A 70,800-nucleotide genomic window follows, 5' to 3' on the forward strand; every position below is an offset into this window, starting at 1 on the left:
AACATCTTCATTCAAGGAAACAGTTAGAGAATGGCAGCTACAGGATCCATCATGATAAGGATGGCAGTTCACGGCACAGGGAAAGAGATGACAATTTGAAGAGTAGGTTTGAAATGGTAGATGACTACCATAGCAAAAGGAGGAAAGATGAAGAATATGTGAAAAGAGAATATGCTGATAAGGAGGAGATACTGCATGGCCACAGAGAAAATACCAGTCGCCGAAGGCACGAAAGAGATGATCAGCAAAGGATTAGAGACAATCTTGATGGTTATCACTCTGTTAAGCATAAAGACGAGGTCTGGCTCCAAAGAGAGAGGGGTGAGAGGCAGAGGCAGAGGGAGAGGGAGAGGGAGGAGTTATATAGGGTAAAACAATCCAGTGAAGAAAATTTACCAAAACGAGAGAGAGAAGAAGGACGAGCATCTGCAAGGAGTGGGCGTGTTGTGGATGACAAAGCATGGGCTGGCCATGCTTGGGGGAAAGATGAATATAAAGTTTCTGATAAAGAGTACCAACTTAAAGATACAGTTCGAATCAGTGAACACCAGAAAAGAAGGGACCGAATGGAGGATGAAAGTCTTTCACATCATAGGGGACAAGATGATGTTTATGCACGTGGAAATCAGTTTAGTAATGAAGAGAGAAGATCCAGGCAGGAAAGGTCAAGCTCTCGGGTTGATCGCACTGTAGATACTTCTGTTAGCCAAAGGGTGCATGAGAAGAAGCATAAAGAAAACCCAAGGAAGAATAAAGAATCTGATGGAGATCATGGCACTTGGGGCCCTTCCAAAAGAAACCAAGACAACCTGAATGGTCACAGTGATGAAACGGTAAGTTCCATGCTTAGCTCTAGAAAATAGAACTTAAGGAATACCCTCCTCAAGGCAGATAATTGATAAATGAAGTAACATATAAAACTGTCTTTGATAGAAGAAAACTGTATTAGTGGAACGTAAAACAGAACATAAATTCAAGGATGCATCCTCCTAATGACAAAACTAAGCTAGCAGAAAGCAACTGGGAGATATCCAAACAGAAAAGCCCTGAAATTAAAAATGCACAACAGCTGCTGAATAGCTACCAATTCTCTAATCTGCTTTATCTCCAACTGCAAAACTACCCCATAGATACCGCACATCTACAACATTTTCTCATCCTTTCATTTCCTAAACCCTTCAGGTGGATCCGAATGACTCCACCCTCCATGCCACAGAACCATGCAAAAAAAGGTATAGTCTTCTAGTTACAGAAGTACATCATACCCACTCAAGGAGATAAAAGCCTTGTGAGGTCATCTCACTTTAAGCAAGTCTGATAAAATCTGAACTGATATTCAACATGATGCAGAACTCACTTTAAGATATGTGTTATATAGTCTCTCACCTTCAGTATCTAATACTACCAATGACAGGTACAGTGGAGATCTAGGTACTTGGGCAGGCAGTGCTGCAAATTCCTAGGGTTATGCTTAGGAATGCCTAGCCATTTTGATTGTTAAGATTTCTTGAAATTAGTTCACAATGGTGGGCTACATTCAGATTTGATTTTCTTTATGGAAACTTTTTTATTGTTAAGATTTCTTGAAGTTCACATCGAGAGCTTAGATGGGGTGTGGTCATTAATTTGAAAATCAAGTTTTCATACATGTACTCTTTCCCTTGGCAACTCATTTGGTTGTCAACTAGTTGACCACTTGCTGATTAATTTAGAAAGTGCCTTGAACTGAGCTGGTGCTGTTCATCTTTTACTTTTTCTAGGTTTTAAAACGCTCTCGTGAGCCAGGAAGCAGAGAGGCTGAGATCTTGATGCAATTGAACTCTTCCAAAAGACTCAAGAAAAATGCTTCCTCGGATGATGAACAACAAGATTCCAGGAGAGGACGCTCAAAATTGGAGCGTTGGACAAGCCATAAAGAGAGGGATTACAATATCAGCAAGGCATCAGCTTCCTTAAAGTTTAAAGAGACTGATAGGAATAACAATGGTGGATCTTTACAAGGCAGTAAACTTTCTGATGAACCCCCTAAGAAAGTTGAGACTGTTGAGAAGCAGGCAAAAATCGAGACTGTTGAGAAGCATTGCACAGGTGAAGAGAAAGATGTTGCTGATGCAGAGAATAAGGATACTGATACAAAGCCATCGGGGGACCGGCACTTGGACACGGTTGAGAAGTTGAAGAAGCGGAGTGAGAGGTTCAAGCTTCCAATGCCAAGTGAGAAAGATGCCTTCTCAGTAAAAAAGATGGAGAGCGAGGCGGTGCCTTCTGTCAAACCTGAGACTCCTGCAGATTCAGAGATTAAACCAGAGCGGCCTCCTCGAAAACGAAGGTGGATCAGCAATTGAAAGCGAAGTTGAGAATACATATTCAAGTGCACTGCTCTATTGATTTTGAGAGCCTTGTTCCTGTCATACGCCAGTGATTTAAGATGGTTTCCAGGGATGGCCATGTACCTCTGCGACAGTGATAAAATCTTGTAACCATGTTGTTTCCATACTTATTTAATATCTATGTGTACATACTAATAGATGTAACATTGAACTGGTCACTGATGCTGGCCCCAGAATTACATTTAGTGCCAATCTGAACTGCAGTACTCCGATTTAATCTGCGGTGGCGTTGGGGTGAAATACGCGACCCACAAATGCTGTTAACAGGATAGTCCTTGAGATGAAGCACAGTTCAAAGAAATCTGTATGGAGCACTGGTGCAATACTTTTGTATGCTGGTAGAAATTCTCATAAATGTAGATGTGGACTAGTGATATTACACGATTATCTGTATTTATCATTCCTTCCCTCTTTATTTGGGGCGGGAAGCGGGAAACAGATGTGATCAGAAATCTGCTTTTGTATAAGAGGAATGAGTTTCTGGAAATTATCAGAGGAGAAGAGTCCTATTAGTGGGTGTCTGTTGACCTTTTATATTTCTGATGGAGTGTTTCAGCTTTCTATATAAAGCCCTCGGCGTTGGTCTTGCGGGGATCGCTGTAGTTTAAGGCTTCAAGCAGTGTGAATAGCCTAGGGGGCTTGCGCAGTGTCGTGGGTTGATTTAACTTTCTTTTTTTAATGTAAAATAATAATGTTAAGACAAAGAAAGTGTTTCTAAGAACATAAAAAAATAAGTTTGATTAATTTAATTAAAAAAATAGAGACAATAAATAAATGAATAAATAATTAACAGCATAAAAAGTATTAAAAAAACTTGACCTAAGTTTATTTGGGTTAGCATACTATATCTGCGACCTGGTCGTGATACTAGGATAAAGAAAATTAAATAAAATTATGAAATTTAATTATTAAACAATCCAATATTTAAAGATGAAATTGAAAAAAAATTAACTAAAAAAATAAATGAAAACAAAATCCGAGTCAACTTGGATTAACCTGCTAATATCATGACCATGAGTGCACTTGAAATAACCTCATAGAAAAGAAAGTGAAAAAAAAGCATGAAAACTGATTCTCAATAAATCAAATGTTGAAAGATGAAATTGATTTTTTTTTAAATGAACCTAAAAAAATTCAAAGTCAACCCATGTTAACTTTCGAAACGACTTTGGTCATGAGCCCGAGTTTAACCCTATAGAAAGAAATTCCTAAAAAATAATGAAGTAAAATTCTACATCAACAAAAAGCTGAGGGATGAAATTGAAAAAAAAAGATATAATAAAAAAGCCCTGAAACAAAAGAAATTATAATAAAAAGAATGAGGATTAAATTTAATATAATAATTTGAAATCAAATGCTGATGGATGAAATTAAAAATAAAACTCAATAAGATAGAGAAAAAAAAACAACAATCAAAAGAAAAGAATGATGACCAAATTCAATATAAAAATTAAATGAAATCAAATGATGAAAGATAAGTTGAAGAAAAAAAGATAAAAAAAAAAGTAATAAACTTTATATTTTAGCACGAAAAAGATAGAGAAAAGAAGTTGAAGAAAAGAATCCATGTAAAGACCCTAAAATAAAAAAAATAAAATAAGTAAAATAAATATTAAGGGTGACGCAAGATAATTTAAAATCTGGTTTCAAGGACTAAAACTTTTTAGTATAGTTATTTATCAAAATAGATCGAGGATACTCGATTAAAGAAGAAACTCTTAAAATAAACTTTTAGAGAAATGTAGTAATTTTGGAGACTTTCCTCAAAGTATAAATAGCCTCTTGGCTTCTTCAAACTTTTCTTCAATTTTCATCCATAAAATCTCACAAAAATAAGTAGATTAAGAAGTAAAAAGGAGAATTGAAAGTTTTAGGAAGGGTATTTATACAAATTGAGAGGAATTAAACTTAGGAGAAGGAGAAGAATTTGGGGAAAACAAGGAAAAAAGAAAAGAGGGGAGAAAATCAAGCAATTCTTCCATTCTTTTCACGTTAAGTCTTGATATTAAAAGGTGAGAAACTCTTGTCTTGGTTCAATTATTGTATATATATTTTATTTTTGAATTTATGAATATTTTTGTGTATGGAAGGAATTAGGGATTTGAGAAATTCTTACTTGGATTGTTTAATTTACTTTGGAATCATGTTAACATGCATATTTAATTATTGGGACAAGTTAGAATTGAAGCAATTAAAAAAAAATAATTGCCTATTTTTTTAGTGTTGGTGCCGACCTAGAGGCACCAAGGAAGGGGAGGGATGTCTTCTTCAAATTGATTATTTATAGGATATGTAAGTTTGTTTTCATCCTATAATTATGAATTCATGCAAAAACTTGAAGAAAAAATAACTAGAAATCTACGATTTCTTTGGCATTTAAGCCTCGGCCTAAAGGTCATTGAATAAATGAGTAATTTTAAAATTGATTAGGTATTATCGTATAAAATATATACGTAGTCAACAATTATATTTTAAGGGATGTGTTGAATGAAATTTTTTTTCTCGAGATTCTATGTAAAGGTTAGTCGAAATCACGTGGGAATGATGTAATAAATTTTATTGGTATATTTAACATAAAAATATGATAATTATATGGAATTAATTGAGTAGCATGTTATATGGGTCCAAGAGTCGATATAAAATGGTGATAATAAAACGTTTTGGTTGATGACAATAGTTATTGTTCCGGTTAGATCTCAAGGTGCGAGAGGTTCATAATCAGTACGTCAAACATGTATGATTTCTCCTCAATTCATTCTCACTAATAAGAATTGAGAAAAAAGATAATTTGGGTATGTTCTATGAAAGTCGTAGATACATATTTGAATTATTATTATTTTGGTTATGTTCTAAAAAAAGAAATATAAAGGAAACTTATAAACAAGAACTTGATTAGCCTACTAGGAACTTGGGGGCTAATGATTTCAACATGGATTATGTTGATATTATCATTACTTGGTGTTTGTGTATTTCTACCATATCATGAAAGTTAATGATGTCGATAAGGTTATTTTGATATCGGTATTAATAAGAACTTGATTAGCCTATTGAAAACTTAGAGACTAATGATATAAGCATGAATTATGTTGATATTGACATTACTTGGTGTTTGTGTTTTTCTTTTGAATCATGGAAGCTAAAAATATCAACAAGTTTATGTTGATATCGATATCATTAAGATCTTGATTTGCTTACCGGAAACTTAGATGCTAGTAATATTAACTTAGATTATGATGATATTAGAACTATCATCTTAAGGATACAAAATAATGTGATGAAAAAGTAAGACACTATATTTTAATTTTTAAGATTTAGAATTTTCATTTGAGAGGTAATTTAGATTTATATATTTAATTTATAGGTATATCTCACTCGCGATAAGAATAATAATTTTAGCTGGAGACATATCTATTTTGTTATAGATAACTAGACGCACATTTATGTAAATTTTTGATGTAACTGTAGACTAAAGCTTCTATGTTTAACTTTTGGAAAACTATGTAATGAATTAGACTTATTTAACTGAATTTGGTAAATATTATATATCTTATGGTTAGATATATTAATTCTTTTGTTCTTATTATGAATTTTACTCTTCTTGTACAATTAGTCAATATTAGTTAATGTATTTGTTTTCTTTGGTTTGGAATATTTCTTAGGAAATTATTTAATGTTTTAATCTTGAATGATTATTTTATTTTACCGTGAAGTTCTTTTTACCTTATGAATAAATTTTTATATGGTCAGGTTTATGTAAATGTTTTGTTGAAATGCCATATTATTCCTAAAATTGGAGTTGTTATAGTCCACCAGAGCCTAATTAATATGATGTTGTGTACACACACCATACCACTAAGAAGATCACAACAAGAAGCTTCCAATGATGATTGGATGTGAGATAACACTTTACGCGTCGCTCACTTGATGATGTGTGCGTTGCATGCACCAACCACTAATTTTTTTAAATTAATAATTATATTTATGAAAAGACCAAATTGCTCCTAAGTCAAATTGTTAATTACTAAAAAACCATTTTGAAAATATAAAAATGCTCCTAGTTACAAGTTGAAGATTTTTGCTCTTAAAAGTATAATAGTTTTTACACTATGCTTTCACAAATAAAAGATCAATTTCCCCCGATCAACCTTTTAACAAATTATGTTTTTAAGGATAATATAGTTTTATTCATTGTGTTTTTAAAATGTCAAAAGACCAAATAATTTCCAATTAATCTCATAATGACAAATATGTCATGCAGAAAAAATCTTATTACCCCTAGCAAGTTCATTAATTTTTTATTGAAAGGGTAAAATAGCAATTATATTATTATAATGAATAGTGATTTATGTCCAGGGATAAAATTAATTTATCAATTTTTATTTAAAGAGCAAAATATTAATTATAGTATTATGGCTTCCAATTTTGTTATTTTATTTTATTTTATTTTTTAATGACAAAAATTCACAAATTTCTTTCTTGATAAAAAAAGGTCTTTTATTGTAGCATTTGGTATCTGATTTTTATGTATTGAGGGAATGTCATTCTTGTTATTATTTAAAAGATTTTTAGGAATCTTATATGTTGAAACGATAAAATTTATAAGCAGACAACAAATATAAAATTTTGAGACTGTCTAAACTGATACTGTAAGTTAAAATAAAAAACCGAAGTTAGAAAAGAAAAACTAAAATTTTATATTCAATTTCAATATTTTCCTATTAAAAAGATTAGAAATATTGAGTTTGAAAAACACAATTTAAAGGTTTTCTATAGTTTTTCAATAAAAGTTTTTCACAGTTTTATTTTCAAATGAAAAAAAAACATGAATAATATATTTTTTTTTTATATAGAAACACTTTTGAGCATCCTAAAAATATTATTTTTTGTATTTTTATATTTATTTACTGTCATAAATCTAGTAAAAAAATGTTTTTTTTTATATATTTAGTTAGTGTCATGAATTTAATAAAGAATATTTTTTATATTTTCATATTTAGTTAGTTTCAATTTTTATAATAAATGATCTAATATAAATATTTTTTAAAATTAGCAATATAAATTTTTTATGATAAATTTTAATTTTAATAAAATAAAGTTAATATATTATAATTAGATTATAAAAAATATAAGAATATTAAGATGACTATTACAAATTATGGTTTTGATTATTATGAAAAATAGTTTTATTCTTGATGTATTTATTCCTCTTTTTTTTTGTTGACAAAATTCATTATTGTTTTCAACAAATGAATTTTGTTTTTCAATCTTTCATTGAAAATAAAAAAATTACTAAAACAAAGGTAATTTTTTTTTATAGCTATAGACACATTACAAAGATAAACTTTTTGCAGCTATAGACACATTTTTTTATTCAACGTTATAATATAATGATGCTTTTGACATTTCCAAAAAAATCACAAGCCTTTGTTTTAGGGGTATCTTGGTCTTTTTACATGACCTATTCGTCATTTAATAATTATACAAGGTTGTTCGAACAAGCCCTTCTATCTTGTTGTTGAATGAATTGTCGTGTCATTTTTACCAGGTGCAACGTGTGTTGTCACCTATTGGCCTTCTCTTTCCCTCTCTCTCCCCTCCCAAAAATATACAGGCTTGTTCTTTTTTTGTTTGCTATTTTAATTTCAGTCTTTATTTTTTTAATTTTTTTTTGATATTTTTATTTATTTTCAATTTAGTTTTTCAATTCCACTTTGGCATATATTATCTTTTCCGTTTCAGTCCTTATTGTTTTGATTTCTCTTTTTTTTTCTTGATTCTTTTGTGAAGTTTTTGTTTATTTTCAATTTAATCCTCAATTCTAATTGTCTTTTCAATTTTGTCATTCTTCTTTTAATTTCAGTTTTTTCCTTGGCTTTTTTGTTAAGGTTTTTATGGTTTTTAATTTCTTCATTCAATCCTAGTTTGTTGTGTTTTATTTTTTTTATTTGGTCCTCATACATTTGATTTTTTTTTCATTTTGTGTTTTTTTTGTTCTCAATTTAACCCTTTAATCAAAGAATTGTTCTTGCCCTCTAATTTGTTTTTTGTTTTGATTTTCAACCACATTATTTTAATTGTTATTTTTTATTTTAAATCTTTTCGTGTGAGTTTTGTTTTTAAAATTTTATCATTCGACATTTGATTTGTAAACGTCTAGGTTTCTCATGTATGATACTTTCGGTGTAATGACCCGTGTCACAAGTTTTAAAAGTTATATATAACATAGCTTTCAAACCCGACCCGAGGGGCGACCTAGGGTAAGTCACGGGTCAAGTGGGTTGACCTGTGTCAAGTTGGATAACTCGAGTCAACCCATTTTATATTTTATAAACATATAAAAATGACAACATTTTGAAAAAAATAAAATAAAAAAGGTTAAAAGATTTTAAGTAGGTTTCTCAAGGGCTAATTGGGTCGCGGGTCAACCCTTTTTTTACTAGATTATACCAGATCAATCATCCCCCTATTTTTGTTGGATACCAGCCCAGCCTAGGCCTCGACCTTGGATCACCCTGGTCACGTGTCAAATTGTCAGATCGGGTTTTAAATAAGTGATTTGTTGGGTTATCCAAATCTTATTACCTAGGCTATAAGTTTTGTTGTTTAACTCGAGTTGACTCACCCATTTTTTAAAAAGAAAATGTATGTTTACCGTCATTGCTAATTTTTTATCGTCTCATTAAAATAAAACCGGCTTATTCAACCTGGTCGAGGCTATAAATTGGTCCTTGTTCTTTTTATTTTTTTGTCCTTTTATTATATTTTTGTTTTCAATTTAACCATTCGATTAAAAAATTGTTCTTTCCCTCTAATTTATTTTTTTATTTTGATTTTCACCTTCATTCTTTTAATTGTTATTTTTTTATTTTAGATCATTTTATGTATTTTTTTTATTTTATCATTTGACATTTGATTTGTTAAGAATTGAAACTTTTTTTTTGTATAATGCTTCTGTTCTAATGACCTGTGTCACTGGTTTTCAAAGTTATCTATCACATACTTTTCAAACTTGATTCGAGTTCTAGGTCACAAGTTAGATAAGTTGACATAGATTAAGGTCAAGTTTGTTTTTAATAAATGTTTAAAAATGACATTGTTTTTTTTTAAGAAAAAAATCAACGAGTTTTGATTAAACTTTTTCTAAGCTAATTAACCGGTTAGAATTATAACTCAAGTTATTAAATTTAGTTATTTCTTTAAAACATTTGCAACGCTTAAATATTTTAAGAAAAAAATTAACATGGACCATGCCCTTGAATGTGAAAGTAATTACATCAATTAAGTTGATAGATTACTTTAATTAGACAAAGATTTGATGAATTAGGACTTTGGTAATAATACTAGGGTTTAGTTGAATTAAGATTAATTAGATGAAATTATGTTAATTAGGTATAAATTACATCAATTAAATTGATAATAACTACTTCAATTAGGTATGGATTTGATGCATTAGGGTTTTATTGATTATTTTAAAGTTTTTTTTTATTCGGTTAGGATTTTGTTGAATTTATATTAATTAGGAATAAATTACATTAATTAAATTGATAAATTACTTCAACTAGATATAAATTTTATGAAATAAGGTTTTGTTAAATTTAGATCAATTAAATATGCATACAGCCCGCTAAATAGTAAAAAAATCAGAGCTTTCTCCTTCCCTTGCATCTCGTTCTCAGATCATTAAAACCCTAAAGAAAACCTCGAACTCACGGCAACGGAGGTCTGTACATGACCCAAGGCACACCTCTCTCTCTCTCTCTCTCCTTTTCAATTGGGGCTGAATCATTTGCGTGATCGGTCTTGAAAAATAATGTATGGTGGTATTGGTTTAGGGTTGAGGAAAGCAATTATGTCATTTGGGAGACACCTTGCATACAATAGTGTCCCGTGATGGTCCCAAGGAAAAATTGAAGAGAAGAATCACGGAATTGGAGAAAATAAGGAGGTCAAAGAAGAACTTGAAAAAAAAAACGACATTTTTGTCCAGATTCCAGAATCCATGTCATTTCTTGACACTGCAACTATGCCCATGATATTATCAATCTTGTTGGAACTGCACTCTTTGCAAAGCTACTCGTGATGGTATGTCGTGACATTCCGATCTTGATTGGTTTTGGATTTTAATATTGATTACTGAATTAAATGGATTGATTTTGTTTTTGGCAATTGAACTCAATGGATTGCAAAATTAACAATTCTCTAGCTGGATCAAGGCATAGTTAGGATGCCTACTCACAAAGAACGGGAGGAGTTCAGAGGAGTAAGGCCTGGAAATCCCTTTTGAATCCACGCTTGCTTCTCCTAATGCACGCATAAGAACTGAAGAACCAGTGCGCATGGTGAAGCATCCTGTTCTTTTCATTACTGATAAACACATAACTGTGATTTGTCACCCCTTTTTTAGTTAATGGATGACTCTGATGTTGTGTCTGCTGGATTTTTAGTTAATGATTTGTCACCTCTACATATTCACGGATGCCCTCACTCGTGTTGAAGAAAGTGTTAAGCGCAATTCATAGAGTCTCACCGCCGGCCGACAGTTACATGAATCACCCTCCCTCCTCATGCTCGAGGGCCAAAGCACTGCAAATAAAATTGGATGCCATCCTTCCATTAACCATGTAACATTACTTGCTGGAAGCATTACAAATTACAATTACATTACAAAATAAACTAAATATTAAATATTAAATTGCTCAAATATAGCATATAAATTGAACATGACTCTTTCTTTTAAAAAAATAAAAACAAATAACGTGCTATCATAATTACAGATCAATTTAGGCCTACTAATATCAACAAGAAATCTATAATTAATAATTGATCAATTTATTCTGTATAATTTACAAAGTATTTTTATTAATTCGATTTTAGATTAAGCAATTATTTAATTCTAAACAAATTGTATACTAAAATGTAATATTATTCATATATGTTAGAGAATAATATAAATCATATCTTGGGATCTCACCTAAAAGTTTAAGCTATTGGGTTGAGTTAGTTCTGTGACATGGTATCAGAGCCTTGATGATCAAGTGATTATCAGTTCGAATCTCATCACCCTCATATATTTGATAAAAATCAAGCACAAGGTAATGTAAATCTGTGCAAGTTTTAAACCCAATGAACTTTCACTTGAGGAGGTGTGTTAGAAAATAATATAAATCATATATTGGGACCTCACCTAAAAACTTAAGCTATTGGGTTGAGTTGGTCGGTGACAATATATACGTTAATCTCTAATTAAATATAATGAAAGAATTCCAATCAAATTTATCATATCAATAGCAAATGATTTCTTAGTTAAAAATTATCATTTTCATTATGTTATCAGGTGATTTTAAAACCTTCTATGTTATGGGATCGGTAACAAATGGTCAATTCAACTACCATTCATTTATTATTTGACAAGGGAAGGGGGTAGGAGAATTAATAATTTATATTTTAATATGCATTATTTAAAATCATTTATTAAAAAATATTATATTGAATACTAAAAAAAAATGAATAAAAGGTTTAAAATAACACTCTTAGTTATCACATGTGAGTTATTAACGGCTAAATTGTGATGATGGAGATTTTAAGATTATATATACAATCTATAAGTCGATACCAAATTTATTCTTGATATATAATATAAGAAAATATTTGGTACTTATAAATTATATATGTGTGATAATGTTAAAATTCTCATAATCATAATTTAGCTTTAATATTCACTCTTTTAAATGGTATAGTCATATAAGTTTTTTTTTTGGTTAATAGTTGAAATTTTATTAAAAAAAAGACTACAAAGATAATAGCCTAACTTATATCAGATGAACAAGTAGAGGAAAGAAAAGCACAAAAACTATTGCATGAAACATGGAAAAGCAACAAAAAGAGAAACAAACAAATCATAAGAAACCAACTCTTCCCGACTAAACATTCTCTATATTAAGTTTAAAGAGTTGGAATCAAGTCTCAGCCATAAAACAATACTTTGACGTATCATGGAAAAACAAATTTGAAGGTTAGGGGCAGCGTCATCCAATGAATATAAGTTATGTGATTAAAATAATTTTTATGGCAGAATTCTTAAGATTTTTTAATTTAATGCAAAATTCATTCATTTATTTTTTTCGCATAATTTATTTGCAAACTTAATTTTCTTCATTTAAATTTAATGAATTAAAAGTTAAAACAGGTTTTCACAGTGGACTGGGAACAACGCCCGTACCATCTTGCTAACTATATTTCTTTGGATTCTCCTTAATCATATCAAGTACAAGCTTTAGATCTACGCAAGTAAACTGTGATCAACAAGAATTTATCAGCAGAAGAGAAGTGGGATTTAGAGAAATTTGTGTGAGAATGGAAAAGAAACGATCTTGGGCTTGTACTTTTGTTTTGCAAGTTTCTCTCTTTATTGCCTTCTACCTTGCTCTCAACTTGGATCAGCCTCAAACGTCCCTTTATAATAGCAGAAAAGGCACTAGAACACCTCTTGATGTTTACTTTCTTAGTGTTAGAGGAGGATATAGACCCCTTAACCAACGAGCCCTTCTTCTCAAACAGGTCAATTTCTCTTCTTTTCTTCGTTGAACGTTGAAGCACGCTTCCTTGTATTTTAGAATTTATCATAATAATTACCAATTCCTAATGTTACTAATGGAGGTTGGATTCTGTTCTTATTTCCCTTTTTTCACATGTTAAATGATCTTGGCTTCATCATCCAAATTTCTTGAATGAAATCATAGGTTCAACTTTTCTCGTTATTTTTCCTTGTGGGCTTCTTTTACAATTTTCTCAGTTGTCTCGGTTGTGTTGGCATTACCGGTTTGGTTCTGTTTGTGGTAAAGAGATTTGGTGTGTATCCTTATTTGATGTCATAGGAAGTAGTTGGTGTTTATGTTCTGAGTTTACGTTTAGTTAACTTTACTCAGGTTTAGTCAAATCACCGGAGGGTGTTTCTTTTTTATATTTCATACGCTGTACCTAGTTTGACTGGATATCCTGTTATTGATGAAGATGGAGAAGGTGGCTAACATTTACAAGGCAAGGTTTGTGATGAACATTAGTGAGCTGGGAGAAGATGATCCACTCACCCAGAATGTAAGATCTCTTTCTTTTTCCTGTTTTTATCATTTTGTAATCTCTTTCCTTGGTCCACGAAACTTTCAATTATGGGAAGCCTTGATGTACACTTTTTCGTACTTGTCAAATGGATTTCTGGTGACACTTGGTTCATGATCATGTGAAAATTAAACTGTTATGCAAAAGCTTACTATGGACTCTTTATGATAGAATCAAGTATGATTACATTTTCATTGAAATCAAAAGGTAGCAACAATCCTACATGTATCTTTTGCAGGCAAGCAGGCTCTTCCCACCACAGAAAATCCCCTGGTATTTACTCACGCAATTGGTACCCGTCTTCGGAAACGCGAATGTTTTTTTTTCTTGGATTGTGATAGATGATAACCTTTTTTAATCCAATTGCTTCAAATCTCTGTTAAATGGTAATTATGAAAAGGAATGCTTGTAGGTATTCTACGAGAGTCTCGAAAGGCAGGGAAGGTGGATGCTTCCTGGAGCAGATCAACATAACTTGTGGGAAAACGTTAACAGTTGTTGGTTTGGATACCGGGCTGTTACAGGTATAAACTTGCTTGTGAAATTCACTATTTGCATTTGCTTGTGACGTAAATGATGTATTATCTGTCTGCACTATTCCTCGAGATTTATATCTGAGCTCCACAACATAAAGTTGTTAGTGTCAGTTGTTAAGGCCTTTGGGATATGCATCTTTCTGATGCTGCTTGGTTGAACTTTCAATAGTTATGATTTGAAGTTATTGCATCTCCTCTTTAATCCCTCATCCAATTCTTTAAATGGATTAACTATTAACTATTATTGCATCTCCTCTTGAATCTACTCGTCTAATGTATCACAGTTTGCCTTCAGCAAAGAGGTCCTTGGCAAGTTCGAGAGTGAAAATAGATCAAATCGAGCTATGGATTATGTAGAGATATATTTTTGAAGTTGGATTTAAAGCACAAGTAGGAACATGGTTATCGATTTTACAGACCTAGCATGAAATTTGTCAGGGACACTTGCACAACATTTCAACTGCTTTGAGTCTGTTTGAGAGTGTGGTAGATATTGCTTTTCAAAATGTTTTTTGTTTGGAAATGTATTAAAATAATATTTTATTTTTATTTTTTAAAATTCATTTCTTATATCAGTATATCAAAATGATCTAAAAATATATAAAAAAATTAATTTGAAGCTAAAAAACAAATTCAAAAATTTTCAAAAACGCGGTTGAATTGCAATACCAAACAATGTTATTTGTAACAAGTAGTTTTGTTAGTTGGTTAATTGATCACATTTTATTTATGAAATGGGTTGGACTGATATTAGTTTGGATACAACAAAATAATTCTCTTAGATCAAATAAGTACATTCGATCTAATAAGCACCTTGTGTCAGAATTGAGAAATTCTATGGTTCGAATCTTTAGTATTCTTTTATTTATTACCTGTGTCTACTCTTTAGGTAGAATACCGTCACCCATTTTTACTAAGAAACTGAAAGAAATCTCATAAACGAAAGAAAGGGATGAAGAAACAGATGTAGAAATAGAAACAACTCCCGAAACGAAGAGGACTAAACAGGAACAAGAGGGATTCACCGAAGAAGATCCTTCTTCTTCCTTCTTTTCAGAAGAAAAGGAGAATCCTGACAAAATCAACGAAATGGAAGAGATCCGAGTGAATGGAAAGGAAAAAACAAAGGATGAATTTCATTTTCACTTTAAAGAGACATTTTATATACATTATCAAAACATTATCAGAACATTCACTTAGCTAATTTCTCTTCAATGAAAGTGTAGATATACATTTGATGTTTTTGGAAGAGTACCTTCGTAGATTCTTTTTTCTTATTTTTCTTGTAGTATTTCCTTATCTCTTACATGTGCCTGTTTTGAAACTTCAAGGATTTCATGGGATCAACGAGTGGCTTTAAGAATGGTCAGTTAAACTGGCTGACAGAAACACTAGAAGCAACCACTAATAGCTGGTAAAATCAGTCTTTATCATATTATTTATTTATAGCTTATTTGGCCTTTGCAGCTCAAGCACCAGCAGGCTGTGTAAAAGGGAACGCAATTTTGAAGATTTGGATGTTGTCCAAAGTTGGGTCATTTTAATATTCATGTTTAAAGCCTTAAGCTGTGATAACTCGTATTTTGATTTCAAAAAGAACTGAAATTATTGTAATACACAAAAGGTTTTCAAACTGAACTGGGATCTGATTCACTCACAATTCTAGCTCTTCTTCTTATTTACTCTTTCACACTTGTGCAGGATCATAGTTTCTGGATATCACCCTGTGGTTATCTGTGACAAGGAGCGAGTGGAAGCAAAGCAAATTTATGGGGCTTTACACAATATCTTTATGAAATATGGAGTGGTAAGAAGTGAATGTCTTCACATTTTGACATCTATGGGTGAATCTCCCATGTTTGTGGTTTTAAAATTCAGGATCCCATCACTAGGCAATGCTGCTAACACAAATTAAAGGTGCATCATATATATTAACTTTGATTTTGCATGTATTTTCCTTAAGAACGAACTCACAGCAAGCTAGATGAAGCTGAATATCAAAGACTTTTGAATATAGTAAAATTTAATAACTTGCATGTGGCACATTTATGAAGGTAATTTGTGTTTCTTTCCTTTTCTCTCTAGAATGCGTACATTAGCAGGCAGGGTTGCAATGGTCATACCGTTCAAGATGGTGTGGCATACATAGGCATTGCAGACTCTATTGAGAGTGAACCTTTGAATTCCTCAAATGGAAGATTGGCTTTCCGAAAGTGAGTACCTTGTTCTCCTTACATTACGTTCTACATGCATTCCACTCATGCAAGTTGAGCTTACGTTCTTCCATCTTCCTTTTCAGCTTCCACAGAGATACGGTGAATGATTGGTTTCTTCTCCACAGAGTTGGCTCCCTCGAGATTGTATGTATTCCATCATTTTTGCAGTAGATTAGAGTTCATTTGGGAAAATTTGCTGGTCTTCAACAAATCCTAATGATATGCACTAGTCATCATTCTAACATGATAATATAATGCTCTCCTAGCTCCTCGTTCCTCTTAGATGCACTTTGTGAATCATAATGGACTAATTCGATACATTCTGAATATTGAAATATGCTCTTTTCCTCTAGAGGACGTCTGAACTTTTCATTTTTTTTTTGCAGACAACCTATTTTGTAAGCTCAGCAGGGAAGATTGTGAATAAAGCTGTAATCGAACAGCGTGGTAAGGTGGCCATGTAAATTAAGAATTTAGAGGACCAAACTCCATCCATTATTGAAGCCTTGGTGCAGCTGCGTCCATATTGGCATTCCCTATATTAGCTTCCTACATTGAGAGGACGACAGGATTTCTATATAAGATATTTTGCCAACGTCTTAAGCACCAAAAATAGTGGTATATATGAAGCTTTTTCTGATCATGTGAACATAGATTGTCAAGCAAACTCTCAAGTTTCATTTTAGAGCGGAAAAAAATGGCAATCAGAAATCATATTAATGAACTAGTAACTAGTTGCAGGCATTGTATTTGATATTGCTAAATTATATCTATGGCGCATTAAAAAAAAAAAACCCTAGCCCTTCAGGGCAGCTTCAAACTGCCTCACTCTTATCAGGACAAGACCGTTCGGTCTATGTCCAAGCTCAACGGGCTACCCACCGTATTCCTCTGCTTGACTGAATACCATCTAAATTTCATGGCACACCTCTAGCAAAATGTTGAGATTTGACGTTGGATGTTTGGACAAGGACTTCCATCTTCAAAAAGTGATTGGATGCATGCTTATGGACTGCATATAATCTTTGTTAAGGTCACAATGAACTTTGTCTTCCTATTATTAACCAATGCCTTTCCATAATCACCATATATATTTACTGAATATTTATCTTGTACATAATTTGAATAATAAGAAATTCAAAAAAATATTAACGACTCCCTGTTTTAAAGGGTATGGATGTGATCATAATTTTTAATGATTTAGCTGAAACTACCTATTTTAAAATTTTTTTATATAAAAAAGATTGTATATGCATGCTTTTCCGATGCATATTTGTGTATAAAAAATTATAAGTGCAAATTATAAAGTTTATACATAGATAAAATCAAATAAATCGAGAATTATATGTATTAAAAAATAAAAAAAGTCATTAATAATAAACAAAAACAAAAATGAAATTGGTATATATATATATATATCAAGATATTTGACATTGCAAAATATACATTTGACCTGATTGTGTTAAATGTCTTTGTTTACAAAAATAAAATTTTTATTTAATCAAACGATAATATAAATAGATATACATGAAATTAATTGAATAAAAAAAAAATTGTGTAAGGTTACATGTATTAGAGATATTATCCAAAAATAAATGTTTTTCATTTATATAAAACATAAAAAAATATAGATGAATTAGAATAATCTTTTCAAAAATTAAATGCATACAAAATAACTAAAAAATAACCATAATTTAAAAGAGGATATATAAATAAAATAAAAGAGAGAATGAGTATTAATTTAAATATAAATAAAAAATAATTTTGAAAAAAATACATATAAAAAAACATATCATGATCTCAAAAAATCAATGCAGATGGTCCGATTTCTTTTTGAAAAAAAAAATTAGATGACATGTTGTCTGAATTTACTAGTGGCTGGAAAATTGAGTCTAAAGGTTTTTTTTTATCTAAAAATCCATTTTCAATCCAATTTGAAACAAAACACCCTAAGCACCTTGATAAACATATCCATGATCTCAAAAAATATCTTAAAACCTAAAACAAAAATTATTCCCGAGCTTGAAGATGTTTTTCTAAGCACTTTCAAGGTAAAAAAAAAAAAACATCTATGCTTAACTCCCTTCATATAATAAAATCATTTGACACAAAAATTGATTGCTTTGGTGGCCGAAATCGGCTCCAACAACATCTTTCTCTCTCTATTGTCAGAATCCAACGATCCCTCTCTCTCTCTTCTCTCAAATCAAGGACTAAAAAATAACAAAAATAAACTTTATAGTACTAAAATTAAATTAAAAAATATTAAGAGACCGAATATGTATAATTGGCAAAGTTTAAGGACTAACTCAAACTTTTTTTGTAAACTTGGAAACAATAACTTATTTGTGGCGTCTTTTCTATTTTGATACATTGTTTTTCATTTTTGTTCTTAGTTAACAAATCTAATATAATTGTCCTTGAATTTGATCTAAGAAGGATATTGTAATTGCGCAAAAAAAATTAAGAATGAAATTGAAAATGAAATAAAATAAAATTTTAAATAATGAATTCATAGTAAAGTATGAGATGATGAACAATGTACATATATATTCAATATTTTAGCCATATCTTTTATATTTTTATTAATTATATTTTAGTAATTTTTATCTAAAATTTAGCTACAAAATAAAGAAATATGGAGGGGGTAGTTTTTACTGTCGCGCATGCAATACATAATGAAAACCGAGCCAAATCATATCTAACCACGGTTAAAATCCACAACAGATTTATCCAACTAGCCTCAAGTTCATTTTATTTCACCCGAGACGACATAGCTCATCAATGCCATGCAAGAGGAAGGGTAACTAAGGGATCAAAAGAAACAAAAACAAATCTGCCGTAGAAGGAGAGAAAGTGCAGCCAATGAGAAATCCCGGAATGAGGTTTTGCTCTCAGAGAGATGGGCTGGTTTGCTTCAATGTCGTTACCTCCCTCTCTGAAAGACTGCGAAGCCGGTGATTTCACAATATCTTACCCAGCCAACCGCCAAGTGCACGTGTGTGTGTATATATCTATTAACATTTCTGCTGTCAATATTGATCATGATCCTTCCCCTCCTCCTCCTCCTCTTCTCCTATGAGGCGGTGACGGTATTTTCCAGTTATAAGTCGGTTATTTTAAAGAAACGTACCCTTCAATCATTTGGCAAGGCAAGTTAGGGTTTCTGTGTTAGATTAACTGTTTTGTCCGTTTTCACATCGAACCATCTTCATTGCAACCATGGTTTTTGTGTTTCTTTTTAATTTTCTGATAAATAACGCGAATCTGAGCCTCCGGAAAGGCACATCTAATATATATGGTCTTATGACAACCAAAAAGAAAAACAAAGAAATCATTGCAATATCTCTCTCTCTCTCTCTCTCTCTCTCTCTCTATGCATGTATGTATGAGGCAGTGATGGTGTTCGAAATGAAAACTCAGATGGAAAGGGAAAGCAATTTTTGGCAGGGTAACCTTGTTAGGTCTGTGAAATGAAATGGGTGTTTTACAAGTCACTAGGAAGACGAAGCATCATTGTTTCGTAGGCATAAATACCATTGTTGCAGCCATGGTTGTGTTTCCTTTTCGCGCTGATCACAAACTGCGAATCTGAGCCTCCAGTTCCCTCCCCTCCTCTAATTTTTTTTAAACCCTTATCTGAATGTTATTTAATCCTTTACAAGTGTTTTTCTTGAAATATTGTTTGCCAATTCGAAGGTTTTTGAAAGTTCTTTTTTGTGCTGTTAATTTCTTTCAACCACAGAGATTGCAACTGATTATTTGATGTTGGAATTTCAAATTTTTACAGATTTCATCTGATAAATGTGATAATGGATTGTTGGATTGAACTTTGAAATTGCCAGAATTCACAAATTCGTTTCTTTTTTATTAATACGGGGTGTTTGGACCAACTTGCGCGTACCTCGAATAATCTTTATGGGCGAAGTTAATAATCAGGTAAGCCTCCGATGACTATCAAAATTAGTAACTATAAAGCTCGAACCTGAGATCATCAAAAAATAAATTTTTTAGTTCCAAACTCTTACCACTAGCCACCTAATAGATGGTTAATATTGTTACGGGACGATGTGCACTCTCGCCATGACACTGCAAAATGGAACAATAAGTTCTCTCCTTTCCCCTTTGTGTTGCTGGTACTGCTTTTCTGATACCAATGAACCCTAGTTGCTAGGGCTTGGAGCCGAACATTCAAACCACGAGAAAAGACCGAAGGAAACATCGGCGGCGAACGAGTTCAAATTGGTGATAGGCTGTTCAATCTCAGTTTTAGTATTGAAACTAAAACATGGATGAATCAACCATTGATTACATTTCCAGAGAATGCTGTCTGGCCTTCTGCTCAACGGGGAGACCGTGGACTAAATTCAGGAACTGAGGCGGCTCAATCTTTTTTTGGAATAAGTCGATCTATTGAAGGCGGCTCAAATTAATCTCTACTTGCTGGTTAAACTTGAAGTTAATTAATCACAACCTGTGAGTGTCTACTTTACTTTATTATAATCAAATGGATTAAAATGTTAAAAAGGATAAAGAAAGGGAGGAAAAACATAGATTATTCTTGGGCATATATATTGTACCCCAGAATTTTTAGGTTTAGATTTACTGATAGAATTTTTTGTCAGATTGTCGGCATGAATTTTATTAAAGATCTAATGAACGAAAAAACTCTTGCCGGTGATTTTCATATGATCAGTTAAGGACTAACTAACATTTTAAGCACGATGAATTGAACTGGGTTGAAAGAATGAATAGAAGTTCAACATAATTAAGTTTCCAAATCTCTAGCTGAAATGAGGAATCAATTAATTTACCTTAATTAACGCCAGGGACATCAACAAGTAAACATATTGTAAGGTCTTTTTATGGAGGTTGAGATTATCAGGCTGCTCCCGAGTCATGTTTTTTTTTTTTTAATTTTCTATGAGGTTATTTTAATCCTATACTCGTGATTTCAAGGTTAATCGGTTAACATAGGTTGACTTGAATTTTTTTCGTTGTTTTTTTTTTAAAAAAATTTTTGTTTCTCCCTCTAACCTTAAGTTGTTAGATAATTAAGTTTTATTAGTTTATTCAATTTTTTTTTGAATGTGTTATTTCAGTATTATAACTACGTCACAGATTTGATATGCTAACCTAGATAAGCTTGATCTTGGATTGTTTTTTAACCTTTTCTTCTTTAAATAATTTTTTTTGTCATTATCATTGTATTTTTTATTCATATTTATCAAGATTATACAAGCTTATTAAATCCATTGAAGTATTTTTTTTTTTTAACCAACGTTTAGCCTTTTCATTGTTTTCCTTTGGAGCAGCCGGAATTCCTTTCCAAGTTCTTGTGCTCAGAGACTCCGACCCTGTACCTGGTTTTGTGTCTTTAAGTAATGCCGCTAATTAATCAAATGGACAGTTGAATTGAATTTTGAATGTTGTTGGAAAATTTGCTAAAAACCATAAGCATATTTGAAATTTAGTACACTCATTTTTTATTAAAAAATTAATCTACATGTATTTGAACATATAATATGATTTAAACAAATTATAAATTAATAAGAAATTGATCTAAAATAATCTTGGTTGATGAAATACAAAATACTCTGAAATAATTCTATCTCACTTAAAAAAATAAAAATTCTTGATATTTATAAAGCGAGAAGTTGAAAAGTTAAAATTGAGTTCAAAATACACCTAAAATTTTAGAGAAGAAAGATCCGAAGTAAAGTGGGCCTGAGTTTGAGTTTATTGTAAAACTTGGACTAAGGCTTGATTCATCAAGAATTATTATTTCTAACCCATTGTTTTGTCCAATCTATAAAATATTAATAGTCTCTTCCAAAAGTTTTTTTTGCAAATCTGAATAATTTTCTCAACTCAAAAATTCAGATTTACGACCACTATGTTTATGTTTAATTCTTGATTTATGGTGGCCAATCGAAGATTGATAATGAAAGAAATTAATTCTAATTATTACTAAAATTGTTATGTTTAATTCTTGATTTATGGTGGCTAATCAGATATTGATAATGAAAGAAATTAATTCTAATTATTACTACAATTAACTTTTTAACTTTTTAACTTTCAGAATCCACTATAAAAAGGGGTGAAGAAAGAGCATCACTCATGTTTTTTTTTTTTCCAGATTTTTACACTCTCTTCCTCTCCTTATTTTAATGTTTTTCTTATCTTTTTATGCTTTATTTTTCTCTCTCAAATCTAGAGCTTAGGTTTATTTTATTGAGAGATAATTAAGTCATTTTATTTTGATTTAAAAACCTTATTTAAAACTACTTTTAAGCTAAGATGGTGTTGGTGAAATCTTTGGTAACTTATATAGTAAACATCCTAGTTGCACCAAAAGAAAAACAATAAAGTTTTAAGAACAAATGATTCATCTTTGACAACAGTAAAAAAGTTTAATTGTTTTAAAGTGCTTTAATAAATAAGTACTATTCTTTGTTTTAATTTAAGCATTGATATTTTTATTATTTATATACAAGCTAAGACTTAATTTAAGTTGATATCGATTGTAAGTTTTAATATATATTTAGTGCGGATGGTAGAATTTTATTATTATAATTGTATTAAAACTATTTTTCCATGAACTTTTATTTTACATGCTTTTAGATTTAAATTTGTATGAACTCTATCTTTTATTTATTGAAATATCTTTTATGTTTTAAATGCACTAAAAACTAAATATCATTTCTTGCCTAGAAATTCTATACATTTACAATCAAACAAATGAGAATAAAAAATAAAGAAAAAGGAAGTGTCTTCTCTTGAAGAAATCCAAATGATAATGAACTTGCTAAATCTCGTTTCTATGAGGTTTGAAACTTGGACATGGATGATGAGAAATGATTTACATTGCATAGTTAATGTTTCTGTTTAGCTGCCTTGCGAATTGAGAGATTGAAGTTCAAAACGTGCATGGCACCTGTAGGCCATCCAACTTGTGTTTTGCGAGTTATAATGCAAACTCGTACACAGATTTGATCAAGTTGCTAGGAGACAGGTAAAAAGAAAAGGTTAAGAATCAGTCACAATCCTTGCCATGTTAACTAATTTCACATCAAAGACAGCGAACTAAACACCACGATTGCTACTAAAGAAAGGCCCACGTTAGCAATGTTTGCTAGGGCACTTGAACGAGGAGAAGTTGCAGGAGGAGGGGAGGCAGGTTTGGTCACTGCAGGGAGTGGTGGGTCGACAATATCTGCAACATCCAAGGCTGGTGTTGGGGAACTTGCTGGGGGCTGTGTTTCTTCAGGAACTGTCTTCAGCAGACTACCAGCTTCAGCTGGAATGATGCTGTATGAGCTCTCGGGCATGGAATCAGAAGAACATGGATTTCCTGCAAGGGATCAATGCAATATGTTAGTGTACAAACTTGTGAACGGAAGACTACGCATTATTGTTCATTAGTACGAAATAGCGTAAGAATTTATGGTTTTGGCGATTCTATACTTAAATATCTGCTTGCAGTTGCTGGGTACTCGGTTATGATTCCATCAACGCCAATCCCAGAAGTGTAAGTTGCAATCTCTATTGTAGGATCCGCAAAGTAATCAAATGCAAGGGTAACAAATTCATTCCTTAGAACTGTGACATATACTGAGATATTCGCAGCATGCATTTCATTTACGACTTTGGTTGTTGCTGTAGTGAAGCCATCAATGGTGGGCACGATGGAGAATCTTGGCAGAGTTACTGCATCTGCATATTTTTTTATCTCACCCACTGGTGTCTTGGGTGCATCACTGATTTCATCTTTAAGATATAGCACTCTAGTGTATGCTGGGACATTCTGAAACTTGGACAACACTGAAGTGTCGTCTGATTGGATCAGGACTTTTTGAGTGGATTGCTTGTCAAATGTAGCATTGCTCAAGGCAGTGTTAACAGCAGATACTATGTCAAGACCCTTCTGTGATGCTAGGTAAGCGGCATTCTGAAGACCAGTGATGTGCGTTAGAAATTTGTTTTGTGGATGATTTTGAATATGAAGCCAACACTGATAGAACACAGTTAAAATTTATGAAAGAGAAAGGCTCACCTCTATGTTGATTAAAATCCCGGTAACTGCCTTTACTTTAGCCAATTCTAGAAATTCAGCAAGAGTTAAAAATTTACCCTTGTTCTTGTTTGCAGGGTTTCTTGGCAAGCCACCCTTATTCTCAAAAGGACTTGTCAATTGAGCTGGAATATGAAAATTTTACTGTCAGGGACTTCAGAAGATTACTTGAAGAAAACTGTTAGCAAATTTATGGAGGGTAGAAGAAGGAAAGTTTACGTTGCAAGGCTTGAATATCGCTCCATGAAAGGTCAAACGAAAAAATTCCAGAAGACTGTTGAATTTCAGGGATAGTGGTAGAAAGAGACATAAAGGTAGCTGCAGCAGTTGTATCTCTGGTAACATCCACCGAATCCAAGCAGAAAGCCACTCCATCCTTTGACATTTGAACAGAGCAATCTATTATGTCAGCTCCATCTTCTAATCCTTGCTGATAAGCAAGATCGGTGCTCCCAGCATAAACTCCACTTGCTCCATTGTGAGTTATGATCAAAGCTTGTCCTGCATATACATTTTTTGTGCATCATTAACCAGTTGCTCTGCTATCTATTTTTCTCTTGTGCAGTGTGAGTAGAATATGAAAATAGCATGTACCTTTTGTAGGTTTGATATCAGGGTACTGAGCAAAACATGCTGCAGAAGAAAAATAAAATTTGGAGGGTTAGGTAAGGTTGTATTCCATGCATGTTTATCTTGACAGTAAATTAAGATGCTTCCTAAGAGACCAATACTTAGATGGCAAGATCCTTTCTTTTGATGTTGTTTTTATCTGGGAGAAAATGAAAAGCGGAGAAGGCATGAGAATGTATAGACTTACCAACAGCTTCTGATGCTGTAGGAGGAAAATCTGTAATCAACCCATCAACAGAAAACTGAGAATTATCAATGAATTGCAGATACTCGGCTGATGGATCATAACTATAATTATAACTTGTAGTGAAGTCGTTCGCGAAGCCAGAAGCATATACTTCAAGACCCAGTTTATGAGCATCATTTACTAGACTAGTGGGAGCATCGAGATAATTAGCCGTATTAACAGGCCATATGTAATCTTTTGGGACAACAATCCCGGAAGCGAATTTCTTGATCGTGGCAAGATTTCCCAATATTGAACCATAAGTTTGACTGCTTGTGGGTTCAGTTGCCTTTTTGTCCAGGAACACAAAGATGAGCATGGTCTTAGCCTTGTTCACTAATCCATTCATTCTCTTTAAGAAACCAATCTCAGGAGAAGAAATGTAATTTACACCCTGCAGTCTCGTTGCCTTTTGAATGTAATTTGTGACACTCAGTTTGTTTTCCGTATAGAACGCATCGTACTGCAAACCAAGAGCATATAGAAGGCAAAGGCATTAATTAGTACTGCACATTCTAAAATGTTAACTAGGAATTAGATGCATGTAGATTTCTGGGCATGCACTCGGTGACACTGTAGATCTTGAAATGAGAATTCAAACAAAGTTGTTATCAGAAACATCCACAGAAAGAGAGATGGACACCTGAACATTCAACCAAAATGCTGGGGGATTGGAATTTCTGACATCGTCAACAGTAGACATGGGCAGCATCCCGTCGAATGCACTCGGCCGAGAGAATATATTTTGCACCACTGCATACGAGCCAACGCCGAAGAGGAATTTTAGTCATTTCAAGGCACAGAGTAATTTGCAGAAGCTTGTTTACCCTTTCCATGCCATGAATTCTTTCTTATGCATAATCTTATTCTTTCTTATATGCCTATTTACCATTCCTAACTTTTCTTGTAAGACATGGTATCTGGATTTCAACAAGATTACGAGAACACAAGAATATCTCTCTATAAAACAAAGATTTAGTTTCTGAGACTTACAAGATACATTGGCAAGGAGCTGATCAGCTGTAAAATCTAATGCGAACCACCCAGTAAGATCCTGCCCATTTACCTTGTAGGTTTTTGATCCCTTTTCAAATAACATTGCTATATTTGTTGTGTTGTCAAGCCTGATATCTCCCTGGCAAATCCCAACCCCATCTTTTGTTAGTTGTAAATTGCAGAGCACAACCACATCATGGACGCTTGTCCCAAGCGCCATTTGATTTGCAAAGTCACTGGATTCAGGGAAAAGCCCCGAGAACCCTCCCCGGGCTATCACAGAAGGTCGCTGGCCTGCATACACGATGCACAATTGTGTTGTCTTATATCAGACAGATTCCAGTTGGTTTCTAAAATATATGCAAAAAAAATAAATGCAGCTACCATTTAGTGTTAGCCATTTCTTGGAAGCAGATTCTGAATTCGCCAATGTTGCATGGATAACCAAGGAAACTAAAAGCAGATACTTGATCATCGTCTTCTAATCCCGTTAGAATAAGGGTCAAACAAATTCAACGGGCCAAGGTTAATAAAACTTGAAAAGAAAAGGAACTTGCTTAGAATCTTTTAGAGATTATGCTTAGAACACGAGAAACGTTAACTAGTTCCCTAGCTCGCAAGTTCCAGTTAAGAATGAAGCTCTTCAAGGGAATGGAATGGAAAACTCAAAAAGAAAAGGGAAAAAGAAGAGAGGAATTAGTATGACAATTAAAGCAATGACAAGGATTCAATGTTCTTTTTTTAGTTTTGCTAAATTAACTCCAACGCGTTTTTATCGCATTAATGGCTGGTGTGAACAGTTTTGCTGTCTTGTTATAATGGTTTTATTTATGAACTTGAGAGTTATTTACTATTTTTGATTCCTAGTTTTTAGTTTAGAACCCTTTTGCTGTTGATTCATATCTCTCTTTCGCGGCAGAGATGACAGCTAAAAACTTAAAGACTTGACTGTTTTTTGAGACCCTTTCTGATTTAATGTGTTTATCTCAAGGGCTTGTTTTGTCTTCCATTGAAATTCATGAGTTTGATTGCGACGAGGATCCCACAAAAAAATGTTCTTGTCAAGGCTAGTTGATAGGTTGGAAGGTTTAGAAGGTAGCACAAAACACTTGCAAAACAAATAATCTATTGTGTTTAAGGGACATTTCAATATTTAGTTTGTTGGCATAAAAGGAACGAAGGATTGTTTTGTATGTGTTTTTTAACTATAACTAAAAGATATCACTGTGGATTTTACTGTATAAATTTATAATTAAAAGTGATAGTTTTTAGTTATAGTTTTTTTTAATTAATTTTTTTTATTTAATTTAGTTTTTTAATATTAAATTTTTTTATTTAGTTATCATATTCTTATAACACGGATCTTAAGTTTAACGGGTTAACCAAGTTAATTCAAATTTTCTTTCGGTTTTTAATTAGTTTTTTCTTTTAATTTTTTCTTTTAATATCGATTTGATTGAGAACTAAATTTCATGATTTATTTTATTTATTCTTCATTAAATTATCTTGATCTTACGAGGGAGTTTTACTCTACCCCTTGGTTTAATAAATTTATTTAATTACCAAGCATACATACAGTTGTATTAGTGACAGCATGCACCAGAAATTGGCGAGTTGGAAGGCGGATAATTTACCGCTAGCAGGTGGAATTACTTCATGCAGATCAGTGCTTGCAAAAATTCCTTCATATCCGTTGCAAGCTGCATTACTCCATAAATTAATTTGCAGCGAGATTGAAAGAATTTGCCGGGGATTTATTTGGGCTGATAGTGGAGGAAGGCGAGGCAGACACCTTATCAAATGGAAGGCAATTTGCAAGCCAAAGGAGGAAGGAGGGCTAGGCATCTGTGATGTGCGCACCATGAACAAAGCATTTACCATGAAGTTGGTATGGGGTTTACTTCAAAAATCTGACAGCCTGTGCCTGTGGATTCCAGTTCTGCGAAGTAAATATGTTTCGATGGGTGAGGGCATTTCTCAATTACAAGCCAAAAGAACAGTGGAGACGGTAGAAAAAGGAGAAGCAGCTTCAACTTACTTTCGGTAACCTTGGGTTTTAAAAGTAAATAGTAATAGGTCCCACAGTAAATTACATACAGTAATTAACTAAATGGTTTATTTCGGTGTTATGCGGTGGAAACCGTGTTTTTAAAAAATTTAATTTTTTTTGTTAAAATTTAATATGATTTGTATGTTTTGGATTGTTTTGATGTGTTGATGTTAAAAATAATTTTTAAAAAATGAAAAAAATCATTGGCATGCATTTCGGCATGAAAAGTTATTTAAAAAACAATCACTACCACACTATTAAATATACTCTAAAAATAAAAACAGCCACGAAAACAAACACACTCTTGGTTTTTTTATTACTAATATATTATTTCAATTATTGGTTCACAAATCAAAAACCAACATATAATAATGGTAATTACATATCCTTACATCATTAAAACATCTAAACTACCATATTTTCATCCAATTTACTTAAAATCCACAATTCCAACCTAATAAAAGACATTTTGGTAAAAAAAAAAAAACAGATTAATAAGTAAAAGAGATATTGATTAAAAAGATATCTTTTCTATCATTGTTTTAATTTATTAGATTTTTTTTAGATATTGATTTAATTTCTTACTATAAATAGAAAACAAAACAAATCAAATTTATATTTTTTTTGTTGAAAAAATACGTTGATAAAAAACTATACTAGCAATTACATTTTTTTTTCAATGTTTAATTTTTTATATTTATGCGGTTAAAACTCCATTTTTATTTTTATATAATTAAATAAAAGGATTTTTAAAGAACGCCCCGTATTACAAGATAAAAAATCTTTATTTGTATTTATATTTTAATTGTTTTTTTTCACTTCAGCCTTTAATTATCATCAACAACACTTTTAAGACTTGTTAATTCACATCCTTTTCACTTTATTTTATTAAATATATGTAACAACTTTTCAATTCTTAATTAAAATTTCTTCTCTAAACTGCAGAAGCGGTACAGATCCATTCCTCGGCGTCAGCAGCTCAAACACTTCATCGCCAGTGAGGCAAGCTCAAATGCCTAAAAATAAACTCACCCACATCTAATTAAGATCCCTTTCTTCTCTTTGGCGATCCCGATAGAGAGATCAGAGAAAACTAAATTCGAAAAAAAAAAAAAAAGGAAAGAAAAAAAGAAGAAAAGGAGGAACAGAGCAGTCTCTTAACACGAAACCGAACAGAGTTTTAGAAAGATAGAGAGAAATTCAATTTAAAAAAACAAAAAAAAAAAAATCGTAGAAAGAGGGAGAGAGATGAAGATCACGGCGCTATTGGTATTGAAGTGCAACCCGGAGGGATCGGATCCGGTTATTTTAGCAAACGCGATGGATGTGAGTCATTTCGGGTATTTCCAACGTTCTAGCGTTAAGGAATTCATATTTTTCGTCGGTCGAACCGTAGCTAAACGGACCCCACCCGGCCAACGCCAATCAGTCCAGCACGAAGGTCGGTTTCAATATATTCTCTCTCTTATTATTATTTTTTTTTTAAGATCTCAATGTTTGTCATCTCCTTTTCTCGTTCAGCTTTTCATCGAATTGGAGGTTTATTTTTTTTTTAAAAAAAAAAACAAAATTTAGATTGATGTATTGATCCAGTTTTGATGTCTAATTGTGTAATTTCGGTAGTATCTGTGGTGATTTTTGGGATCTTGTGATCAAGATAACTGAATTGAATTATGTAGAGTACAAAGTGCATAGTTATAACCGAAATGGACTATGCGCGTTGGGATTTATGGATGATCATTATCCGGTTCGCAGTGCATTTTCCCTTCTCAATCAGGTAATAATACTTGTTTTTGTGGCTTGGATTTTTTCTGATGTTATCTTTGAAATGCAGCTGTAATTAGGATTTTGAGGGACTGTGTTTTGTGCCTCATCAAGACTACGAATTTTGCATGTTATCATGTAAATAGATTGATGATGTTGCTAGGTTTCTTTGTGTTTCTATAATGCAATGATTCCGAGTGACCTTCCAGCATGATACTGTAACTCGATAGGCCTTTTTTAAAAAAAAAAGCTGAAATCATTAGGTTATGTGATGGATAACATTTGTTTCTGCCTAAAGTTTATTATATAGGCTGTTTTTTTAGTGCTATTGTATTTGGTGGAATAAACTTAACTGCACTTGCTATGTTATAGGTTTCATTTTAAGATGGTATATTGTAATGTTACAGGTGATTGATGAGTATCAAAAGAATTTCGGTGATTCTTGGAGGGCTGCACAAGCGGATAGCACTCAACCTTGGCCGTATTTGAATGAAGCTTTGACCAAGTTCCAAGTAACTTGACATCTTTTTTTCCTACGCTCAACACTGGCTGCAATTTATTTACATTTTCTGTTACATTCTTAATTGAAAAGTATGCTGTTGTTTATCATCAAATCTCATGAATCTCGAGGCTTCTTTGTTTTTCATTTTTCCTTCTAATTTTTAAAATTTTCAGGATCCTGCGGAGGCGGACAAATTGTTAAAAATCCAGAGGGAGTTGGATGAGACAAAAATTATCCTTGTGAGTGGCTGTTGATTACATACGTTTTAGTTTTGCAACTCATTCTTTCCTATTTTCTTTCAGTTAAGATGCCTGGTCAAATCTGTTAACTTTTCTCTTTCCTGTTTCTATTCTTAGCTTTTGGTTGGAGGTATTATAGTTACATGGTTCTTGCATCTTGGGATTGCTGTTTTGGAACCTTATCAATTAGAAATGAAATACTGCTACAATCAACTTACACAAAAAGCATATTCTTTCTTCTTCTCCATGATATATGCTTCTTTTTTCTTCCTTGGGCTCATATGGAAATTGGTTGACTAAATTGTATTCACATGTTCTTTGGATAAACCCAAGTGTGGGAAACTAACCCCTGGAAATCCAAATTTAACAGCTTACAAACTGAAAAGGAGGTGATTAAGTTGCAGTAAAACTAGTAGTAGCCTGAACCCCATCCCTGGAAAATGCTGGTTCTATGTTGAGTCTGTGGATGGTTATCTCACCCGTACTCAGTAGCCTGAATTTGTGATATATCTTAAATCAGTATTACCATACCATTGAACCAAATGGCAGCTTTAATCTTATGTAGACTTGCATAGCCCTGGTCCCTTTTGCAGAATGTGTTGGTGCAATATGCATAGCATGCACATTTTGTTTATAAGCCAGGATCTTCCTTGCAGTGTAGAAACTGACATGAGGTTTTCTTGCTGAATACGTCACATATTTAAATGATTTTGACCTCATAGGCTTGGTGATTCTCAATTTTCAGTCTCAGTTAGCTTGCATTCTGATTTGCCATTGCTTCCTGACATATGCATGGTAAATGAATTTCTATTTTATTCTTTCACTAGCTGTTGAGACAAACATCATGCCAAAGGACTTAAAAGTTGAAAGTTTAGGCATAGATTACTTTTGGTGATTCATAAGTAATTTACTGAACTTTATCCTTGTAGCTCTCACCTTCCTATATTAGTCTCTTTGTGACATGTTTGTGTTTATTTTTTGGTACAGCATAAGACCATTGATAGTGTGCTTGCACGAGGTGAGAAACTTGACAGTTTAGTTGAGAAGAGTTCTGATCTGAGTGCTGCATCACAGGTACACATACAAATTTGTAAATTACTGTTATGCTTTTTTCTAGTGTACAGGTATCTGAAAATGTACTTGTGCAACTCTTGTATGTGTGTTTATTGATTTTTCCTCCTTAATCAGGCTATGCAAGTTTAAGAGTCGTCAAATTTGTGTTTTTTTGCTTCACTACACCATCATTCCATGTACCAGTATGGTTCACTGTTGAGAAAGTAGTCAGGGTCTCTATAGAGTTTTATTGACAAAAAGGTGTTCAAATTTACTACATGATTGTTTATGTTGGGCTTTCCGATAACTAAATAGTGTGTTAACTAACATCCTAAAGATATTTGATCATTACATATTTCAAAAGGACAAAGGACCTTTCGGAGGAAAATTGGATACGATTATTTTTTAGCCTAGGGAATTGCTAGCACTTCCATTAACCACATGCTGCTTGAACTTGCATTTGTCATACTTCTCACATTTTCATTATGTTCTGTGCAGCTGCAGTTAGTTTTGTCTCTTAAAAGAAATTTTATGGTGATTTATGAATGCACCATTTAGTTTTCCTATTGGCTTCTAAAAAATTTGACCTGGTGTTCTGTTGTTTTCACTTCTCAGCAATTTGGATGCTGCATTTTGAAAGTCTACATTATTGGCTTATGTATTTTTTTTTTAATTGGAATCCTTTATTCTTCAATGTTGGAAAAATGATTCTGGGATTGAGAGCCTTTATAAAATTTCCCCTTTCCTTCACTTCCTCTGGCAATGAATAGACCATTGGTAATTAAAAGCAGGAAAACTTAGCCGGCTGAGTCCAGATTATCAAACAGCTCGAAAGGGTGATGTTGTGCTTGTTTTAGAAACCTTTGATTTGTGTTTTTCTTTTTCTTAAAAAACAAAATACAGAACTGTTTTTGCTTTGACCATATTTATCTACTTATGCTCTCTATCCATAATCTCTTAGTGGTTGATCTACTTCCTATAATCCCAGACTGCAAGGAAATCAAATCTATGAGTTACCGTTTCAAAATGGAACTTTATTACTTCTGTTAATTTCCAAGTCTTGAATTCAGCAACGTTTTTTTTAATTGCACCTTCTGGAGCTTAACGCATAAACTTTGGTTGATTGTCGAAACAGATGTTCTACAAGCAGGCAAAGAAAACCAATCAATGCTGTACCATACTGTAGGCTTTCAAGGGAAGCAGCCCAACGCAACGGCTTCTCATTTCATTTGTCGTGGTGTTGAAGAAGCGGGTGGATGGCAAAATTGTGATTGTAACATGTCCATACCATTCAACAGTTGTTTGTGGCAGAGTTGTGGAATTTCTCCTTTCTGGATATTTGTCTCTGGAATCAAAAAGAAAGGAAACCAGAGATTGACGAATGAGTTTCTTTTTAGAGCTTTGTATCCTTCGTGTTGCCTAGCAAATATCAATAGTTCTCTTTGAGTGTTGCATGCAATTCTCTAGCGTTTCTACCATAGAAGTTAATTTTTGTTACCGAACGTACCACAATTTATTCGACCGAATTTGACTATGTTGTATTAGAGATGATGCACGAAACATGCGTGATATAAGTTTGCAGTCAACTATGCCACAAACGTTCATTGTCTTTTGCTCGCTATTATAGATTTTGCCCGTCAGTTCTAGGAATTAGAAACTAAGGCTGTGTTGTAACGGCCTGACATCTTAGAGATCTTGAGGACTTAACATTGATCTGCTGAAATCCAGATCAATCTTGGTTAATCAATAACGATAGAACGTTTACAGAGCATTTCCATTAGGAGAAATAAGCTAAGAATTAGGAGAAGAGAGGAACTCAGAGAGCAGGTAAGTTAAGAATTAGAAGTAGAGAAAGAAGCTAATAATTGGTAAAAAAGCTTACGAGAAGAGAGAAACTTAGAGGAGGAATAATGTATTGTAATGTCAATAAAATTTCATATAAATAATAAAACCCCAGTTAGAATCAAATTCAGTTTAAAATCCACTAACTAATAAAAGTCCAACAAAAATCCACTAACTAATAAAAGTCCAACAAAAGAACATAAATTAAAGTCTAATAATAAACTAAATTAAAGTCTAATAATAAAACTAAATATAATTCAATAAATTAGGCTTGGTTGTGCCCAATCTCCCAACTAAAGAGTAATGGGTTAGGTTATCCTCCACCATTTTTGTCTATGTTGCACGTGTGCAGCGTCACAACAATTATCCTTATGGATCAAGGTTATTAAGATAAATATGGATGGAAAGGATAATGAATTCTTATCCTTTATCAGTAAAATAAAAAAGAGAGTCATCACTTAGTATTATGGTCACTAGAAGACCTAGGCTCCGCGAGAGTCTGGGTAAGGGGACAAGTTGTGCAAGGAAAAGACGTATCACCACTAGTGCACCCTACATATGGTAAGTTGCTTTGTTGTTTGCTCTAAGTTGTGTTTCTATTCATTAGTCTATCTAATGTTCAAGAAAAGTTCTCATTGATAAGGATATTTTTATATTATCGGGTAAAAACCTAGTCATTCTAAAATCCAAAATAGTTCATTCAAGTTTTAAGAAAATTCCTCGTTGATAAAGAAATTATTATCATATCGAGTTAAAATCTAACTATTCTAAAGGTCAAGAAATAAAAAAGGTTTTTATTTGAAATTTTGGTCAAATCCCAGTGGATATCCCAAACTTGTTGTGATACTAATTAACTAATTTTTTGTATTTTCAAAAGTATGATGAAAACATGATGTTTTCTTTTTGTATGAAATAAAAGAGATTATTGTGTTGGGAATTCCGTTCGTAAAACTTAATATAAAAGCTCCACGAGCACAACAGATGATGCTAATTTATTTTGTTCTCTCTAAAATCTCTCGACACAATTTTACACTGTTATTCTCTCTTCTTCTCTATTATCTTCTCTTCTTTCTGTCTCTCAATCCTTATAGATATCAAGTTTCTTTTCTCTTAACACAATCAATACAATATGTTATCTTTCTTAATTTTTATTTTTATTTTTCTTTGTTTTTGGTCTTTTGACAATGTTTTTTCATTTATTTTGTTTTTTTATCACACCTAGTTCAACTCCGAAATTAAGCATGTCATTAAGGTAATAATTTTTCATTCCTTATCCATTATTTGTTTTTGTATTATTTTTTCTTTTTTTGTGTTTGTTTATGTTCAATTATTTCATCTTAATAATTTTATGAATTAATAGTTGTGTTGAATTTTAGTTGTTATTGAAATAATTTTTGCATTACTTTATTGAATTTAGTTTTTTTTTTCAAATTTGTTGTTCAATTTCAATTAAATGTATAGGATTAATTTTAATTATTATTTTGTATTTATTATATTTAGAATAATATTTTGTGAATTTAGGATCACAAGTATTACCACTTAGAAATAATTGCGTTGAATTGTAGTTGTTATTGAAATAATATTTTCATTTTCTTTGTCAACTTTTGTTGTTAATTTTTAATTAAATTTGTAGGATTAATTCTAATTATTATATTGTATTTATTCCATTTAAAATAAATTCTTGTAAATTTAGGATTAAAAATATTATCATGTAGAAAATGAGAATTTTCTATGAAATTGAATTATACAAAATTGTTGGTAGAAATTGAATAAAATGTGTTGTCTATTTACAAGATTAAAATTTTTGGGTATCTTCCCGTTTAGGGGAGGTGCCGCTAAATTTTTTTTTATAAATAAAAATTGTTTATTTTTTTCTGTGAATTTATGTAAATGCCTAGGAAAAAGTCTATTATACGTCGTGAGGACAAGATCACTGCTAATTCTTCTAGCAACGATAATAACAACCATGAGTAATTAGGTGTCGACCAAGAAGAGGCATTTGAGGCACCAACATCGACTCACGATGCGGCTTTGTTAAGTGCGATACCGCAACATCTAGGGGGTCCTTTCATAGCAGGATTCATTTACCTGCAAGTACGAGGTTCAGTGGAAAGATGACATTTCAATATAAGTTTGTTTTGCTTTCACAATGACATGTTTAATAATTTTTTTAAAAATAATATTTCATTAAATTTATTCAATTTCAGGTTTACAAACATTGAGGTTGTGAGAACAATAATATTGACATTTAAATCACCGATGAAAATTCCATTGTTTCATTGGAGTCAGGTTTCCAAGCATTTTGAATGGAAACCATAGGATGATGCATGGTTTTCAAGGTTTAAGGTTAATATTAACTTAATTTTTTTATTATGCTAATTCGTTTACTTTATTGAAATTACTGGAAAAAAAATTTATATAAATTTTTACTGCAAGAGAAAATTTGAATGGGATAGAGTTGATAATGTTGCGATGAGGGTTTGAGAGAATTACACTGCAACTAGGTAATATCGAAATTAGGATAATTTTTTTATTCCAAATATTAAAATTTTATTTTTCATTTACTTATAGATAATTCATTTGTACTATATAGGTTGCGTGATTTTTGATATAAAGCATAAAAAATCCAAAAAATATGCGAAACAAAACGATCTACTAGGCTGGAATGACGTGACAGTTTGGAAGGATTTCAAACCGCCATACATCTCGGAGACTGTATGGGTGGAATACATTCGGGAACTAGAGTCAGCAAATTCATTGTTCCATTACCACACACATTGGCAGCTTCATTCCGTTTGTTTTATATGCGAAGCAGATGGTAAGATTTTTTTTAATTACATCAATTTTTTAATTTTTTTATAAATATATTTAACTGAAAACATTTTTATCTTACTGGCTACGGTTCTTGGACATGAGCCAAGCCCAATAAAGCTTTTTATGAAAACGCACGTGCGGAGCGAGGACCGTAAAAAAGGAGTGTAGCAGTTCGTGGATAACCGAGTTCAATACTTTATGGTATATTGGTTTTCAACCATTTTTTTCTTAAATTATTATTTACTTGAATTTGATGAATTTATTTTTTTTATTTTTAGGAGACATATAATAGCCAGTTGAAGAAAAGATACGGGAACGATCATTTGACCCACTCAGATATCAATCTGGATTTGTGGTTAGAGGCGTCCGAGACCCGATAAGAATTAGGTGTACAAACTCTCTAACACTACGCCCGAGAACTTGTTGACGACCCGTAGTATTTCAACCGTTGGATGCTCGCAATCAATCCTGAGTACTCAATCTCCGAAGTTTGCTGCCTTGTTAGATCAAGGAGTACATGAATGCATGACCCATCTCCATGAAAAATATGAATGACTCTCTACGGATTATAAAGAATTCTGTCAAGTGGTAATGAAAATAAGATCATAGATGGGTGATACATCCCCTTTATTGGCCCCACAATCCCAGCGCTACCTCTATTAAGACTGGATACTATTAGAGTTGTGGAAACCGATACATATTATGCTAATTTTTTTATATAAAATGAAGCAGTTGTTTTCATAAACTAAGGTATGAGGGATACCTAGAACTAATATGTAGGTGCTTGTCAGATGATATGTACACTAAATTGACCCGTATGAGAATTTCATATGAAAAGATCATATATGTTTATGGAAAAAACTCACATGACGGTTGTGTAAGTGATCTTTAAACTTGATCACTAAGTTATCTTATACAGGGAGTGTTATATTTTGATTCTGCTACATGTTGTTCTAATTAAAGGTAACAAATAGATAGATATTGAGAATAACATAAACTATATAGAGGTATTTGAATAATCATGAGAGGATTCATCACCCTTGGTGAATTAGAAAAAATATTCTATTTATTCTCAAATAGTATTGATTATAAATCATTGCACAAGGTGAAATGAGATTTGAAAAGAGTTTCAAATCTTATTTAAAGAATCAATGACTATGGTGTTGAGAACAAACATGATTTGGTAGAGTAGACACACTTCATGCTATAATGTCTAAATCAAAATATTGTTGATGAAGAGATAGTAATTATACTGAGAAACTGGTCACTGAAAGTTTAATTCAAATCACTTATAACTTTCCTGATATTTTGGGGATCATAATAGGTTGCTAGATATTGTACTTGATCTTCAAATATAAATCAATTAATTATTGAATTGATAATAAATTAATTTGTTTAATTTATCTAATCATATTTTATTTAGAATTGTAATTTATATTTGAACTAACTTATTAGGAAACCTAATGGGTCATACACATAAGAACCATTGGTTAAAAATTAAAATGAGATAATTAATCAAGTGTGACTTGATTGTAAATAAATTTTAGAAATTGAGGACAATAATGTAATTAATATCAGAGGTTACAATTCTAGACCTAAAAACAATTAAGTAAGGACTTGATTGAATAAATTTTTAAAATTAGTCTGAAATAATATAAGTGATATTATTTAAGGGGCAAATTGATATTTTATCTTTTATATAGTTTTTACGTTTCCCTGTAAATAGAATGTTATGCCTCGTATTTATTATGAATAATGATATAAGGGTGAGTAGAGTACAACACGTAAACACCTAAAACACAAAAGAAAATAGTTAGTATTCTAATGTATAACAATTCACCTCTTCTAAAAGAGTTTGAGAGATTTCTCACTGGTGGTTCGTGTGAATTACCGTTAGAGACTAGGTATTTGGATGCCTTGTGGTTTGCGACAACTCAGCTTTAAAGTAAATATTCAAATTCAAAAAGAACATCTAGTCCTCAAGTAATCTTCACATAAACTCTAAATAACTCTAGATCTGTCTAACGAGATCCTTGAAACTCCTAAAAAATATTTAAATTTATAATTTTCGTTGCATATATGTATTTGAGAAAACCCAACACTTGAAAAGTAACCATCTATTACTCTCAGCAAATATAACAAGATGGCTCTGACCATTATATGACAAGCTGCGGTCAAGAACTCAAGACGTTGGGAAGTCTCGTACTGAAAATCTAGCAAACATATAATTTGTTTGAAAAAAATTATTTACAGGAAGGTGACTGTGTGTTAAAAAGATTCATTGAGATTTAGAAGTTGAGATCTCTCGAGGGTATCTGGGATTTTACTAAATCTTACCATTCATATGGCTCCTCGCGTTTCAACATGGAAAATTCAACGGTCAATATGGTCTTAAAACGGTGCCGAAGTCAACCTTTTCCGCACCCTTCAATGTCATTACCAGCTGGAATTTTGGCACCGACAATACGTGTGCCCTAAAGCCATGATTAAACATTCCTTTTTCTTGAGAAGAAAGCGATGTAAAGTTTAATGATGTGGAATATTTCAGCTTTCCCCAGACAATAGAGGAACTGGTGTCAAGTTTTGACTTCCTTTTCTAAATAAATTATGTATTTCATTTAGTGTTCATATTATAAATTTAAAAATATTTAAGTTCTTATTTATGTGTTTTAAAAATATTTTTCAAAAAATTTAAATTTTTTATATTTTTTTCTTTACATCAAATTAATATATTTTTAATATTTTTAAATTATTTTAATTCGCTGATATCAAAAATAATTTTAAAAAATAAAATAATATCATTTTCGAGTGAAAAGAATTTTAAAAAGTAATCGCAACCACACTCTCAAATAAGCAATAAATTAATACATGTATTTATCATAGCTTTTTACATGTATTTTATTAAAAAAAAAAAACTATAACTTGTAGCTAGCTTATTTAAAATATATATATAAAATGTAAAAACTACCATAATACTATAAACAAATATTTTAAAAGAAGTCCAATTAGCATTGACAAAGGCCCACCATGGAGCCCAATATTTCAAAAGTAAAAAACCCAGATAGATAAAAATCAAAGCATCAGCCATTTTTCTTTATTTTTATTATTCTTTTCACATGCAAATTTCTTTATTTCTTTCGTTTTTTGTAATTTATTATCACTGATGTGGTGATTTTTAGCTTGCCTCTCCCTCCCTGCCAAATGGTGAAAGCTCCTCGGGGCGCTGACTATTGACTCTCTTGAGTACATGAAATAAAATAAAATTATTACAGTGCATTTTTTATTACATTCTTGCAGCTTATTATTAAAAAAAAAAAAAAAAAAACAGTGACGCAAACTCCCTCAAATAATAATAATTATAAAAAAAAACAACCCACAGACAAAACAGTAAGGATTAGTAGATTCATTTTCCTTGATTCAGCCTCAGCTATCAATCAATGCATCCACGTTAAATATAGATAGATCATCATTAGATCTCTCTCACTTTCTCTCAAGACATAGAAGCTGACAGCACCACGCATACTGTGTACTTGATACGAGAAAGAGAGATGTCAAGGAGATCAGGGACTTGCTTGAGGTGTTGTTTGGTCTTTTTTGCAGTTATTTCAGCTTTAGGTGTGTGTGGTCCTGCTTTATACTGGAGATTCAAGAAGACTGTTGGATTTCCTGATTCTAAAACCTCTTCTTGTCCTCCTTGCATCTGTGACTGCCCCCCTCCTTTGTCTCTTCTCAAGATTGCTCCTGGTATCAATCGAACTCTCTCTTCTTGTTTTTTTTTTTTTTTTGTGTTTCCTTATCTGGGTTGTCGTCATCCTGATTGAGTTTTATTGAATTTGAGTGGAATTAAGGGTGCCCATTTCATCCATTTGTGGTCTCGATCTATTTCTGTTTCTAATTTTGGATCTTGAATTCTCTTAATTGCTTTATTATTGGATTGTTTGCGTGCTTGGTGAAGTTAAATTTAGGGGATACCAAGTTCATCAACTTCTATGGTTTTGATCTGTGATAATTTCAGGTTTTAGATTTTGAATTTCTACTTGCATATAGCTGCAACCTTTATTTTGAGAAGAGAAAATGATGGCAGAGTTATTAGTGATGCATATTAAATGAAGTAAAGCTTGGATGAGCTCACTTTGTTATTGAGGGAAGTTGCAAGATCTGTCTTTGAACTTGCTTTACTTACTGTATATGTACATAACAGTATTGTTTTAATTTTACTGATGCATGATTTTAAGTGCAGATCTTGCATGTTACCCCTATTATTTTCAGGTGCTTTAATTGCAATTGAATCTGATTTTTTGAACTCTAAGTGACTATGCAGTATGCCCTCAGTTTCTGTAGCCATAAGAAGTTGTGATCTTTTTCAAGGCCCCTATCTGTTTGCAACCAACTGCATGATTAACCTTGTGGTGAGGATTAGTCCTTGCATGCTGAAAAGATATTTGAATAAGCATTGAAATTTTCCATGAAAACATTTGAATTGCAAAGCTTGTTTGCTAGCAAATATTTGAAAAGGTTTTTACCAGCACAATGCTACCAGCTACAGCATTCATTGTACTCTCTATTAGAATTATTAGAAAAAAAAAATTCCATTTATTTTTTTATTTCACATAGTTCCTTGCCTTTCTTGATGCAATCTCATTGAATAATTCTTTGCATTGTACTTGATCTCTTAGTGCTTATGAGCTTATCATTTGTCAAATAGACCATGTTTGGGAGTCAAAAGTTTATTTTTGAGGAAATTATGATCTTATCTACTAATGCTTGTGACTTCTGTTTTGTTTTATGGTTACAGGGTTGGCCAACCTTTCAGTCACAGGTTAGAGCTCATTCTAAAAACCCAATTTGTTGGATCACTTTTATTTGTTATTCTGAGAGCATCACGTATTTTTCATCCTGCACTTTCTGAAAGCCTCTTGTAAAATGAGACTAGGGTGTAGCTACTTTATCAGACTTAAATGATTTCTTGAGCTATATATTCATATATTTTAACCTTGTATATGTTATTTCCGACATCCAACTGCTAAGAACCTTGCATTTTGTTTGATAAAAATGTGGATGTGCCCCATAAATTGTGTTGTCTTTCCTCAGTCTGCAGAATGGGAATTTTGGTTTTTTAAGTTATTGGGTTTCTTCCACTTATGATTTCAGTTTATAAAATGCTTTTTAATTGATCTTAATTGCTCTTTCTTGAATAATCTTATTCATTCAAATTTAGAATATGCAATTTCAATTGACAACCCCAGTGTTGCTATTGACTTCCAAGAGTTAGGGCCTATCTGATTCACTGACAATTTGATGAGTGAAAAAAGCACAATTGCTTGTTAGTCAAATGTCCTCTTTAGTTTGACCTTTGATCCAGCTGCTCCCTTTTCTCTTTTGCTATTTCTTACTATTTCACTTTATCTGAAAAAATTAGGCCATGCAACAAAATAAAAACTCAAAAGAACTGCTTTAACACTCCTGGTGCTTGAACTTATTCCAGTCATTCATTCATTGACGCACTACACATCTTGTTTTATAATGGATAGACAGAAGCTTTTGGCGACTTCTTTTTCTCATTTATGTGCTTCCTTTAATTATGATTTGTGGGATCATGGTCTCGCCGACATAGATTGTGGAAGTAATGACCCCGATCTCAAAACGGAGATGGAGAAGCAATTTGTGGACCTTCTAACAGAGGAGTTGAAATTGCAAGAGGCTGTTGCTCAAGAGCATGCTCATCACATGAACATCACGCTTGGTGAAGCAAAAAGGGTGGCATCCCAATACCAGAGGGAGGCAGAAAAATGCAATGCTGCCACTGAAACATGCGAGGAGGCAAGAGAGCGGTCTGAAGCATTGCTGATTAGAGAGAGGAAAGTTACTTCCTTATGGGAGGAACGGGCCCGCCAACTGGGCTATGAAGGAGAGTAATTGTTATACAGTTGATATTTGAGTATTTACATGAATCCTTCTATCATTAGCGTTCTTACTAGCAGGCGCAATCAAATTGACTGGGATCTTCACTTTCTGCGCAATCAAATTGATTGGGATCTTCACTTACTCTGTCACTCGCAAATTGGTTCAGTTTTCTTGTGAAGGCATGCAAATGGTATGTATCTATCGATTTTCACCAGTAATCTTTACCTGCTCTGGATCTACCAGCTCAACCATTATTTCTAGTGCTCTCTTAATGAGTTACTTGATACTGTGCTATACTGCTATGCATGATGTAATGAACATGATTTTACAAGGCTTGTTTTGTTACCTTGATATAAACTTCCTGGACCACTTAATCTCCATCCTTAGTTTTGAGGGAGCTTTGTGGATTTTTTTTTCATACTGCATCTGCATCTTGGCTATAGAAAGTAACAGCTGTTCGCTTTGCCATATCTCATTTACCTCAGCCATGTCGTTTCCTTGCCTGCAATCCTCCTTCAACATGTCACTTTGGAAGTAGGTTTTGCACCTGATCACATCTTACCATAACCTTGTCCCAGCTGCATGTATTGATACCACAGCTCGGCTCGGCTTGGCTCGGCTTGGCCAACAACTTTTTATACAAGACTGAACCCGCCACGTCTTTCTAACAATTTGGACAAACATTTGCATTTTTATGACATTGAAAAACCATGTTAATATCGTAAACGCGTCCCTGTTATGATAACTTCCAAGTTTTCATACCGAATGAATGACTTTATCATACCTAGACAACTATGAAGAGATAAAACCAATGAATGCATAGATTTTTCAGATTAAGCGATCACTAATCAAACTTATATTGTATTCCCAAACCCCAAAAGATGGCGACAGTGATCGAACTTCCAATACTCCACCAGCCATGAATATGGAGCCATGAGCCTCCAACCACGATGCTTCATAGACATCTAAAATCAAAACCTCAGCCTGAATCAAGATTAATATAAAACTAATTTGATATTGGAAATGGAGAAGAAACTGCTTATGGCACTTTGCTTTAAATTAAAGTTCAACTGTAGGTGCCAGGTTCGGCTGCTTCAGGATTTTGATAATGATTGATATTGCCGTCTAATTGTATTTTTGAAAATTTTTAAGGTTTTTTAATTTTAAATAATTTTATATATTGTTTTTGATGTGTTTGATGTTAAAAATAAATTTTAAAAATAAAAAAAATTATTATTTTAATATATTTTAAAACAAAAATAAATCGGTAAACACCTCACGTAAGTCATTAAAAAAAAAGGAAAAAACTGATATTTTTTTGGAACATCTACCCAGTTGGGATATCTGGGTAGGCCCAGTTAAATTTTGTAACGTCTGCAGTTAAATTTTGTAACATCTACTGACAAAATCCATTTCAAGGGACACATGGGAGGTACTGAGCAAAATCAAACAAGAAAAGAAGCGACGATTTTGTATCCAAACAGCACAGAAATGGTCACCTTGTTAGGGTGCATCTACAAAAAGTAGATATATGTGAGGTAGTTTGCTTCTGTCAGGCCAACTGACCAATCTAGCCATCATCACCAATTTGACTTTCCTCCAAAAATAAGAAAAGAAAATCACAAACAGTCAAAAAGCACATGCTTGCCAAGGACACAGACGCGGTTTCAGAGACTTTCAAAGTCCATGCACTCACTGTCATGCCTCGTCTTAACCTTAATTTTTTATACGTAGAAAGAAATATTTTATTATCTTAGATCATAAATAAAGAAAAGAAATCAACTTGGATCCATCTAAAACTAAACAAAACACATCATCTTTGCAATACCCAGATCCGGAAACTGTCTTAAAAAGCTGTTTCTGCTCTTTTTGGGGTCTGAAACATTTATTCCATTTCTCTTCAATTGAACATGGTGATGTGTAATATGCTGTACGATATAGGGTTTTTGTTTGTCTTTCTGTGAAGTTTCTCGGGTCTTCGGACCAATCTTGGGGACCTCTCTACATTTGGAAAGGTAACTGCGATTTTTTTGGGTTCTGTTAAGTTTCTATAAATGGAAAGTTCAAGAGGCAGGAGGGTTGAGAAAAGAGGTTATGATCAGAGTGTTGATGATGAAGCTGACAACCTGCCAGAATCAAAAAAGGCAAAATTGCCTGCTTTAGCAAGGTTGGTCTTTGTAACTACTTCATGAGATTTATTGTTCCCAATTTTGTGTTTTGGTTTTCTTTCATGGCTTTGAAAGATAAGTTAGGACAACTAGAAGAGGATTGAAAGATAATTTTGTTAATTATAGGAGGATTGGCAGATTGGATATATTCCCTATGATCCATTGGGTTGAGTTTTAAAATTCAGCACTTGTATCAGTTTTATTCCTTCCAGAGCTAAATTAAGTCTTCTCATTTTAATCTGATGCCTAAACCATACATGGGTGGTCACTATTTACAATGATTCTGGTTCCTTGATGATTTGTGGATCTCATGCCAAACCTAGCTATGCCTAGTGAGATCTTATCTTCATTAACAATATCATAAGGTAGGTGATTTGATAGACTTCAAGAATGATTGAAACTGCTTGTAGGATGCGCTTTAGCTTGATTGACATTCAAGGAGGTAAATGAAAGAATGAGCCTGTGATTATAAAACAAACTTGGGTACTAGAGCATTGTCATTGTGGGGTTGTTCTGTTGATGCAGGGTGCTGCTGAAATCACTCTTTTGGGCTGATTTCAGAATCAAAGTCTCCACTGAGTTACTTTACTAGATCGGATCAATGATTAAGAACAAGATCTTGAAACATCAAATATGTACTTAAGCTTTTGGATTCAAGTTTCAAACAGCTTAAACTTATGTGTGGAATTGGTTGAATATTCAAGTCAATGTTTGGTGCTGTATTAATTCAGTTTGTCTAATATCTTCTTTGTGCATGTGTTCTGCCTTAGCATCAGTTTTTAAGTCCACTCCAACTGATATATGACTTAATATATCTGCAGTGTAATTGTGGAAGCTTTGAAGGTGGATAGTTTGCAAAGACTTTGCTCATCTTTGGAGCCTTTGTTTCGCAGAATTGTGAGTCACGGATTCTTTCTTTAATTCGTTTGTTCTAATAAAATTTGGGTTGAGTTGTGATATTATTCTAAACCTGTAGAAGATACAATGACACTGCTGCTGTTGTTTATTTTTAGCTGATTGTATCTCATGAGAATCATGACTCGGGTCACCGTGTAGGGCTCACTTGTAGACATACTGAAATAATTGCAGAGACTTCTGTGCAGTAAATCTTACATCAATTTACAGAATGTTGATAAAAGTCCTCAGCAACATTCAAGCATTTTCTTGTCTACTTGTCCCCTAATTTGTCGGCTGTTGGTTTAATTTATCAAAGGCATTGCATATTATGCGATCCTAGTTATCTTCAATTCCTTTGCTGATTTTGGCATTATGAATGAATGATCAGGTCAGTGAAGAAGTGGAACGTGCTTTGACAAGGCTAGGCCCTGCTAAATTGGCTGGAAGGTAGGTTCCTGGGTATTTTTGAATTCTAAAAATTAAAAATTCCTTTCCGATCTGCCTTGGATCTTCATGATGCTGGCAAACAATGTAGAAAAAATCATTGTAAATTTCAGTTATACTCCATGTTATCCTGGTGGAAATTGGGATGTCATTTGTATAAAAAAAAACTGCAATGTATAGGTATTGATATGATGAATTATGATTCTTCCTATGGCAGGTCATCACCACCAAAACTTCCAGGCCCAGAAGGAAACAATCTACAACTTCATTTCAGAACAAGAATGCCTCCTCACCTGTTCACAGGAGGGAAAGTTGAGGGGGAGCAAGGGGCAGCTATCCATGTTGTCCTGTTAGATGCAAGCACTGGAACTGTTGTGCAAACTGGACCAGAATCAGCTGCTAAACTGAATGTTGTGGTTCTTGAAGGTGACTTCAATGAGGAAGCTGATGAAGATTGGGCAATGGAGCATTTTGAAAGCCATGAAGTAAAGGAGCGTGAAGGTAAAAGACCACTGCTGACTGGGGATCTACAGGTCACTCTCAAGGAAGGGGTAGGAACTCTCGGAGAAATTACTTTTACTGACAATTCTAGCTGGATAAGGAGCAGAAAGTTCAGGCTTGGTGTTAAGGTTGCTCCTGGATATTGTGAGGGGTTTCGTGTTCGTGAGGCTAAGACAGAGGCATTTGCTGTTAAAGATCACCGAGGAGAATGTGAGTTTTCAAATGGTTATAACTCATGGTTGCTAGTTTAGAGACTGTGCAGCACACATCTGTTTTGGAGAGTAGAACATTAGAGTATAAATATTAAAATTAGTGCTCAACAATATTAGAATCTAGATGCTCTTACTTGGCTAGATAGATGACTGCCCACTAAGCCTCTCAAACAACACCATCTTCCTGGGTTTCTCTTTTATTTAATTGAGAAACAATGATATCACGCAAATATAGTACAATTATCGGTAAAGCTAGTAGCCTTCCACTGCATAATGTGGTGCATATTGGATGGTGACAGGTTGCCAGAATAGCAGGAGAATAGTAGTTCCTTCTGCATTCTTCCAAGCTGTGAGTCTTAGCGTGGGTGAAAGATAACTCGCTATCTGGTTATAAATACAAGTAGTACGGAATGTTTTGACTAGGGACTTCATAGTTCGGTTATTTTCTTGGAACTGAAATGCAAAAACCTTAGAAATCTAATGGTATAAATAGATGCAACAGCCAGTTCTGCAGCTTCGTACAAAGAAACCTCCAATTTTTGGGCTGTCTTATAGTTTGGGTAACTGTATTCAGTTGGAATTTGCAGCCTCTTACATTTTATCAAATTTCAGATGAATTATTTCCAACAAGTTGTGGTAACCAAGATTGTTTATATAAATTTCAGTATACAAGAAACACTACCCACCAGCTTTACACGATGAAGTTTGGAGATTGGACAGAATAGCGAAGGATGGAGCATTGCACAAAAAGTTGGTAAAGGCTTATATTACAACAGTTGAAGATTTTCTCCGTGTTCTCATTAGAGATCCACAGAAATTAAGACATGTAAGAATCCTTTTCTTTTTCCCTACATATGTTTGAGAAATCTATTATTCTTTTCAGTTCATATACCTTGTTTCCATATTGATTGTTCTTCAATTTCCTGTTTTCCACTTTGATGTTCACATAGATCCTTGGAAGTGGAATGTCAAATAAGATGTGGGAGAATACAGTTGAGCATGCAAAGACTTGTGTCTTAGGAGGAAAGCTTTATGTTTATTATGCTGATGGTAATCATAGCACTGGTGTTGTTTTCAATAATATATATGAGCTCAGGGGCCTTATTTCAGATGGGCAGTTCCTCTCATTGGAATCGCTTAACCACAATCAAAAGGTTTGATATTCTCTGCCATTCAGAATCTACTAAAACATTTGCTCATCATTTTACACTTCAGTTTTGCCCTGATATTCAGCTGAATCTGTCTATACAAAGTGCCATACAAAAATAGTGCAGTAAAACGTGTTGCAATATTACTTAATGATCTAAAGAAAGATGTTTACTAAAACTTGTTGCAAATAATCTTGAAATCAAACATTGAAGAACATTCAAGATGTGATAATTTTCATTGTATGTGGTGTAGAGTCAATACAAATTGTCCTACTGATGTGTTTGACTGATAGACATCAGGATCTTTTACAACAGACTGTTATTCGCTACTCTAGGCATAAGAAATGGTCTTATTCTGACACATTAAATGTGGCAACTTTAGCTGCCCCAACACCATGTTCAGAGTCTTGGATGGCATGCGTCCAAAACCTCTCTTGGAGATTGAAGGATCTGTGTTACTTGACGGCTGTCACTACAAGTAAAGTTTGCTCATTCATGCTCGTGTTTGCTCACAGGTTTCAGTGGATTCCCTGGTGAAACAAGCATATGAGAATTGGCATCAAGTTTTAGAATATGATGGCAAAGTCCTGAACTCCCTATCTAGCAATAACAGAGGCAAAGGAGCCTCCACTGCGCCCCTTGTTGAAAACAGCTACGAGAGAAATGACTACATAACATCTGCTCAAAACAAGCAGCAGTTTGATCCTTCTGAACCAAGTCCACAACACCAAGCCATAAATAACCACCCATCAGTCCCTCAGTTGATTGAATTTCCATTTGTTAGGTCTGATCAGAATGCTGTAATGACCCTAAATAACATAAATAATCCACAAGCAGCATTACCTGGCAGCGCGGATTATATGTCAGTTGGAACTCCTTCTGTTGGGGGTGTTTACTTTCCAGGAGATTGGTCTCGGACAAGGAATGAGAATGGATTGGAAGACTGTTTTGCAGAAGAAATACGGCTAAGGAGTTCAGAGATGTTGGAGAGTGATGACATGCAGAGACTGCTAAAAACATTTGGTGTGGGTGGAGTTGGGATGGGACCTGGTTTTGGCCATTCTGACGAGGCTTGTTACTCTTACAGCATTCAAGCATATGAGCCTCGGATGAATCAAGCATATGCGCAGGAGCGTGGAAAGGGCTCAGGGAAGGCTGTCGTTGGATGGCTTAAGCTGAAAGCAGCTCTACGTTGGGGGATATTTATAAGGAAGAAAGCTGCAGAGAGAAGAGCTCAGCTTGTTGAGCTTGATTAAGTTGAATATTTAAATCTAATTTAACTCGAGTTCTATCGATATTATATCTGTTTATGTGCCTGTGAATCTTTTAATGTTTTTTTCGATTGTTGAGAGACATAGTGAATACTTGCAAGTTTAACATATTGGAATTGAAAGGCACGCTGGATTATTCCAGGTTCTGCTCTATTTGCCTATATTCTCATAGGCCAGACAAGGCAAAATTTAAGGTGAGAGGGAGAGAGGGGGAGAGAGAACCGTTTCTAACCCCCATTATCCTTGTTTAAAATTTAGGGCTCTTTTCCTCGTTTTAGCCTGTAAAAGCAAGGTATTCATTATCTTGTTTAAATGTTATACTACTGTTCTCCTTTGATATGCGCATCACTTTTCCATAACTTTTCTTCACAGTGAATTTGTTAAGTTTCATGCTGTTCTGTAATAATTATCCGCTAGATAGCATCAGACTGCAGAATTCAATCATTGATATTTCCGAAAGCTTTGTCGGATTTGGGTTCATGGAACTAAACTCTTTTGATAAATGCCGGCGTTTTATTATGACAACGTCAAGAAAGCGACACTGTTACTCTCCTCCAGCTTTCTATTCCTTGCATTTGCATATAAATGGGCATCATTCCACCTTCTATAAGTGCAATAAACTAAAACAGAGATTTTCAGAAATTGCTCAAACAGAGATTGAAGATAACAAAAAAAACCTACACAAACCTCTCTTGCTATCTTTCCAGAGTAACAAAAACACTCCTGCTAAGCCCAACTCCACACACAAAACGACAGATATGAGAAAAGTGCTCGTGTGCCCGTGTCTGTCAGTACACGAGCACAGATAATTCTTAGTACATCCAAGGATAATGAATCTCTTAAAATAAGCATAAGAAGGGACAATTAATCCTATCTAATGGAGGCTGTTTGAAGCAGCCGTGTATCTGTTTTTCTTTTTCTGTAAAAGGTTCAAGCATTTTAAGCAAAAGATCTAGTTCTGATAGCAGATTCACACTCCAAGGCCCCAAAAAAAGCAATCTAGAAAACGTTCATTAACTTCCAAAGTAAATTTACAATTAGTAAAAATTAATATTTTAGAAAAGGGTGATGAATTTAATATTTACGATTAGTTTATCAATAAGAATTGAGAAGAGGAAAGAGATTAAAAAACAAGGATCAGGCTATAAATGTTAACCGGTAATTAACTCTGGTAACGGAGAATAAGAATAGAAAGAGGAAGATGAGATTGCATTGGGAAAAACGAGAAGGGAAAAAACTAAAAAGAAAAGGAGTAATCAATTACAAGATACAAGTTTTTCCATGAGAGGAGTGAGAACTCAGATACTCTTCTCCTTTCGAAGACTCACATGCATGATCCAGGTGAGAAAGATCCAAACCTGAATTCTCCATCCATTAAGGAACCATCATTTTGATCCTGCATCAAGTACATTATGAAGTGTCAAAGAATGCAACTTAAATTTTAACTCTCCCAAGAAAAGATTGGAATTTTTCGGAAGAAACAAGCACAAAGAAAATGAAACAAGCAGCTACTAATTCAAAACTTTCACAGGAACAGTAATAATAGGGAGTTTGGCTACAGAAATGATTCACCATTCCCTTTATCATTATGCATACAAGTTGGCTTTGAGTTCTATCTATCGAATAGGATATAATGATTTTCGATTATACACACTTGCGTTCTCTCCTCTCTTTCATTCGCCTTTCAGTCACTACAAATGTTTGCAAGGTAGCATGATTTTTTTTTTTTTTTAATAAATGGAGACTAAGAAAAAGCCTACCCATCACATAATTATTACTTGTGAAATGGAAGTAGCTAATTGATATGAATAACATAGTCTGTCTATCACAACAAAGAATCCAAACAAGAACGTAAATACGTGCAACCACAACCAACTCACATTTTATCAACTGGATAATAAAGGTTATCTATGTTGTCATCGTCTTGAGCTTTTATAGTTTTTACCAAAAAGAAGCAAAAGAGTCAATTAAAAAAAGTTTCCTAACTTCTTTAGAGCACGAAAACTTGAAATGGTGACTGGAAAAGCTGAAAAGAACGCATATGAAGTTTGTAATTGAGATGGATAAAGCAAAAAAAATATTCCCGTACCTGTTTGATCATTTCATTCATTATATCATCCAAAGACTCATAATTATTTTGAACGAAACCATTCTGGGACTTTGTTTGTGCCAAGATAACATCCTCGTTAGACCTCATTTTTGGATCCAAAGCAAAATTCTCAACATCAGGATGCTGAAACATGGATAGAGTCCCACTGTTTGATTGACCAATCATAGATGCGCCAAACCGTTTCCTTTGGTCCATACTCTGGTTCAATGCACCACTGGAACCATTGCCAGAAACCAGGGAATTCATGGCACCGAATGAACCATTTAGACCAGGATTATAGTTTTGGCTATTTTCTTCCCATCTGTTCTTTGAAATGTAATTTGTTGTATTCTGAAAAATATTACCAATAAAGTCTGTTTGTCCTTGCATGTCTACTCTGGAATCTTCTAAAGGTGCTGTGAGAGAACCCGTAGAGGAAAAATCGATGGGGCTATTAACAATGTGACAGGTAGTGGAAGATATATTGCCTCTCAAGGTACTGGAAGGTAATTGATCATGTCGGAAAGGTTCACCGATTGGCAAAGAAGGAAAAGTGGACAATTGAACTGCACCCTGCCAGTTATCATCACATCTACTATGATTCAGAAAATTTGAAGAGCCCTGGACACCAACATCAAAAGACTCCTGATTCAATGAAGGCATGCTTAGAGAAGATTGAGTCACCAATGATCCTCTATTATGATTTTGTTGTGGGTTCGCTTGTAATATCGGAGGGCTGCTTGTGGCACCAGATATGGTGTTGCTCAAGCTACCAATAGTCACTTTGACATCTGGGAAGCAACTTGCAAGTGTAAAACCTGCTGTATCACCTTTCTGATTAAACTCTCCAATATGGTTAATGGACTTCATTTGTAGTTGCTTGGGCTCCAGTGCTGATGAAATCCCTTGAAATAAATTTGTACCCTGGTTTGTTGGTAAGAGACCTGGCTGGTGCAGCCCAGAAGAAGCTATTCCCTGCAAGGTTAAACCCCCAGGAGAGTTCAATCTACCAAGAAAAGTCCCAGATGGATATGATGAAAGAGAAGTGGTTGAAAGCCTTCCTGGTCCATGCATAGAGCGAAAATCTCCAAATCCATCAACTGAACTCATTTGCAAGTAAGATGAGTCTTTAGCACCGAATGCAGAAACCATGTTGCCTTGCTGGTTTCCTCCACTACTTAGTCTTTTCAGGTAAAGCCTAAATTTCTGTAAGAAAATATAAACAGGAAGCTTCAAAATGACTACAGCAATAAAACTCTTTGAAATTTTAACACAAGTTCGGAATTTCATTAAACACGTCTAACTACATGTTGCATAAAAAACCAAACCTGGTCACACTCTAACTACCATGTGAAACAACAGTTGAATTAACATTTCTAATTTACAAAGATGGGCCTCGTAATTGTTAAGGATTTGCCAAGTTTTCCACATTAGTGTTGAGTGCACAGTTGCAGAATTCACACCCAATTTACATCCCATTATGATGTCACCCCAAGCACAGGTGCAGAATTCACAATCATAGGCATCATTTCTCATGGAAGGTAGGGAAGCAAAAAGGAAATATCACTACCTGCAAATGACTTGCCACGTTTTCCCTTGTAAGGCCATCAACATTCATCAGGTCAAGTATTTTCTTTGGAACAGCCTCTGCAAAAGATTTAACAAAAAGCAAAGGGTAAATCAAACGGTATTAGGATTGGTAAGTATGTTAACAGAAAAACAAAAAATATTGCTTCTGAGTTGAGGAAACTCACTGTCAAGACCCATTTGATTAACAGCGGCGACAAACTTCTGATGCAAATCAACAGACCAGACAACTCGAGGCTTCTTCTGATTCCCAGATACCTCATTATCATCTCCATCTTCACCCTCTTCTTCATCCTCATCATCTTGGTCCTTACGTTTCCTATTTAGTTTTCCATTTTGATCCGCACTACCAGTTGATGTCACTCCTTGTTCCCCTTCTCCAGCTCCGTCATCACCCTTGTCTTGATTTGGGGACCTGTTTTGGTCCTCGGGATACCATTTCTTTCTCCTGATTACGTGTTGCCATATGTTTTTGAGCTCCTCCATTCGAACAGGTTTTAGCAAATAGTCAACAGCACCATGTGTAACGCCCTTGTATACAAACTCTTTATCACCATGAGATGATAACACTGCAACAAAGTTCATGTGGGAAAGAATTATATTCAAATCCAAACTATACAAGGATTTAAGCCAATTTTCATCTATTCCTTATGTGAAGACTACACAGTAATTATAACATACAAATTTCTTAAGACCAACAACATAGCCATTATAGGAAACACAAACAACAAAGAAGCCCAATCTAAGTTAACATGCTTTATCAGAGTTCAAGAGATCACGGTAAATTGTGAAAAAGAAAGTGAAGATCATTTACCACCTTACAAAAATAGTATTTGCTTACTTATGACAGGTAGGTCCATTTCGAGCCCCACGAGTTCAAGGAGCTTAAAGCCATCCATGTCTGGCATGTTAACGTCACTGATAACCAAGTCATACTTGTTTCTGTTTTCTCTCAACATTTCCAGCGCAGTGACTGCTTGATTGGTAGTTGTAACTGCAAACACCATACGTAAAATGTAAGAAAAGAAATCTGAATTTGAACGAGATTTGACAGTAAAAATTCAAAGTCCCATATACTATAATTTAGATTCAAATTACATGCACTCCAAAATTCAGGAGTATAATTGAGTAAGAGAACCCGATTACTAGCAACAGTCCTATAAATCTGCCAATCACAATTAAACAGAAAATAAAGAATATTTCAGTTCTAATAGAGGGAGTTAATGAACAAACAATTAGAATTAGTCCAAACCCTCTAAAAGGCAAAAAACTGAAACTCGAATGGACAGAAGTAATGAATTACAAATTCAAACTATGCATACAAAGACAATTCAAACAAATAATTCCGCAAACTCCAATCAACAGCAAATTAATAAAGCAGAACAACAAAACTTAAGAACACAACATATCAATAGTTAATACCACACTTTCACAAACACATGTAGAATTTGTTAAAAATCAAAACTGTTTACTAAAGAGGCAACAAAAAAAATTGATAAATCATGTTCCAAGATTCACACAAGAAGAACGAAAGAGAAGAAAAAATAACAGGTTGAAACATACCCTCATACTGGCATTTACGAAGCAAATTCTCCAAAACTTTGAGGCAAATTGGGTCATCATCAACAGCTAGAATACGCATTCCAACAGGAAACTTTTTTTCATTAACTGAATTACCACCCCTTTGGTCGTCTACAGCCATCATGTACCAAACAAAAAGCACCCAACACAGAGATCACAAAAAAAGAGAGAAAGTTAGGATTTTTATGAGTACTTCAATTAAAAGATGTGTTCTTTAAGCCTTTCAGACAAAACCCAGATGGCAAAACAAGAGAAAGAGAGAGATTCAATGGCGCTGGATCAGAACAAGAATCGGAGAAACGGATAAAGAATGGAAGATAGTAATACCAAAAAGCTGTACAAAATAGGACAATGATGGTGATGGGCCAAAAGAAAGAGAGGGAAGGGTGTTCCTACCCAAAACAAAACAGAAATCTATAACTAGTTTTTCCTCTCTTTTTTCCCCTTTAAGTACACACAAACTCCCCGTCCCTCCCTGCCCTATGTATTTGTCTTTAGCTTTTTTTCCTTCAGTTCTCAACAGAACACAAGAACCTTTTACTTTTTCTTGCATTAAATATTTTTGTCAATATATATGATAATGGGGTTTTGTTTATATGAGCCCCTCTCTCTCTCTCTCAAGCTTTTTTATTTTCTTGATTTTTTTATGGTAAACTTCTTTCTCCCTTGTCAGAGCTGTCACCATATATGGAAGATGTGCAAGACTTTTGAGGCTTTGATAATGTGAACGTAAATGTCAAAAACATTTGCAAATGGTAACCATGTTTGTTGCTATGTGTGATGTAAGCGTTGATGAATCAAGACCATCCATCGATGATTGTGGGCCATTTGGAGGATCAAGGATGGGAATTTGGTGGCATTGGTTAAGGTGAGGGGGGAGGGGTCCTACAGAAGGATGAATGGATTAATGATTATTCCTATCATTTAAGATGGTGACTCTTTTGGTAATTAAAATTGTACGGTGATAAAGGGTGCTTTAGGTTCGTTAAGTTTTGATGGACACTAATGGCGATCAATCAATGACTTGATCTTCTTCCTGTAAAATTTAAAATTTGAATGTTTAATTTAGGGAAAGTAGCATGATGAGACATAAATGGAAATTAAACAATAACGCCGGTTGGAGAATGTGTTTCTTGCACTCTTTTGGTAATGAAAGTTGTAAGGTTGTTTACATAAGATGCGGTGAAGAGCAGTAAAAGTAATTTGTGTAGAATTTTAAGAAAACATTTATTTAAAATTAATTTTTTAGTGTTTTGAAATTAATATATTTATATGAAAAATAAATTTAAAAAAAATATATATTATTTTAATATATTTTCTAATAAAAAAAACTTTGAAACACAATACCTACCATATTTTCAAATAAATCATGATAACAATCAATGACTTATTCTTTTTTAAGACATTCCATTAATGAATGTTTTCTTAAAAAATCAAAATTTTGTTTTTTTATTTTATAATCATGGACAAGTAGTACTGTTTGTGTGGTTTTCATATATCTAAAAAAAATTCATCTCCTTGGCCAAAAGAAAATATCTAATTTAACTCTCGAAGACAAATTATTTACAATGTAACTAGGAAAAAAAATTAAAATCTGAATACATAATTAAGGTTTTTTTTTGTCTTTTATATATATATATGTAAGGGGTATCCTCCTCCTAATTTTCACATATAAGAACTAAATTCATCTCCAATTAAGTCTTAATCATGCCATTTATACACAAACTAGTACATTCATATAAAAATAATTTTATGGATATTTAGCAGATAATAACAGAAAAAATTAAACACATCAGTAACATCTTTGTATAGTTTTAGAAGAGTTAGGTAATGATCTTTATAAAGATGATTTAGCCTTTAATTTGTATCCATGTAGGAATAGAATAGCATTGATACCAGCTCTTTGTCGCGGAGCTGGATTATTATTTTTATATATATAAAATGATGTTTGGGTGTTAAAATTGCATATAAAAAATGTAAAAAATTCAGTATTTATCAACCCAAATTAGCATAACAAACCTGTAATCATGATAATCAAGGTTGAGCCAACCTGGAATATCTCACCAGACTCGCGGCCCAACTCATGAGATTGGAATAACCCGATAAAAAAATAAGGAGGATTATAAAGCCCTTTAAAAAAAACAATTTGTGTTAACATTTTAAACCCGTGACCCGGGTTATTAGACATGAAGCACCCAATCTGAAAAAACAATGAAATTCAATTTCCAATCAATCAAATATTAAAATATTAAAGGATGAAATTAAAAAAAAAATATTATGCAAAAGAATTTTTTAAAAAAAACATGGCAATTAAAAGAATGAGGATCAAAATTGAAACCAAATAAATTTTATATTTGATTAAAGGGTAAAATTGAAATGAAAACAAATTTAGTTAAAGAATAAAAAAAATTCAAAAGAATAAGGATCAAAATTGACATAAAAAACAAATACAATCTTTTGATTGAAGGGTGAAATTGAAAAGAATAATAACCATAAAAAGGCCAAGAAAAAAATTAAAAATAAAAACAATGAGAATCAAATTGAAAAACATAATAACATCAATATGAATTGAATGATGGAATTGAAAACTAATAAAACTTTTACGAAAGGGCCAAAGAAAGAATTAGAAATCCAAAAAATGAGGATGAAATTGAAGAATCTAATATTTGATAAATTGAGATTGAATGATGAAATTGAAAACAAATAAAATTTATACAAAAGGGCCAAGACTAAAAAGTAGAAATAAAAAGAATAAGAATTGAACTTGAAATAAATAAATAAAAACCAAGAGGGCCAAACTGTAATTTTCAGGGGGTGAGAGAAAAGAAGGAAAAGAAAAAAGAAAAGGTCTACTAGCAACAAACCAGACCACCACCAAAGATACGCAACGCACCAATAGAAAAAGGACACGACGGTGCTTCCAACGACACGTCGAAATGGATGTTTTGGACGTCGGGAGACATCGAGGCACAAACGCCTCTTATTTATCCCTAGGTGTGTAACAAGCTCCTTTCTTTTTTTCTTATTTAGTTAAATATTAAATTGTCCCTCGTTTGACAAGTTAATATCAAAAAAACCTTTGTGAAAAGATGAAAAAACCCCTTGAGGCTAGTTTGATTTTTTTACTTTCAATGACATTTTGGTCATTTCATTTTGCTTTTGATTTTTTTAAAAAAAAATATATGTCCAAATACAAAATCTCCCTTCACCTCAAATGATAATCATGAAAAAATCCATTTTGAAAGTATCAAAATTCCCCTTGATGCTAGTATTGAATTTTTTGCTTTTAAAGGCTTTTCAATTTTTTCATTGTGCATTGAAATGGGAAGAGACATAATTGCCCTTGATCAATTTGAAAATGACTAATGCGCCTCGTGAAAAGACCTTAATACCCACACTAACTAGTTTTTTTATGAAGGGTAGAAACATCATTATATTGTTCTAGTGAACAATGCCAATGAGTTTACATCTACAGTAATTTTCTAACCAATTTTAGCTTTTATGAATAATGACATTTTGAAATATCTATACTTTTTTTATTTTTTTTATTTAAGTATTTATATTGATTCTTTTGTTTAAGTATTTGCACACAGGAAATTTGATTAATACATGCTTTCATAAAATTTGATTAAGCAAGTACTTTCATGAGCTTTTGTTATAAATAAGTTTACATACTACCATAATTTTCAGATTTATCAATGGAATTTCCTGTTGGTATTTATACTCACAGTCCGTCAGCACAAAATTTATCAACGAGCTCATGAACGAAAATAATCTGTCAGAAAAACTATCATTGGTGATTTGTGGTATATTGGTGAGTCCATCAATAATAATTTTACAGGTGGATTTACTGATGGAGAAAGCACACCAAAAAAAATTTACCCTCTTCATTCTATCGATATTTCCATTACTGAATATAACATATCACCAACAGAAAAATCGTATGTCATTCCACGAGTTAATTTTTTTTATGTCGGTATTTTTTTCGGTGAAGCTAACAAATAACCATCAAACAGATCGTCTGTTATTCCATCGATAAGTAAACAGTGTTAGTGGTATTTGCAGTAATTCTTTTTCAATTCCCTGTAATATGCCAATAGGATTATGTCGTCGGTAACCCTGTCAGTAATAATTGAAAAATATTTTTTTAAAAAAATATATTAAATATAATTAAAAAATAAATTAATATAAAATTCAAATATTTATTACAAATTTAAACATTTATAAGTTCAAATACAATTAATCTACAATAGAGGCGCTAGAGAAGAAGGAGACAGTTCTTCGCCTAGAGGGTGGGGCGAATAAGAGGGACCACATATACCACCCATTTGTGATCTTATCTCCATTACCGATTGACGGAATTCAATCGTCTCAACACTAAGTCGTTCATAAATGTTGAGATCTCTTCAACAATATAAGCATCGCATATCGAAGTCTCAGCATGCGCCTTGTTTTTTACTTTTCTCTTAAGGTTGAACAAGTACTTTCATGGAATTAAATGAATGTTTTGAAAAAAAAAATTAAAAAGACAATAGAATTTTAATTACGATGCAAGTGTAATTCCTAACCTCTCGAATGGATACATCCATCTATATTGGACCGGACCTCCAATTTTTTCCTCAAACGGTAGATATATGGGTAAATTCTCTATTAAATCGAAGAATGATGAAGAAAATATCATCTCAAGTTTGTAGATTATCTAGACGTTATTCGTTTCAAGCCTCTCAATGTGTTGTGTCTGTAACTTGTTGGAGCATATATCTTTAAAGAAGTGATTGATCTTCGTGAGTGCATCTCATATTCTATTTTACAATAAATCCTGATAAGCTAGTGGAATAAATATTTTCATAAACACGTGGCAGTCATGACTCTTCATTCCATACAATCTGCAATCCTCATAAACTAACCTTGATATGTTTGAATCATGTCCATCAGGAAAACACAGACTCTTAAGCCATTGGTAGACAAGATACTATGTCTAAGGCAAAGATGAGCCATCATAAACTACCCCTATTTTTTTACGATGACAAAATAAAGATATATTTATTCTAATCTTAATGTTGTCATTTGTCTTCCCTTTCACATCCATAACCGTGTTGAAAATATTTTCAAACATTTTTTTTCAATATGCATAACATCAAGATTATGGCAAAGAAGATTGATCTTCTAATAAGAATACTCCCAAAAAATGCTTCGCTTTACCTAATTGTAGGTCAAACCAAAACCAGAAAAATTCTGCTTACTAGAATGAAAACCAAACACAATGTCACCATACTCCGACATCATGTCATACAATTCTTCATCCAACGGTAGCGGCGATACAACATCCCTTTCCACTCTGTGAACAAAGAAGTCATTTATGTTCTTTTTGTACTTGTAATCCATTGGCAAGAACCGTTTGTGGCAATTAAAGAAAGACATTTTACTACCATTTATTAACATGAAAGCCTTGTTATTTTTCGTAAAGTATGAACATGCTAATTTTTCATACGTGCTCCAACCAAAAACCATTTCATACACATGAAAATCATTGATAGTTCATGTCAAAGTTGCATTCATTTGAAAATTTTATTTCATCGATATATTATATGTCAAAGCATCGGATGACCATAACTGCTTCAACTCATCAATCATCGGACAAAGACAAAAATCTATATTCCAACCTCGACTATCAGGAATGGGTATGACCATGGATAGAAACATGAACTCTGGCCTCATACACATCCCTGGTGGCAAGTTGTAAATCATGAATATCATCGGCCAACGAGAATAAGAAGCAGTAAATAACCCGAATGAATTGAATCCGTATGAACATAACTCAAGATGAACGTTCCTTGATTCCACTGAAAATTGAGGATGCACCCTATTAAATTTTTTCTAGGCTTTACCATCGGAAGGGTGTATCATCACTTCATCCATCGCATCATGTGAATGATGTCATGTGATGTGCTTGGTAGTCTTTTTATGACATGAATAACCTTTGCAACCTAGGTGTGATTAGGAAGTATCTAAGTTTTTTATGTGGGACAAGAATCATTCCCTTACGGATTTTGGGTTTATAATGAGCATGCCCATATGTTCTGCACTCAATCAACTCTGTATTTTCAAAGTACTACAACATGCAGAAGTTTGGACACATGTCAATTTTCTAGTATCTTAGGTCGAGGAATTTCATCATGGATTTAGCAGCATAATAGTTCTTTTTCGGCCTATTCTCTTCGTGTAAAATGTTTTTCGCTCATTCAATAATTTTAATTATTGTAATCGGCCTCACTCAACCTATGATCTGACTTGATGGTGAATGCTTGTACAACAATCGATAATTTAATGTGACTTGTACACCCATCCCATAATGGTTCGTTGGAGTCTTTCAAAAAATTAAAAAACCTGGTCGCGTCTGCATTAAGTTCTTCATCTACTATTGGGCATTGACCGGCATAACTCTGATTCATTCTCATCGCTTCCATAACTATATTTCTATAAGGATTATTATTTTTATCTACAACTTCGTGCACCTTGTTAGAACTAGAAGTTGACCCAGTTATCCTTTCTACCATGGTCTCATGAGAAATATATGGTTCTTTATATGCAAACCAACACAAGTATCTCTTCATGAATCCTTTTTATAGAAGATGCATCGTTATAACATCTAGATCGAGAAACTTTTTATTTTTACACCTCTTTCATGAACATCTAATATCGCCCCCACTAATATTTATTGGGTTAGATGGTGTGTAATTAATAAAATTCTAAACCCCATTACAATTATTCATCCGACATAACCCTTCGGGTAAATCTCGAAACATACATGAATGATCATCCATTACTTATGTCAAACCTATATAGAATATTGATGACAACATGTGTTAATTAATTGCATAAACTAAATAAATAACAGAACATATGCTTGACTCAAACTTATTCAAACTATTTTAATAGTATAACTAATTCATTATCAATTATTTATATAAATATAAATTTCTATAAATTTATCAAAAATTTCAACTCAATAATAAAATTAACAAAATATAGAACGAACTTGTTAAATAAGCCAATATTTATTTCTTCACAAAAAACCTAACTCATAAATTCAAATTAAATTACATCAATTTAAAAATAAATATAATTTTATAAAATCTCAAACAAACCCTAACATGTACAAATCATACATTCATATAATAAATATTTATGGGAAAAAACTATAAAATAAGTAAACACCCAAACAAAATACATATATTACAAAAATATGCAATAAAAATTAACATATTAAAATTGAGTTCAAATAAAAAAAAAAAGTAGTTTTGCTTACTTAAAGTGGGCAATCCTTAATAAAATTTGAATCATAATAGGGATACTGACAAACTAAGTGTTGGGGTAGCCGAATTTGTAATGGGAGGTTGATTTGTGGTAATTAGGATGGCGTGCTGTTTGTTCCAGAGAAAATAGAGGAACAAGAAGAAATAGGGGGAGAAAGAGAGGAAGGTCGCTCGACATGTCATAAATTGAATATTATAGATGGATTTAATCAATGGATTTAAATCCATCGATAATTATGTCTATAAAAATAACACATCATTATACTTCTTTTCCCAATGTAATTCCATACCAAGGGAATATTCCTTTGGTGTTTACCAATGGATACTATAAGGTCATATTTAGTCGAAACAGTTCACTTTAATCTACCGACATAAATATTAAAAACTCATTATTGGTTTTATTTTTAAGTTTTTCATTATTTAAAAACTCAAAACATGCACTCAATTAGATTTTTTTTTTGGAGCTATAATCTAATAACTACTGTTGTGTATTCTCTTCAATAATAAATATGTACATATGTGTGTGAGCACATTCATGTGTATGAATGTAGACAACTAACCCTAAGTAAACTTAACGAGCTATGTATAATATATTCTAAAAAAATAGATACAAGACTAATAATAAAATAGATAGGTAGGCATTGGCCTAGAATTATGTTTGATGATATTGCTTCAATACTCCTCCACAAGTTTAATGAGGAAAGCACCACATTTAACTTGAATTGTAGAAGTGTAAACTAAGATAATGAGAGAGATTTTAGTGAGTATATCTGCAATATGATCATAACAAGCAATAAATTGAACTTGGATCTCCTTTTAAGAAACCATGTCATAGGCGAAGTAAAAAACAATTCTCAACATGTTTCATATGAGCATGGGAATTTGGATCGGTGTACAAAAAAGCAGCTCCCAAGTACTTGTTTTGAAAATACCAAGTTCATGAAATAGAGATCTAACCCATTTGAGTTTGACAATATCTTTAGCAATATTTTTATATTCAGCTTTTATAGAAGAGAAAGAAATAGTATGTTGTTTACTAGATTTTCAAGAGATCAAGTTGCAACTAAGAAAAATAGTATAACTACTAGTGTAATTTTTTTTTTTTTATCATTAACACTACTTAGGCTCCGTTTGTTTGCTGGAAAGTAGGTTTTTTTTTTAAGTAGTTTCCTTGGAAAGTGGATTCCTGAAAAGTAAATTATTTCTGATGTTTGGTAGTGTCATGGAAAATAAGTTGAAAAATATTTTTCAGTGTTTGGTTATGTCATGAAAAATGAGCTGGAAAATAACTTATTAATATTTTTTTCAAGTTTTTTAAAATAATGAGGAACAAATCTTACAAATTATTGAATGAGAATGAAATTGAATAAAAAATCTAATCTCATAAATTATCTCAAATAAAATAAATAACAATCAAAATAATGGAGATCAAATCTAACATATAAAAAAAATTGAAAGGTGATGAAATTATAATAATAATAATTATTATTATTTCATAAATTATTTCAAATAAAATAAGTAACAATCAAAAGAATGAGGATCAAATTTGATAGATAAAAAATTTTAATAAAAAAATAATAAGAGAAAAGCAAATAACAATCATAAAAATGAAGATCAAAGTTAATATAAAAATCAAATTAAATCAAATTCTAAGGGGAGAAATTGAAAAAAAAAGATTCAAAACAAAATATATAGCAATAAAAAATTTAAGGATCAAATTTGTTATAATCAGCAAATAATATGATATTTTTAATTTTTTCACAACTTTTGGAAAAGTGTTTTCACCCAAAATAAAATGAAAACACTTTTTCTGGAAATCAAGCCAAATTTTTCTTTGAATGAAAAGTGTTTTTCATTGATTAATTTTCTTAACAATAAACAAACATAAAATAAATTTAAAAATAATTTTTAAAAAATTACTTTATACTAAACAAACAAGACCTAAAACTCAATCGAAACACTAAATTCATTGAGTTAGAGATTACTCTAACGAGTAAGTACAACTCAGAAGATGGAAAAAAAATGCATGAAGTGACAAATCCTGTTAACCGTGAAACTAAGATAGGGTTGTGTGATGTGAAACACTAAAGAGCTCCCGTTAATTATTTGAATTGTATAGGATCTACGGCAATAAAAAAAAGTGTGTTTGGCAGTGTGGTTGTGGGTGCTTTTCAAATAATTTTTCGTGCCAAAATGCATGTCAATGATGTTTTTTTATTTTTTAAAAATCATTTTTGATATCAGCACATCAAAACGATCCAAAATATACAAACCATATTAAATTTTAATTAAAAAAAATTTTAATTTTTTAGGAACGCAGCCACAGTCGCGTTCCCAAACGTTCCCGAAAACAAGAACTATACCATAAAATCTCTATATATAAAAAAAAAAGTGTCATGCTTTTTCTTTAATTCTGTTTTGTTTGGTTTTGGTAGGTCGAGGGTATCAAGGAATATAATAATGAGAAGGGAAATGAAAGTCATTCCCAATTTATAAATGTGAAATTATAATACAAACGAGGAGTGAAAATGAGAACAAAAAATAAATATAGTTTCATTCCTATGAAGGTGGTGTGAATGAAAATAAAGGATGAGGATAAAGTTTTTTTTCTTTTTTTTCTCTAAAGAATGATATATTTTTGCATTTATTGTACACAAATTATTTTTATTAATATTTAATAAAAATTACTTCTATTATCATCACGGTCTCCATCAAAATTATTGTGATCATAAGTAATGATAATAATTATATTTTTATTCAAATATATTTTTATCATTATTATTTTATAATAACTTTTATATCATTAACATCACCATCGGTACTATTATTCCATTACTATCACATTCCTTGACGGTGGCATTGATTTGTTTTTGAAAAAATATATCATTTTTATTTCATTTTAATTTCTTCATTTTAATTTCATTCATTGTAACCATATATTATTTGATTACTCATTCTTCAACGTTTAACTTTTGAACCAAATACAATCTAAAAAGTATCCTCACATCAATATTCAACACATTACTATAAAATCCTTCCTGGATTTCAACGACTTTCGTGTAATTACTATATTTATAACAAATTATTTTCTATATATTTTCCTCCAAAATCCAAAGCGTGAATGATATAATTAATAGCATACGCATCCCTTCACCCTCAGAAGTGACATTATTTTATATAACTTAATTCAAGATGTAATGATGAATTAAATATTTTTAAAACTATAACCGGGGCAAATATAATTTCAACTACACTAACAAATTAATTTTAAAGGTTTATTTAAGAGTAAGGTAGAAGTTGTTTTTCAAAGTATTTTTCGCTTGAAAATGCATTATAATAATATATTTTTATTTTTAAAAATTTATTTTTTATATTAGCTCATCGAAGCGATCCAAAAATATTTAAAAAAATTAAAAATTTTAAAAATATAGATAAACTTGAATTCATATAGTATTTAAAAGCTTGCGTACATGTCCCTCGTGTATCAGGACTAATTGCGTTTGAGAGGCTAGACGATACAAGGGAGTCTCGCAACAATACTCATCTTCTTTTTTAACAGTAAGATATCTCTCAAGTTAACTTTTATATATTATAATCAAACTTTTATCAGAAAATCTTGAGTAGATTATCATATTCGACAAGAATTCACTAAAAATTATTTTATTGTAATATACTTTAGGGCTTGAATCATGAAAGATAACATTAGGAATATATCTACTTTTTGCATTTTAAAAAGCTTTAGAAAAAATTTAAATTTTTTTATTTTTTTCTTTACTTTAAATTAATATTTTTTTAGTGTTTTTAGATCATTTTGATGCGCTGATATCAAAAATAATTTTTAAAAAATAAAAAATCATCATTTTGATACATTTTCAAGTAAAAAACACTTTAAAAAACAACTGCAACCATACTTTCAATTATATTAAACCTTCAAGAATACCAACTTACCTATCTAATTATGATAATACTATTATTACCAGCATTTTTCTTTTTCGACAATCAAAATGTTCTCAGGCTAGCTTGTAGGGTAGTTTTGGAAACGCGGTTCAAATGTAATTTAGTAAAAGTTTGTTTTTTCTTGTTTAAAATTAATTTTTTATATTTTTAAATTGTTTTATTGTGTTGATATTAAAAATAGATTTTAAAAATAAAAAAATATTATTTTAATATATTTCTAAATAAAAAATTAATCACTACCACAATATTAAATTATACATGTTATTTTTTTCATATCCACCTAAACGTCGAAAAATAAGTTATGTCTTTGTTTCTTATTTTGTTTTTCATCAACATTTTTAATATAAGTTTTACTAAACACTTGCTTTTAAACACATCATCACATAAACAATAATTGTAACCAAACATCCATTAACTTTTATTAATGAAACAGCCTCTTCTCAATCATGTTTGAGAAAGACCATTAACATTTAAATTAATACTAGTGCTAAATATTAACCATCTAGTAGGTGGTTTGATGGTAAGAGTTTGGAACTAAAAGGTTTGCTCCCCCTGTAGTCTCAAGTTCGCAACCTGAGATTGCTAATATTGATGGTCACTGGAGACTTACCTGGTTGCTAACTTCAGGGCCCGTAGAGATTAGTTGAGATACGCGCAAACTGACCCGAATACCCCACATGAATAAAAAAAAATAGTGCTAAATGTTGAGGAAGAAAATTATAAAAATACTTGAAAAAATTATGAGCCATTAGATCATGATTTTATTATGGGTTCCAATAGCGGGCGGGTCCCACTAACCAATGGCTTATATGTATTTTTAAAGTTTATTTTTGTTATTTTTTTAAGATTTAAGATTGGCTCACCCGTTGGGAGGGGGTGATTTATTATCATCTCCTTTTTTTTTTATTTTAACTTAATTTATTAGTAGATTCTCAAATTATATAAGTTCATCGTCTACTTTAATTTCATAATCAGTTATACTTATCATTGAAGTTAAAGTCATTGCAAGTACAAAAGGTTATATATCAGTTTTTTTTTTCTAACATTCTTCGAGCTATATTATTTAACAATATTTTTTTTTATTTATTAACGTGAGTAATCGGGTTAGTTTATGCGCACTTCGACTAATCTCACGGGTCCTGAAGTTAACGACCATGTAAGTTTTCAGTGGTCATCATATTAACATCTATAGGGTTCGAACCTGAAACTACAGAGGGAACAAACCCTTTAATCCCAGACTTTTACCACTGGATCATCTACTAGATAGTTTATTTAACAATATTCTTTCAATGCTAAGATGTTTCAATTTTGATAATATGATTATTTGCAAATCAACAAAAATTTTACCATATTAATGTCTTGTACGGTGACCTTGTTGAAACATCATGTTAATCATATAATTATTTTTATTCGTACTACTCTCATGGTATTTAAATAGAAAAGGATGCTTATTGACCCAAATTCTAAAATTTTATATACAGACGTATTAAAAATCTAAATTATTTTTTATTATCGCAAACATATTTTATATTACATTTATTCAATCCAAACACTTTTATTCATCAATTAGCATTGGTTGAAATGAAATACAAAAAAAACAAGTTATTATAATGGGAAGAAACAAAAAAATCATTTTAGGATGTGTGTATATTAAATATTCTATATTAATTCTAATCTACATACAATTTTAAGAAACATTACAAAGTTGTATTACATTGCACTACCAAGAAATTAACAAATAACAATGAAATTATTGGAAAAAAATATTATGTCGATAATAGAATTACCAACGGAATAAAAATAATAAATATTATATTGGCAATTCCATCGGTAATATAACATGTCATTATATTCTACTGGATATACTGATAGAAGTATTCTGGCACCATTTTCAATCGAGAATTTATACAGCACTTTAAAAGTGCTATAACCGACAATAGCCTCTCCCCTTTCCCTTTCTTCTTTTTCTTCTTCTAATGGAAAGCTCGATAGCGATAAAATAATTTGTCGATGAGTCTATCAAATATATCCAAACCAATTTCATCAAAGAATTATAGAATGTTTTTAAGTTTTTGGACTCTCCGACGAAATCTATGATTGAACCTTTTATATGTAATTCCATCTATAATATTTGATTCGTAATTAAAAATATCACCGACAACATATCCCGTTAGTAATTACCGTTAGTAATTATTATAACAACAGATTTTTCATCAGACATCAAAACACATTGCCATTTCTTTGGCATGAAAAGTTTGGCGGTATAATAAATTATTGACTGAAACCTCGATGAGAAAATAGTCGGTGACATTGTTCCATCTAAAATATCATCAAGAGCTTGTATGGATGTAAAAAAAACAATAAAAAATAAACATATTGTAAGAAATTTGATCTAAAGCTTTAGGCTTAAAAATCTCTTATTTTCTCTCTTCTCCTAGCTTTCTCCTAGCTTTATTAATGTTTTATTTTTTAATATGAACAAATGATACGAGGAACCCATCTTATTTTAAAACTTTCACTCATCACATAATATGATTAACCAATAAATGGGTCCCTGCATACATGGCCATGTACACGTGTTGAAAATCAGTCACTCATCCTATAATTCTTTGTGAATTTCTATATAGATTAATTAATGCATTCATTATAAATTCATTTATTATACTTTCTTCTTATATAAGTATAATAATATAAAAGGCAAACTCAATGCCATCTATGTCTAACCTAAATGTTTGCATTCGCAGTATTCTTAAAAGGAAAATGCCATCTATTTTTTTTAAATTAATTATTTTATGTTTTTTATTTTTTTTAATTCGTTGATATTAAAAATTAATATTAAAATAAAAAATATTATTTTAATATATTTTAAAAAAAAAAAACTTTAACGAAATCTTTAGTAAGAGAGAGGAATGGGTACAGAAAACTTGAATATTGAATAAGGTCAGCGTGTCCGATGACCAGAAAAGGTACCAAAAAGGACACCTTTCTATCTCTCTCTCTCACTTTTGATAAAGATGACAGGCACATGGCCCACATAACACGTTTCAAATTCTTATGGGTTTTTAACTTGTGAGCCCCCCAAGAACCTCGGGAAAAAGAAGAAATGCAGCAGCTCCCTTTTTCCTTTTCCGTGTCGGTCGCAGCTATGGTGTCTACGTGCTGCGGGGACCATATGAAAGGTTCCGGTGCTCCGCTTCGAGGCTGACGCTACGGCGTGCCACTGGATGCCAACCCAGTTTGTGTTTTTGAATCGCTCGTTTGCACGGGGGAGGAGAAAAAATCCCTAATTTGTAAAGATTTCTAGGGTTATAAAGAAATTTGGGGGGGGGGGGGGGAAAGTTGATTGGTGGATGGGTGATTAAATGGATGCGGACTGGGGTATAATGATGATAATTCCAAGAGAAAAATTGAAATAAATCAATGAGTAATTGGGTTATATATATATGCATGACGAGTGAATTGAGGAAGTTACAACAATTTTAAGGAGTTGCCAAATTGACAGAATTATTAATTTAGGGAATTTTAGAAATTTGGGAATTCAATCTTGATTTTTCATTATTCTATGTTTTTTTTATGTTTATGTATGCTGGATAATAATAGTAAATGGAGCTATATTAAATTAGTGTGAGAAATGTGAAATTAAAGTATACAAGTAGGGGTGAGAAAAAAACCGAAAAACCGATTAAACTGAGAAAACTAGAAAAAAATAACTGAAAAAACTGAACCGTGAAAAAAAAACCGATAAAAATTTTGAAAAAACCGACCAGTTCGGTTTTGATTTTATAAGCCTGAAACTGAAAAAACCAAACCGAACCCAAACTAGAAAAAAAAACCGAGACAAACCGAAAAAACCGAGCTAGATTGACTGTCTTGGGTAGGTCATTAGTTTTTTTGAGTTCAAATTGGGCCATCAATACTTGGATTAAAAAAGGAAATTAAGAAACCATCTATGTGGTGGCTCAGTGGTAAGAGTTTGGGACCAAGAAGTTTGCTCCCTCTGTGGTCTCAGGTTCAAGCCATGTGGTTGCTCATATGATGGCCACTAGAGGCTTACATGGTCATTAACTTCAGGGCCCGTGGGATTAGTCGAGGTGCGCGCAAGCTGGCCGGACACTCAAGTTAAATTAAAAAAAAAAAAGGAAATTAAGATATGAATCACTGTTGTGAATTTTGGTATAAAAGAAAATACAAATGTGCTGTATATCGTGGAAGATATGAAATTGAATGTTAAATACAAATTTGAAAGGGGAAATAACTAAATAGTAAACTATGGAAATTTAATGTGTTGGAATTAATTAGATGTAGATAATTGTGAGTGTGAAATGCTTAGGTACGGGCAAGAGTTAGCATAAATTTGAACTCGTGAGTTTTAATGGTATACTAATAAAGATTCCTCTTTTTAAATTTGGAGGGGCATACAAAGCAAGATTTTCCATGGAGGGAACTCGATTGACAAGAGGATCGGTTAGGTACCTGACACTTCATCTTTATAAAATTTTGCAGTGTCGTTTTAGTAATTTTGTTTATTTGAGAAATAAATCTTGGAAAGAAATGTAGTAATTAATATTAGAAAGAATTTAGTCATCCGCATGAATGAGGGCTATTGATTTAAAATAGTTTAGCTAGCTGCATAGACGAAGGCTAATTAATTATAGGTTAAAGTTTGCAATTTGGACAGGAACCTAATTGACTAATTGAAATGGAAATAAAAACATGACAATTATTTGGATGGGATCTTAATTAAATGAAAACTAAATCAGCCATTTGAGCGGGGACTTGATTGACTAATTGAAAAATAAGTCAGTTATATTGACGGTGCTTGGTTAAATGAAAAATAAGTTAGTTGTTTAGTTAAGGATTTGATTTATATGGAAACTAAGTCAAAAATTTGAACAGGACTTGACTGACTAATTGAATAATAAGTCAGTTGTATTGATGAGGACTTGATTAGATGAAAAATAAGTGACGTGGACTTTATTAAATGAAAACTAAGTCAGTCGTTTAGACGAAGACTTGATTTACTGATTGAATAATAAGTTAGTCGTATGGATGGGAACTTAGTTAAATGAAAAATAAGTCAGTTGTTCGGATGAAGACTTGATTTAAATAAAAAATAAATCAACCATTTGGACGGGGACTTGATTGACTCATTGAATAATAAGTCAATGTGGACGAGGACTTGGTTAAATGAAAAATATGGGCACTAAAATAAATTGATGATATTATGTTGTTATCTAGGGTAATTCTATATAAGTACAACTAATGAGGAAATTGATGT

The 70,800-nt window shown here is 32.4% G+C and overlaps 7 protein-coding genes across 10 annotated transcripts in view; 5 read left to right on the forward strand and 2 right to left on the reverse strand.

Annotated features, from left to right (window-relative positions):
- LOC7485226 (FIP1[V]-like protein) overlaps positions 1-2,877 on the forward strand; it is an 11,661-nt gene extending 8,784 nt beyond the window's left edge. For both annotated transcript variants that reach the window (XM_024604786.2, XM_024604787.2), the window contains exons 8-9: positions 1-833; positions 1,761-2,877. The exon at positions 1-833 is cut by the window's left edge and continues 824 nt beyond it. In XM_024604786.2, coding sequence (XP_024460554.2) covers positions 1-833; positions 1,761-2,345 — 1,418 coding nt within the window. In that variant the 3' untranslated portion in view covers positions 2,346-2,877. The remainder of the gene's footprint in view (positions 834-1,760) is intronic.
- Positions 2,878-12,585: 9,708 nt separating this feature from the next.
- LOC112327930 (uncharacterized) lies at positions 12,586-16,984 on the forward strand. The gene is made up of 9 exons (XM_024603471.2): positions 12,586-12,947; positions 13,401-13,484; positions 13,744-13,778; positions 13,918-14,029; positions 15,373-15,455; positions 15,743-15,848; positions 16,127-16,254; positions 16,341-16,401; positions 16,644-16,984. The coding sequence occupies exons 1-9, from the start codon at positions 12,744-12,746 to the stop codon at positions 16,719-16,721; spliced, it is 891 nt and encodes a 296-aa protein (XP_024459239.2). The 5' UTR covers positions 12,586-12,743; the 3' UTR covers positions 16,722-16,984.
- Positions 16,985-23,105: 6,121 nt separating this feature from the next.
- On the reverse strand, positions 23,106-26,916 carry LOC7485225 (glycerophosphodiester phosphodiesterase GDPDL6). Its single transcript, XM_024602468.2, has 9 exons — positions 26,568-26,916; positions 26,181-26,477; positions 25,831-25,940; positions 25,149-25,650; positions 24,926-24,964; positions 24,551-24,832; positions 24,314-24,456; positions 23,725-24,208; positions 23,106-23,611 (listed from the first exon to the last, which is right to left on the reverse strand). The coding sequence occupies exons 1-9, from the start codon at positions 26,656-26,658 to the stop codon at positions 23,325-23,327; spliced, it is 2,235 nt and encodes a 744-aa protein (XP_024458236.2). The 5' UTR covers positions 26,659-26,916; the 3' UTR covers positions 23,106-23,324.
- Positions 26,917-29,124: 2,208 nt separating this feature from the next.
- LOC7485224 (VAMP-like protein YKT61) lies at positions 29,125-33,400 on the forward strand. The gene is made up of 6 exons (XM_002309292.4): positions 29,125-29,674; positions 29,913-30,010; positions 30,405-30,509; positions 30,673-30,738; positions 31,726-31,812; positions 32,927-33,400. Exons 1-6 carry the CDS (start codon positions 29,482-29,484, stop codon positions 32,975-32,977), a joined length of 600 nt encoding a protein of 199 aa, XP_002309328.2. The 5' UTR covers positions 29,125-29,481; the 3' UTR covers positions 32,978-33,400.
- A 6,387-nt stretch (positions 33,401-39,787) lies between these two features.
- Positions 39,788-42,731, forward strand: LOC7495924 (uncharacterized). The gene is made up of 3 exons (XM_002309291.4): positions 39,788-40,191; positions 41,243-41,266; positions 42,062-42,731. Exons 1-3 carry the CDS (start codon positions 39,996-39,998, stop codon positions 42,361-42,363), a joined length of 522 nt encoding a protein of 173 aa, XP_002309327.1. The 5' UTR covers positions 39,788-39,995; the 3' UTR covers positions 42,364-42,731.
- Positions 42,732-43,994: 1,263 nt separating this feature from the next.
- Positions 43,995-49,145, forward strand: LOC7455668 (calmodulin-binding protein 60 F). Of its 2 annotated transcripts, XM_024603041.2 has the most exons (7): positions 43,995-44,518; positions 45,341-45,416; positions 45,805-45,863; positions 46,078-46,571; positions 47,239-47,399; positions 47,524-47,727; positions 48,237-49,145. In XM_024603041.2, exons 1-7 carry the CDS (start codon positions 44,406-44,408, stop codon positions 48,975-48,977), a joined length of 1,848 nt encoding a protein of 615 aa, XP_024458809.2. In that variant the 5' UTR covers positions 43,995-44,405; the 3' UTR covers positions 48,978-49,145. The 2 variants fall into 2 exon arrangements, with proteins under 2 accessions (XP_024458809.2, XP_024458810.2); XM_024603042.2 differs by lacking the exon at positions 45,341-45,416 and having other exon boundaries at positions 43,997-44,518.
- Positions 49,146-50,045: 900 nt separating this feature from the next.
- LOC7479549 (two-component response regulator ARR12) lies at positions 50,046-54,928 on the reverse strand. Of its 2 annotated transcripts, XM_002308352.4 has the most exons (6): positions 54,232-54,924; positions 53,510-53,662; positions 52,836-53,237; positions 52,652-52,728; positions 51,082-52,287; positions 50,046-50,388 (listed from the first exon to the last, which is right to left on the reverse strand). In XM_002308352.4, exons 1-6 carry the CDS (start codon positions 54,371-54,373, stop codon positions 50,317-50,319), a joined length of 2,052 nt encoding a protein of 683 aa, XP_002308388.4. In that variant the 5' UTR covers positions 54,374-54,924; the 3' UTR covers positions 50,046-50,316. The 2 variants fall into 2 exon arrangements, with proteins under 2 accessions (XP_002308388.4, XP_024458808.2); XM_024603040.2 differs by lacking the exon at positions 50,046-50,388 and having other exon boundaries at positions 50,489-52,287; positions 54,232-54,928.
- Positions 54,929-70,800: the final 15,872 nt, after the last annotated feature.

The sequence above is a fragment of the Populus trichocarpa genome, chromosome 6, assembly GCF_000002775.5.
Source record: "Populus trichocarpa isolate Nisqually-1 chromosome 6, P.trichocarpa_v4.1, whole genome shotgun sequence".
NCBI classification, from domain to species: domain Eukaryota; kingdom Viridiplantae; phylum Streptophyta; class Magnoliopsida; order Malpighiales; family Salicaceae; genus Populus; species Populus trichocarpa.

Excerpts from the sequence above, each read along its gene's own strand:
- LOC112327930 (XM_024603471.2), top strand. The coding sequence starts at position 12,744 with ATGGAAAAGAAACGATCTTGGGCTTGTACTTTTGTTTTGCAAGTTTCT. Across the intron at positions 13,485-13,743 it reads ATGATCCACTCACCCAGAAT|GCAAGCAGGCTCTTCCCACC; the intron begins GTAAGATCTCTT and ends TATCTTTTGCAG. Across the intron at positions 16,402-16,643 it reads GAGTTGGCTCCCTCGAGATT|ACAACCTATTTTGTAAGCTC; the intron begins GTATGTATTCCA and ends TTTTTTTTGCAG.
- LOC7485225 (XM_024602468.2), bottom strand. The coding sequence starts at position 26,658 with ATGATCAAGTATCTGCTTTTAGTTTCCTTGGTTATCCATGCAACATTG. Across the intron at positions 24,965-25,148 it reads TACAGCATCAGAAGCTGTTG|CATGTTTTGCTCAGTACCCT; the intron begins GTAAGTCTATAC and ends TTTCTTCTGCAG. Across the intron at positions 24,833-24,925 it reads TGATATCAAACCTACAAAAG|GACAAGCTTTGATCATAACT; the intron begins GTACATGCTATT and ends ATGTATATGCAG.
- LOC7485224 (XM_002309292.4), top strand. The coding sequence starts at position 29,482 with ATGAAGATCACGGCGCTATTGGTATTGAAGTGCAACCCGGAGGGATCG. Across the intron at positions 29,675-29,912 it reads CCAATCAGTCCAGCACGAAG|AGTACAAAGTGCATAGTTAT; the intron begins GTCGGTTTCAAT and ends TGAATTATGTAG. Across the intron at positions 31,813-32,926 it reads ATCTGAGTGCTGCATCACAG|ATGTTCTACAAGCAGGCAAA; the intron begins GTACACATACAA and ends TTGTCGAAACAG.
- LOC7495924 (XM_002309291.4), top strand. The coding sequence starts at position 39,996 with ATGTCAAGGAGATCAGGGACTTGCTTGAGGTGTTGTTTGGTCTTTTTT. Across the intron at positions 40,192-41,242 it reads TCTTCTCAAGATTGCTCCTG|GGTTGGCCAACCTTTCAGTC; the intron begins GTATCAATCGAA and ends TTATGGTTACAG. Across the intron at positions 41,267-42,061 it reads GGCCAACCTTTCAGTCACAG|ATTGTGGAAGTAATGACCCC; the intron begins GTTAGAGCTCAT and ends TCGCCGACATAG.
- LOC7455668 (XM_024603041.2), top strand. The coding sequence starts at position 44,406 with ATGGAAAGTTCAAGAGGCAGGAGGGTTGAGAAAAGAGGTTATGATCAG. Across the intron at positions 44,519-45,340 it reads AAATTGCCTGCTTTAGCAAG|TGTAATTGTGGAAGCTTTGA; the intron begins GTTGGTCTTTGT and ends ATATATCTGCAG. Across the intron at positions 45,417-45,804 it reads AGCCTTTGTTTCGCAGAATT|GTCAGTGAAGAAGTGGAACG; the intron begins GTGAGTCACGGA and ends ATGAATGATCAG.
- LOC7479549 (XM_024603040.2), bottom strand. The coding sequence starts at position 54,373 with ATGATGGCTGTAGACGACCAAAGGGGTGGTAATTCAGTTAATGAAAAA. Across the intron at positions 53,663-54,231 it reads TCGTAAATGCCAGTATGAGG|TTACAACTACCAATCAAGCA; the intron begins GTATGTTTCAAC and ends TGGTGTTTGCAG. Across the intron at positions 53,238-53,509 it reads AATGGACCTACCTGTCATAA|TGTTATCATCTCATGGTGAT; the intron begins GTAAGCAAATAC and ends ACTTTGTTGCAG.